The sequence below is a fragment of the Eretmochelys imbricata genome, chromosome 23 (assembly GCF_965152235.1).
Source record: "Eretmochelys imbricata isolate rEreImb1 chromosome 23, rEreImb1.hap1, whole genome shotgun sequence".
NCBI lineage: Eukaryota > Metazoa > Chordata > Testudines > Cheloniidae > Eretmochelys > Eretmochelys imbricata.
Window position 1 is genome coordinate 6,435,883 of NC_135594.1, and position 69,639 is coordinate 6,505,521.

A 69,639-nucleotide genomic window follows, 5' to 3' on the forward strand; every position below is an offset into this window, starting at 1 on the left:
GTCTCGTCAGACGAAGCTGATTTCAGTCTTTGAGGAGATGGTGTCTGGCTGATAAAGGTAACTGTAGATGTGATAACAGACTTAGACTTTTGCCAGCGTTTGGCTTAGAGCCGCCCGGCAGCCTGATTGAACACTTCGCCCTCGCCAACACCAGTGCGGGGATTAAGGGCTGGGTAAGTGACCGTGGGGAATCGTCCCGGAACGGGCAGCTCTAGGACGTGCTGCTGGGCTCGGTTCTGGGCGCGACGCCCTTCGACGTTCTCACCCATGATCTGGCAGTAAAGATGAAATCGCTGTGGCTACCATTTGATGGCCGGATTGTCCGTCAGCGCGAGCTGGGGCGCGAGGAGAGCTGGGCCCGTCCAAACTGAGCAGGCCCCACCTCCAGCCAGGGAAGGACCCCAGAGAGCCGGGCTCTGGACAGGATCGAGGGGTCAGTGTGGACAAGCCACACCCGAGCTCCCAGGGTGACACTGGGTTCCGACAGGCTAACGGGATCCTGGGTTGGATAAACAGGGGAGCCGGGGGCTAGAGCTGGGAGAGGATTTTTCCCTCTGTCCCTGGCAGTGCTGAGGCCGATGCTGGATCCTGCACCCAGCTCTGGGGGGGCACGTGTTGAAAGGATGTTGAAAAATGGTCGAGGGGGCAGAAAAAGAGCCGCAAAACTGATTCAAAGGCTGGAGAAATGGCTGCCAGGCTGGGGCAGGCTGAGCTCAGCCTGCAGGTTGGGGGTGACAATCCCAGTGTCTACCCCCCTTCCAGGGGAGAACATCCAGGTGATACCGGGCTCTTCAATCTCCCGGAGACAGGCAGGAAGCGAGCCCAGGGACGGGAGCTGTAGCTGGACACTTTCCAGCTGGGAATAAGGCCTAAACCTTCGCCAGGGAGGGGGATTAACTGGTGGGACAAGGCTCCCTTTGGGGAAGAGGCTTCAGCCAAACACACTGACTGGGCTCTGACAGACAGAGGGGCCGGGTGAGCGGTGTTGCCCTGCATTATTACACAGGATGGCAGCCTATGATCTAATGGGCCCTTCTGGCCTTACACTCCAGGAATCTAAGGAGGCACCTGCATGGGGGGTGGGGATAGCTCAGTGGTTCGAGCGTTGTTAAACCCAGGGTTGTGAGTTCAGTCCTTGAGGGGGCCATTTAGAAATCTGGGGCAAAAGTTGGGGATTGGTCCTGCTTTGAGCAGGGGGTTGGACTAGATACCTCCTGAGGTCCCTTCCAACCCTGGTATTCTATGATCTCAGCATTGGGCCAGGGGTCCATGTATGAGCAGCCCCTGCGCCCCACCCCAGAGGTGGCTGCATCTCAGCTCCAGGAGAGGGGGCTCTGCGTAGAACATGGCCTGTCCATTGGCCTGTGGTGCTTTGGGATCCCAGGAGCTGACATGCAGTTGATCTTCACGCTGCGGCTCTCTGCACTGCACACGGCAGGCGATGACCCAGGAGCTCGGCCGTTTCCTTGCCAAGCGTCACAGCAGCTGCATCCAGGAATTGAGCTTGCTGATGCAATCGTGCCCTTAACGGGGCAACGCTGCATGCCCGGCCACCTGCAGGCTGCCTGCGGCTCGGCTCTTCCTCCTGTTCGGTGGCCTCTGTCCTGGGGAGCAGCTGGGCAGGATCCGGCCCAGAAGCTGCAGCCTGGGCTGGGCGCTGAGTGAGCCAGAGACTGCAGGTCCCAGGTCCCAGCCCCCACAATGCCCCTCAGCCCCCCTGCTGGCCTCAGGGAACCATCCACTCCCAGCCCCATAGCCCGCCGCAGCCCCCACCCCAGCGCCCCACTGCCCCACCTCCTCCTCACCTCCTCAACTCCCTGTCTGGCAACCATTCACTGCCAGCCCCATATCCCACTGCAGCCCCCCTCCACACCCCACCCCACCTCCCCAGCCAGACTCTTCCTCCATCCCAACCCCTCAGTCGCTCTCCACCCCCATCTCCCTGCCCCTAGGCAACCAGCCACTCTCCAGGCCCATAGTCCACCCCTGCAGGTGCAACCCCTCCCCTCCCCGTTTCCACCCCGAACACCCCAGCCTTCCCGTCCTTCCCAGACCCTCCCCCCAGCCCCAGGGCCAGGATTCATCACCCCTGGAACCAGCCACAGCTTCCAAGAGAGGTGAGGCAGAAAGCGTCTCACTACAGTCATGGGGGAAAGGGCAGTTCGGCGTTGGGGCTGGCTCTCCGGAGGTCTGGGTTCGATTCCCGACTCTGCCTTGCCCCAGAAAAGGGGGCGGCTGGTGAACTCCCAGCAGCGATCCGTAGAGTTTGTGAGTCCCCATGGGCTGCTGCCACTTTACATTCACCCCTTGATCGGGACTAGCTCTTGTGTGTAGACAGGCCCGAGTGAGGATATAAACTAATCACCTAGAGGCAGGCCCCACGCACACTTCTGCTGGAGCTCCGCCATGTTATCAGCCACAGCGGGGACGATCCCACCCGCGTCCATCCGACCAAGCCGTGAAAAGGAGCCCAGCGGCTGCTCAGCAAGAGCTGTTCGCTCCCAGGGGCTGGGCTGAGGGCGTTAGACATCCCAAAGGCCCCCAGGCAGACCCCAGGCAGGGCAGTAACGCAGTGGCGGGATAATAAAATAACCGCTGGGGTGTAGCTGGGAGCGCAGGGGCACTGTTTACACTTGCTGAGCTGGGGGGGGGAGTGTTTTTTCACACCCCTGAGCCAGAAAGTTGCAGCACTGTACATTGCCAGCGTAGACCAGCCCTGAGTCACCACCGCAGAGCCAGGACACCGAAGCACTGGGGAGCCAATCGTTTGCCACGGAAATGCAGCCACCTCTGAGGTGGAACACAATGGCTGTGACAGCCCCAGCCTGGCCACAGCGTGGGAAAGGAAGCAAAGGCCCGGCCCATATCCAACTGAAACTCAGCCTGTCACCGGTTTGGCTGGAGGTGGGTCACCTCAGGGCCACTGGATCCGTACCGACCCCCAGGGGCTAGACCACAGCTGAATGGCAGCACCTCCCCTAGTGTCGTGCTGGGGCCTTGGGTGAGCCCTGACTGCCCCCTGCTGAGCCCCCGCCCCCTCCCTGCTACAGCGCCCCCTGCTGAGCCCCCGCCCCCTCCCTGCTACAGCGCCCCCTGCTGAGCCCCTGCCCTGCTCCCTGCTACAGCGCCCCCTGCTGAGCCCCCGCCCCCTCCCTGCTACAGCGCCCCCTGCTGAGCCCCCGCCCCCTGCTGAGCCCCCGCCCCCTCCCTGCTACAGCGCCCCCTGCTGAGCCCCCACCCCCTCCCTGCTACAGCGCCCCCTGCTGAGCCCCCGCCCCCTCCCTGCTACAGCGCCCCCCTATCCCTGCACAGGGGCATTGGTGTAAGCAGTGACTGCACCCTGCTGAGCCCCCCCACATGCTCCCTGCCTTGCCTCGCTGAAGCGTCCCCACCCCCTGTTAGCCCCTTACTGAGTCACGGACCCTCCAGCTCCCACCTGGGCGTGGCGAGGGGGAGGCAGAGGGCAAACCCTGCACCTCTCCCCACTCAACCCCCTGCCTCCACCTTGGGAGCAGATGCCACTTTAAGAGGTCGGGAGCGCCCCTGGCCTGCTGTCCCCAGCAGGGGACCCCCTGGCTCGGGCCATGGGCAGCCTGCGGGACCCCACTTTCCAGGGCCCGCTCGCCACCAACTTTGCTCTTTCTCTCCCCCACCAGTTGCCCCTTTACGAGGTTCTTTGGGAATCGGGAGGTGGGGGATCCGGGGCTGTGTGCGGGGGGCCCGGAGTGGCCTGCGGGCAGGAGGAGCATGGGGTAGGAGGGAGAGAGAGCTGGGGTTCTATTCCAGGGGCTCCAGAAGGGGGCTTCCTAGTGAAAGGGGGGCTGGGGGTTATACATGGGGGCTGGGTGATGCAGGGGGCGGGGTGGTGCAGGCGGGGCTGGGGGTGTTGCAAGGAGGGGGGCGCTGGGAGTTGTACATGGGGGGGGCTGGGTGATGCAGGGAGAGGGGGCGCTGGGCGTTATACATGGGGGCTGGGTGATGCAGGGGGTGGGAGCGCTGGGGTGATGCATGGGGTGCTGGGGGTGATGCATGGGGGATGGGGTGGTGCAAGGGGAGGGGGGCTGGGGGCGATGCATGGGGCGCTGGGGGGGAAATGAGGGGGTTATATTGGAAATAACCCCTCCCCGGTTCCCCCTTGCTGGCGGCTGGGGCGGGAGCGCAGGTCCGGTTCTGGGGCTGGATCCTCCCTCTGGAACCTCCTTGGTTCCTGTCTCTGCCCATCGCTCCCCCCCCACCCCAGCCCGGAGCCCGCGGCTCAGCCCAGTCCCAGCGTCAGACGCTGCCGGGCTCCGGTCCGGGCTGCAGGCGGAGCTCGCGGCGCGCCCGGGGGCAGAAACTCCGGGCCGGGCCGGGCCACAGCGCTCTGCCCCTGCTCCCCCGCAGCCGCCCCCGGGATGGGGCCGGGAAGCCGGTGGCTGCTGGCGGCCGCCCTGCTGTGTTGGGGAGCCCGCTGCCAGGTAAGGGCTGCGGGGTGGGCTCGGCCCGCCTGCTGCCCTGGGTGGACGGGGCGCCCGCCGGGAGCGGCGCAGCCCTGTGCCCAGCGCTGCGGGCCAGGCACCGCGCCCGGAGGGCTGGATAGCGGAGCTGGGGTGCAGCGCCCTGCCCCGGGCCGGTTTGTGCCCGGCTCGGCTCCCCCCTGCTTCCTGCCAGCGGCTGGCTCGGAGGGGAGCGGGCGGCCCCGGCCTTTCCCAGCCTGGCCAGCTGCGCTCTGCTCACCGGGCACCGGCTGCCCCGCGGCGGGGGGCGCGGCCGGTGCCCAGCCCCCTAGGTCCCGGCTCGGAGCCGGGCCGGGCTGAGCCCGCTGGAGACTGGGCGGACCTGGTTTGAAGTGGCCGCGGTTCCCCGGGTACATGGAGCCAAGGCCCCTCCGCTTGGGGTCGCCCCTGAGGCCATTATCCCGCCGCGCTGCTGAGCCAGGCCTTGCTCGGGGGTCGCGCCCAGCCCGGCTCCGTGCGACACGGTCCCGCAGGCAGAGGAGCCCTCCCCGCAGCCTGCTCCAGACCCTCCGGATCCAGCCCCCTCCCCACAGCCTGCACCAGACCCCCAGGATCCAGCCCCCTCCCCGCAGCCTGCTCCAGCCCCCTCCCGAAAGCCTGCTGCAGCCCCCCCACACACACACACCCGATCCAGCCCCCTCCCCACAGCCTGCTCCAGACCCCCCGCATCCAGCCCCCTCCCCACAGCCTGCACCAGACCCCCAGGATCCAGCCCCCTCCCCGCAGCCTGCTCCAGCCCCCTCCCAAAAGCCTGCTGCAGCCCCCCCGCCCCGTTCCCACAGCCTGCTCCAGCCGCCCCCATCCAGTCCCTCCCCGCAGCCTGCTCCAGACGCCCCGGATCCACCCCCTCACCACAGCCTGCTCCAGACCCCCCGCATCCAGCCCCCTCAGCACAGCCAGCTCTAGAGCCCAGGATCCAGCACCCCCGCCCCCCCCCCCAAGCAGCCTGCTCCAGCCGCCCTGCTTGTGGCGCGTCCCTCCCTCGGGGCTTCCAGCTCCAGCTACACCGGCCCGGACGGCGCCCCCGTGTCCCCCCTTCCCTGCGCTCCCGGCGCTGGCCCTGAGCCCCACTCCCGGAGGTGCGGGACGTGTGTGGTACCCCCGCCCCCCCCAGAAGCCCGATGCCCCGCGGGTTCAGTCGAGCGGCTCCCCCCTCCCCCATAAGTCCGGGCTCTGGGGCAGATGCTCAGATGCCCCCCTCCCCCCCGACCGCAGCCCGTCTGCCTTTAGACCCACGTCCCCTTCCCCCCGGCGAGCCACCGGGATGCTTCGGAGACTCAAAAGACCTCGCCCCCTCCAGCCACTGGTCTGGGTTATAGCGCCGCCAGTCGTGACCCCCCCCCCCCCAGGCGGGACGAGATTAGTACATTGAGATCATTAAAGCTCCCCTGGCCCTTGGAGCGAGGGAAGGTGTGTGGGGGCGGGGGGAATGGGTGGTGGGATGCGGCCTGTGTGAGGGGGAGAGATGAGTGGGGGGCGAGGGGTGGTATTGGGGAGGGGGAGTGGGTGGTGTGGCTGGGATGATGGGATGGGGAGTGGGGGATGATATGGGGGCAGGGGGAAGAGGTTGTATGTGTGGGAGGGCGGGTGGGGTGTTTGGGAGGGGGAGGGTGGTGTGGTGTTGGGGGGGAATGGATTGTGTGTGTGGGAGGGTGGAGTGTTTGTGATAGGGAGGGTTGTGTGGTGTGAGGGGAGGGGGAGTGGATGGTGTGTGGGGGAGGGTGGGGTGTTTGTGAGGGGAGGGGGAGTGGGTGAGGTGCTTGTGATGGAGAGGGTGGGGTGTAGCCCCAGTCATCTGCCCCATTCCCACTCTGCTAATCTCCAAGCCCCAGATTCTTCCTCACTTCTTGTCCTAATCTGTTGCTGCCACCTCCTTCGCCCCCCCCCCCCCACCCCCAGACAGCTGCTCTTTGGCACAGCGGGATAGGCCTGGAAGCCCTGTTTTTAGGAATCAGGCCCTCTGGGAAGAGGCAACTGGGGCCGCCTGGTCTGGGGTTAGAACCCAGAGCCCCAAGTCAGGAGCTTCAGGGTATGCCCGCTGCTCTGGGTGACCCCCAAGGCCCCAGGCTGGGCACCCACCTGCTCTCATGGAGCTGGGGCGCCCTCTGGTGGCTGACTGGGAACAACAGGCCCGCAAGTTTTCACCATGACCCCTCTGGGTGCTGCTCCCTTGGCCTGTCCCCTCTCCCAGGGCTTCTCTGCAGCTGCAGCTTGCTCTGCTAGTGACAGAGCCTGGGGCTGCAGCCGGGAGGGGTGGGGCAGAAGCCATACATGCCCCTTCCCCCCCACATCCCATGGCAGGAGCCAGGACACAGGGACCTAAGGGACCAGCAGCCTTAACTCTGACCCCTGGGGCAACATCTAGTGATGGAGAGGGGCAGACCTCTGCTTGCCCCCCTCCAGAGCCGGAAGGTGGGATAACTAGGGGGTGAAGAGCCCCTGGACTTCCAGGAGCTAAGCAGATCAAAGCAAGCATCTCTATCATCGCGAGCAGATTTAAACTTCAAGACTCCTTATAAGAAATGGGAAAGGGAGGTGGATATTTTTTTGCTGTTTTTAAAATTATTATGAAGAACAAGTCTGAGCTTTGTTGTAATGTGCATTGTTTGCCTGGACTGCTCAGGACCTGAATGCTTGTGTTGGAGGAACCCTTTGAGTTGGCTTCTTAAATCCCTTCTGCTGTTTCACATCTGATACTCCCTGATGACATGTAGGAGTCTTGGCTTATAACAGGCTTACTCAAAGTGATACAAGCTACGAACGTGAGATCTTGGAGAGTGTTGCCATTTCATAATGTAATAAAAACACTGTCATGATAAATAAGAATTAGTAATAAATAGTGTGTAATAAGCATGTCATAAAAACACATTTTATATTTCCAAGGTCACGGGCTTTTATCATTTATAAATGATAAAGGAGATATGCATTTTTAGGAGGGGGGTTCGTGAGACTTGACCTTTTAGTGAAAGGGGTTCACAGGTTGTTAAAGTTTGGGAGCCACTCAGCTAGAGCTGGGGGCTGTGGTAAGCGGTGAGCTAGGTGCAGGGACTGGGGGGCCCGAGCTGGGGGTGGCTGTGGTGAGGGGGAGCTAGGGACTGGGGGGAGGGAGGGGCAGGGACTGGGAGTCACTATGGTGAGGGTGAGCTAGGGACTGGGGGGCAGGGACTGGAGGGCTGGAGCTGGGGGTTGCTGGGGGAAGCTAGGGGCTGGGGCTAGGGGGACAGAGGGACTGGAGCTGACTGTGGTGAGGGGGAGCTAGGGGCTGGGGGGAGGGAGGGGCAGGCACTGGGGTCACTGTGGTGAGGCGGAGCTAGGGGCAGGGACTGGGGGCTGGAGCTGGGGGTGGCTGTAATGCGGGGGGGCTGGGGCAGTGACTGGGAGGCCAGAGCTAGGGGTGGCTGGGGGAGGGGCAGGAATAGGGCTGCTTTGGGGTGCTGGTTTCTAACGGGTCTCTGTGTTGCAGGTGGCGCCCTCACTGGGCCAGACGGCAGCAGGTGAGTGTCCCAGCCCCTCGGCTGCAGCTCTTGGCTCCCTGCCTGGTCCCAGCTCTGCTGCCCCCGCACTCAGAGTGCCCTGGGGGGGCAGCAAGGCTGGGGCAGCAGAGGGGACGGTGGAGAAAGAGCTGTGCAAGGCTTTTGGGAGGGGCAGGGGACTCAGGGTCGAGGGGGGGGCTGGAGGAGGACAGGTCAGTCCTGTGGGGTTTTGAGGAGGGGCTGGGGGAGGACAGGGCAGCGGTGGGGGGTTTTGAGGAGGGCAGGGGAAGGACAGGGCAGTGGGGGGGGTTGAGGAGGGGCTGAGGGCGAGTGGGAGGTGGGAGTGGGGTCCTGTGGCTCAGTGGGGGAAGGCCGAGTTGCAGCCCAGTGCTGGTAACCCCCCGCCCCCCGCTCCCCGCAGTGGTCCCCTTCGAGGAGGTGTGGAGCCGCAGTTACTGCCGTGCCCTGGAGACCCTGGTGGACGTGCTGGGCGAGTTCCCGCAAGAGGCTGAGCACGTGTTCAAGCCGTCCTGTGTCCCGCTGCGGCGCTGCGTGGGCTGCTGCGGCGACGAGGACCTGGAGTGCGTCGCTGTGGAGACCCGCCCCGTGGCCATGCAGGTGGGCCTGGGGGTGGGGGGCACTCGGACCCCCGGGCTCCGGCCCTGTCCTGTGTAGGGCTGCGGCTAGCAAATGGTCCCCTGTGCTCCTGCCATGGCTCTCCCAGCCACAGGGGAAGTGCTGACGCCCAGTGCTGACAGGACAGAAGACCTTGGCTCTGCCAGGCCCATCTAGCCCGGTATCTGGCCTCCTGCAGTGACTAGTCCCAGCTGCCTTGGGGGAAGGTGCACAGAGCCCCCTGGTGGTTAACTCTGGAATAATCTGGCCAGGGATGGAGGGCGGGGATGGGGGCGGCTCGCCCTCTGGCGTGTAACCGGCTGTTCACTGGACCAGAGGCACGTCTGGCCAGCTCAGGCTCCTGCTCGGCTCTTGGCCTGGCTGAGACCTTGTGGCAGTGAGTTCTACAGGCTGCTGGTGCCCTAGCATGGGACAGTAACTCCTCGCTTAACGCTGTAGTTATCCTCCTGAAAAATGCTACTTTAAGCGAAATGATGTTAAGCAAATCCAATTTCCCCATAAGGATTAATGTAAATGGGGGGGGTTAGGTACCAGGGAAATTATTTTGCTAGAAAAAAAGACACTTTCTCTCTCTCTATATATATATACACACATATACACAGTATAAGTTTTAAACAAACAATTTAATCCTGTACACAGCAAGGATGACTGTGAAGCTTGGGTGCAGTGCTGAAGTCAGAGGGTGGGATAGTTCCCAGGAATGCCTTCCTGCTAAATAAAAACAATGAGGCATCCTTGAGGCACCTTCGAGACTAACACACATTTATTTGGGCATTTAGCTTACCACTAATTGTAGCTTACCACTAACTGTTAGCTTACCACTAACTCGGCTGAGCCCTCCAGGGTTAATACATTGTTGTTAATGGAGCCTCACACGCTACAAGGGGGCACAAATGGAGGGGCGGGAGACGGCATGGCAGAGAGAGACAGATACCCTGCGTGAGAGAGAGAGGTGGCATTGCCCCTTTAAGGAGGCTGGCCGCACTCTAAGTACATTGCCCTTTTAAGTAGATCGGCAAGTTGAGACAGCAGCTGCTGCCGGCAAGCTCCCTCCCTCCTGAGCCCTGTTGTGACTGTGTCCCCCGTTCCCCCCTCCGCTGCTCTATGGAGATGGGTACAGGAGGGGGGGAGGGGGACACCCTGACATTAGTACCCCTCTTCCCCCCACCTCTGCACAGCAAGCCGGAGGCTCCCGGAGCGGCTCCCAGGCCGAGGGCAGGAGCAGCACACGGCAGTGCGGGGAGGGACAGCTGAACTGCCCAGCAATTGCGCACAGGGAACTTAGGGGAGCAGGGAGCTGATGGGGGGGTTGCTGGCCCACCCTGGTTCCAAGCCCCCCACCAGCTCGCTCCAAGGGGCTGCTCTTTCTGCAAGCAGTGGCCAAAGCAGGCGGCTGCCAAATGACCATTGCACAACTGTAAACGAGCCTGTTCCCTAACTGATCAGCAACGAAACAACGTTAACCTGGAGGACTTTAAGTGCGGAGTTACTGTATGTATTCTCTGTATGATGGTAGGGACTAGGGGCCGTGGGCAGACTCCTTGGGGCACTTCCCCCACCAGCTCCCTGTCCCTGGTAGCCCCCCAGCCTGGCCAGTACTTGGCCTTGCTGCTGCCCAGGAGAACTGAGTTTGGGCAGCTGAGCGCTGGCCCGGGGCAGGCTGGGCGACAGGGTACCAGTGAGCTGCATCCTCCCGCCAGGTCGTCCGCCTCAGCCCGATCCAGGGGAAGAGTCAGCAGGAGGAGATGAGGTTCACAGAGCACAGCCGCTGCGCGTGCAGGTGAGGGGGGCACGGCCGGCGCGTGCACGTGGGGGGGGGGTATGGCCGGCGCGTGCAGGTTGGGGGGGCATGGCCGGCATGTGCAGGTGAGGGAGGGTGCGGCCGGCACATGCAGGTGGGGGGGGAGCGCATGGCCGGCGCGTGCAGGTGGGGGGGGCGTGGCCTGCATGTGCAGGTGGGGGGGGCGTGGCCGGCGCGTGCAGGTGAGGGGGGGCGCATGGCCGGCGCGTGCAGGTGGGGGGGGCATGGCCGGCGCGTGCAGGTGAGGGAGGGTGCGGCCGGCACATGCAGGTGGGGGGGGGCGCATGGCCGGCGTGTGCAGGTGGGGGGGGCGTGGCCGGCACATGCAGGTGAGGGAGGGTGCGGCCGGCACATGCAGGTGGGGGGGGGCGCATGGCCGGCGCGTGCAGGTGGGGGGGCGTGGCCGGCATGTGCAGGTGAGGGAGGGTGTGGCCGGCGCATGCAGGTGAGGGGGGGCGCATGGCTGGCGCGTGCAGGTGGGGGGGGCATGGCCGGCACATGCAGGTGGGGGGGGCGCATGGCCGGCGCGTGCAGGTGAGGGAGGGTGTGGCCGGCGCGTGCAGGTGAGGGAGGGTGTGGCCGGCGCGTGCAGGTGGGGGGGGCGCGGCCGGCGCATGCAGGTGAGGGGGGCGCGGCCGGCGCGTGCAGGTGGGGGGGGGCGGCCGGTGTGTGCAGGTGAGGGAGGGTGCGGCCGGCGCGTGCAGGTGGAGGGGGGGTGCGGCCGGCGCGTGCAGGTGGGGGGGGCATGGCTGGCATGTGCATGTGAGGGAGGGTGCGGCCGGCGGGTGCAGGTGGGGGGGGGCGCGCGGCCGGCGGGTGCAGGTGGGGGGGGCGTGGCCGGCGCGTGCAGGTGAGGGGGGTGGCATGGCCGGCGCGTGCAGGTGGGGGGGGCATGGCCGGCGCGTGCAGGTGAGGGAGGGTGCGGCCGGCGCGTGCAGGTGAGGGAGGGTGCGGCCGGCATGTGCAGGTGAGGGAGGGTGCGGCCGGCACATGCAGGTGGGGGGGGCGCATGGCCGGCGTGTGCAGGTGGGGGGGGCGTGGCCGGCACATGCAGGTGAGGGAGGGTGCGGCCGGCACATGCAGGTGGGGGGGGCGCATGGCCGGCGCGTGCAGGTGGGGGGGCGTGGCCGGCGCGTGCAGGTGAGGGAGGGTGTGGCCGGCGCGTGCAGGTGAGGGGGGGTGCATGGCCGGCACATGCAGGTGAGGGAGGGTGTGGCCGGCGCGTGCAGGTGGGGGGGGGCGCGCGGCCGGCGCGTGCAGGTGGGGGGGCGCACGGCCGGCATGTGCAGGTGAGGGGGGCCTGTGGCCGGGTACAAGCACAGGTGAAACACAGATTGATGGCGGGGGGGGGGTGCAGCTTGTGGGGGGGTAGAGGCACGTGGCTGATGCCTGCTTTGAGCAGGGGGTTGGACTAGGTGACCTCCTGAGGCCCCTTCCAATCCAGATCTTCTATGATTCTCTGTCGGGGGGGGGGGGGGGATAGTGTGGCCAGTGGGGGCCAGTGCCTGTGTGAGGGAGAGGGGCCGATGCATGTGCTGGGGGTGGGTTGTGGCTAGTGGGGGGGAGGGTGGCCTGTGGGTGTAGAGGGCAGCTGCCCTGTTCATTCAGCCCCCCCCTCAGGGACTCGCTGTTGGTTCCCAGACTGGCCCTGAGCCCCACCAGAGCTCAGTCGGGGTCCCAGCCCCAGGACCCTGGGGGTGGGGGTTCCATACCCTGCGCACCATCCCCCACAGGGAGACATGTCCCTGGCGGGACTCAACCCCCGCACCCCCCTTATCAGCGTGTCTCTGCTTTCAGGCCTCGGAGGAAGCGATTGAAAAGTGAGAGGTAGGTGCTGGCCTGGGGTGGAAGAGCCCGGGGGGGGGGGTGTCCGTGGGGTGCTGGGGGTTCCTTGGGAGGGTTGGGAGGGGAAATGGGGGGGCTCCCTGTGGTGCACGGGGTTCCTTGGGGGGCTGAGTAGGGAAGCAGGGGGGGTTCAGCAGGTTCCTTGGGGGGCTGGGGAGGGAAGCAGGGGGGACTGGGCTCTCTGGTGATGGGGAGATTCCCTAGAAAATTTGATGAATTGGGGGAGAGACCCCCAGCCGCAGTGGGGGGAGGGGAGAGATGGACAGACACGGTGGGGGGGCGTGAGCACAAGTCAGGAAATAGTGGGGAGGGGGATCCCCCTCCCCCCATCCTCTGCTTTAGCATGGCTGGGGTCTCTGGTGCAGGGCTGGGGCCATGTCTGGGACCTCAGGGCTCTGGCTGGTGCCCAGTGGGTGCAGTGATCTGTAGGTTTGGGGTGCAGAGTGCCATCCCCCCTCTGGACCCTAAGTTCCCTGGGCTGGTGCCCCAAATCTGGGGGAGGGGGGGCATGGCAGAGCTGCAGGATGTGGGGTGAGGGAAGGGAGCCCTCAGAGCGGGGCAGGGGGCCTGGCATGCAAAGTAACTCCCCCCCACCTCTTCCAGAGACAGCAAGAGAGGGCCCAGGAGGAGACCTCGGGAGCCGGGCCCTATGCCCCTCCCCACCCCTCTGTATGTACACACCAGGGCATGGGGGACAGAGGGGCTGGTGTGGGGGGCGATGGTGTGGGCAGGTGGGATGCAGAGGCTGCTGGCAGTTGGGGGGAGGGGAAGAGACTGCTGTGGTCTCAGGGGGGTTGGGCTCCAGCCCCCATGGCCCTGGCCCACTCTCCCTCCCTCCCACGGAGTCTGGCCAGCGTGGGCGGACACCAGCCACGGCGCCCAGCCTCTCTCCCCGGGCCCTGCACTCTGGGGCTCTCAGCTTCTCCAGGTGAGTCCCAGCCGGCTCGGGAATCGGGGTGAGCGGATCAGGAGAGAGGGGGGCTGTTTCTCCAATGGGGGGTGGGCACAGGGCAGGGGCGGGTGGTGAGGGTGATGGACCCCAGGGAGGCCTTGTCCTAGTCATGCTCCACCCTCCCCTCTTCCCACTGGTCCGGGTCTGCTGCATGAGGCCATTGTGTGTGTTTCCCCCACAGGTGGCAGCCCCCACTGCAGAGGGAGCCAAGGAGCTGAGGCCGAGGCCCGGGGTGAAGGAACCGGTCCTGCGCCCAGGTGGGGGTACAGGGTGCAGCCCTCAATGCAGACTGGAGCTGGGACCACCTCCAGCACCCAGTGAACGAGCCCACATGCAGCGCCCAGGCTGGGAGGCTGGTGACCCCCACATGAGAGGGGCAAGGGGTGATGCCTCTAGGGCAGTGGCGGGAGGGGACTCGCTCTCAAGAGGCTGCTGTTTCAGGGAGTTCTGCCCAGCGTGGCCAGGGGCTCCCAGGTTGACGTTGGGGGGTAGGCAGGATGGGGAATTGAGGACCTGAACTTCTGGCAAAGGGAGCTTCAGGCCAGGTGCCCCAGGGCCAGGAGCGGATGGTGGGTAGATGGGGGTTTGGTCCCACCCCCCTTTCCAGCAATGGGAGCCCAGGAGCCAGCCCCCTTCCCCCACCCCAGCTTCAGGAGCCTCCCCCAGATAGGAGCCAGGTCCCCCCACATGGGCACAGGAGCCGCCCGTAGCGAGACGCTCTGGGCAGCGCATTCCTGGGCCACGTCTGCTCAGCTCCTGAGCCGATGAAATCCGGGGGACTGCGATGCCCGGCCTGGCCTCCCCCGTTCTTAGGCTGCAGAGAGCTCGTGTATAACCCGTGCACAGATACTGAACCCACAATAAACCCCATCTCCTCCCTGCCCTGTCGTGAGTGTCTCCTCGCCTGGTTGATGCCCCAGCCCCACCAGTGCATGATGGGCTGGGGGGGGTAGCCCAGAGACCCCCAGAACGAGCACACCTGTGACACGATGCCAGGGGCCCTGTGGGTGGGTGGTGTGACCCACAGCCCCTGGCAGCAGGCTGGGCGAGGGAAGGAAGAGGTAGTTGCTCTGTCGTGGGGGGGAAGGTGGAGGCTGTTGGGGACTCCGGGTTGGGCTGCTAGGCTGTGTTGGCACAGACGTGGGTTCCCTGGTTTCATACCCCAAGGGCATTTATTAAACGCCCCTCTTGGCACGGGACCGCCCTGCCCCCATCTGTACAGTCATCCGTGTCACCCTCCCATAGCATGATGGGCTCAGTGCTGGTGGGGGGCCCTGCAGGGGGCACAGCATGGCCTCAGCTTTGGGGTTCAATCCCTTCCTGGTCTCCCCCAACCCAGCTCCTGTGCCCTGAGAACCAACAGGCTCAGCCTGCCAGCCTCTGAGCCTGGCCCACGCAGACAGACGGGGCAGCGCAGACAGCTGATCTGGTCCCAGCACCGGCCCATTGCACCCACTCCGGGGGGAAGGGGGGAGGATGCAGGGGGTGGGGGAAGGATCCTGTCCCCCCTCTGCCTGCTTTGTTCCAGGTGGAGCTGCTGGGGTTGCGCCGTGCTGTGCCAGAGCAAGCTGCAGAACGTTCCCCCCCCGAGCAGTGGCGGGGGCGGATCGTGGCCCTGCCCCACCACACTGGCCTCCGGGGGCAGGGGGATGATTGGGGCATTTTGACCCAGCTGAAAGGGTGCCCGGGGCTGTGCAGGCCGGCGTGCGCGGCTCGTTCGGGCAGCGCCTGGAACGGTGCAGCCGAGGCCTGGACGGACGGAGGGACAGACGCGCACACCACGCTGCGGCTGCCTGCACAGCACCGCAGCCAGGCTGCCGCGGTAGCGTCGAAGTGCCGACACTGACGGAAGGGGTTTGTGCGTCGCTGTAGCCAGGTCGCTAGAAGACTCCTTTCCTGTGCTTAGCCACGGCTACACGGGAGGTTCATCGCCCTAAGGATGGTGCTCAGGGCGTGACATTTTTCACAGGCCAGAGTGATTTAGGTCAGTCTCATTTTTCAGTGTAGACCAGGCCACAGGGAGGGGGACAGATGGAGCGGGACGCCCAAGTGGATACACAAAGAGAGAGAGACACACACAGATAAATACATGCAGAGGGACACGGAGGAGGAACGGACGTGGACAGGGAGGGACACACTCACGTGATCCACACAAAGGGACCCAGGTGGATGGACATGCACATGCGCACCCCCGAAATGTACCGACCATTACTGGCTCAGCACACGCTACTTGTGTTGTCGAAGGACAGGACAGGACTTGGCCGGCGGAGGCAGGTGTGGTCCACGCAGTACAGGCCGTGGCGTGGGCTCTGGCTTGACCCCAGCACAGGGCTGGTGCTACGGTGTGATGCCATCTTGCTGCCCCCTCAGGGCTGGGCAGTTTGTCCTCAGAGCCATTTGCAGCCACTCAGCCTGAGAGTCTAGGGAAAGCTCTCCCCCATGTCACGCGCTGGAGCAGAATGTCCCCTGTGTTACCAGCTTTGGGGTATGCTCATTTATTAGGGTAACTCTTCGGAGCGGGGGGCGGGGTTCTGTACTTCTATCAATGTCCTGCTTGTATCACTTGTTCTCATACAGAGCTCTACTTCTCCCTGCTGCAAGTTCCCTCCCAGTGGAGCTATCCGGCAGGACGCAGGTTCCCCGGGGCTGGGTTCCTCCAGCCCCAGAATCAGACGAACACGCACACACTAATAGAGCGCATCTGAGAGCACCGGGTTAATCAGCACTCCCCAGCTGACACTTTATATGTCCCTGGACTCAGCAGAGTGGGTCAAACAGCACCTCCAAGCTGTCACCCTCATCTGTCTCTGGTTCAGCACGTCTCTACCCCCACTTTCACGTTACAATTGTTCTGGTAGTGTCCCACTTGATGAGCAAACCCCTCAGGATTTTTGGGTGCTGCAGAGATCTTTTAGCTTAGGTACGAGGAGCGCTGCTGCAGAGCAAATGAGGAAACCAAAAAACACCCACGAGGTAGGGGGAGAGAGACCACACTGAGTTCTCACCACTCCATGAAGCATGAATCGATCCGGGGTCCCAGGTGGTGGTGGGTAGGTGAGGGTCCGTAGTGCTGAGGACAGGCAGAGCCCACAGCATGATCAGTCAGGAGAACATAAAGTCCCAATGGAACGGATGCAGATTTTGGATCCAGGCATCAGAACACTTCCTTGAGCATGAGCAGGATTTTTTTGTAGAGAAACAATGGTTCAAGGGAGAAGACTAGATTTGCTTATGTGTAAACAAGGGACACTACCAAAGTTGTTTTGTTCAGGCTTGACAGGGGAGCTGATCATTCCTGGCTATGGGCGGTGTTCCTTGGTGGGAGCTCACAATGCACTTAGAGAGCTTCACTATTTTGGATCCCAATAAAGGATTTATTAATAGAATTGGTCTGATAACTACTGAGCTCGGTGTGTGCAGGCATGGGTTCATTAACATCTGGAGCAGAGATCCCCCATCATTCAGTGCTTCCCTGGTCCCAGAGTTCTGTGCAGTTCTTGCCTTGAAATCTCTGTTCTCCATTCTGTATGCTAATAGAGATGCCTCCTTGTCCCATCGTCCATGCAAATAAGGCTCGGGGAGTTTCCTGAATCCTGTCATCCTTGTCCAGAGAGGTTTAGTGCATCTCACACTGCCTTTTCATGGCTTTTTGTAAGTCTTTCTTCTGATGCAGATTTGGTTTAAGCAGAGGCAGAACAAGAAGCAGTTGTCTCAAGTTGCAGTGGGGGAGGTCTAGGTTGGATATTAGGAAACACTATTTCACTAGGAGGGTGGTGAAGCACTGGAATGGGTTACCTAGGGAGGTGGGGGAATCTCCATCCTTAGAGGTTTTTAAGGTCAGGCTTGACAAAGCCCTGGCTGGGATGATTTAGTTGGGGTTGGTCCTGCTTTGAGCAGGGGATTGGACTTGATGACTTCCTGAGGTCTCTTCCAACCTGAATATTCTATAAGGCAGGAGGGGTGTCCTTCATGAGTCAGACAGTCTGGGTACTGGGCCCTGGTTCCCCAAGAACAGAGCTGCTAGGTAACACCTGTTCTTCCCCAAGTTACCCCTGGAGTAAGGGGGGTGGGAACATGCAGGAGGCCAGATAGGGGGTGTAGACTGGGAGGTGGTGGAATCTCCTTCCATAGAAGTTTTTAAGGTCAGGCTTGACAAAGCCCTGGCTGGGATGATTTAATTGGGGATTGGTCCTGCTTTGAGCAGGGGGTTGGACTAGATGACCTCCTGAGGGCCCTTCTAACCCTGATATTCTATGATAAGGCCGGTCATACTAGGTCAGAGCAATGGTCCTGCTAGGCAAGTATCCCGCCTCAGTAATGGACAAATACTATTATTAGGTTTCCTTTTGTTCTGAATATTCTTAAAATGAGTTTTTATTGTCCTTAACTCGGCTGGCCTTAGATAATCTCCTGTGTCCTTTCGCTTCCCTTAGCAATTTTCTACATTTTCCCCCAGATGTTACATATTGTATTTTTTTATAGCTGCTTTCACATCTCTAAGCCAGGTTGTTGGTTTTTTTCCACATGAATAGCCTTTATTTCTTTCTTGGGGAATTTGGGCTTTTTAGGCATCTAGTACAATGTTCTTATACAACTCCAAAACAGCATTCACAATTTTCTGATTAAATGCTTTCTCCTAGCTCATTTGACTTGTCACTTTTTTCAGCTTTGTGAAACTGGCCCTTTTAAAGTACAAGTGTAGATATAATTATACTGGTTTGGACATTGTTCTGTTTGCACATGACAAATGTAATCAAGTCATGATCACTGACACCTAAGCAATGATCAATAAGCCCAAGATGCTCCTTAATAATAAAATAAAATAAAATAAAATAATAAAACCCAGCTCTTGTCTAGTGTTTTTTTTTCACTAGACGCCAAAGTGTTTGACAAAGGTCAGTAACATTATCCCCATTTTACTGATAGGGAAATGGAGGCAGAGAGCAGGGCAGTGACTTGCCCAAGGTCACCCAGCAGGCCAGTGATACAGCCAGGAATCCTTCCCCTCTGGTTTCTACCCTAATGCACCCCCATTACGTGATTCCCAAGCAATTAATCACCCCAGGAATGTGCTCCCTTCCCCTGAGACCACAACTCACGGCTGACCCCACAAGCCTCGAATGGTGTGTGATGCAGAATGTGTCTGGTGGGACGGGGCCCCCTGGGCCCAGGGGACGCAGCCCTGCTGGTTTCTATCCGGCGGGGTGTCTCTGATGAAACACGAGCTGTGACACCCCCCACAGTCAGTGCATGGAGCGGGTTTGTCTCTGTGCAGCTCCAAAGGGTGCCCACTGCTTCGCTCGCTCCCCAGTCGGGATTCCCAGGTGAGGACTCTCGAGTCGGAGACACAATCCTGTCATTATCTGGGATAAAGAGGCCATCTGGGTATGAGCCGTCCCCTGAGGGTGGGAGACAGGGAACCTTGTGAATAGGAACCGCACACAGGTGTGTCACCGATAACCACTACTCCCAGGGCAGGAACCCCAGAGCTGAATGCACAACATCCATCTGCCGAGGGGAGGAGATGCGCGAGGACAGCTAGGAAAGGGAATAGTGAAGGGAAGGCGACAGAGCAGGGGGGCTGCAGGGGTCTCTCTCTTTGGATCCCTAGGATCCTTTCTGGCTCAGTCACTTGCCAGGGGCTGGATGCAGGATTCTCCAAGGGAGGTTCTCTGGCCTGGGTGATTGAGGACACCAGACTGGATGGGGCTAATGGTCCCTTCTGGCCTCAGGACTCTATGTTTACATTTTGTAGTACGGCTCCAGAACTCTCTGGTACTCGGGGGGCAAATCCCCCCAGGCAGAAAGAGGCTGCTCAGAGCCATGGCAAACACTGCACATCTCCGCCCAAGACCTGCCTCCGCAGAGCTCACCGGAGGAGGCAGAGCTTGGGGCGCTCACGCCGCTTTGCCAGGGTCCCAACATTTCATTTCACTCGTCCATGGATTTGGAGGTGCTTTATCCCATCCCTCACCTGTGTAGATGCCTCTCAGGATCTCTGGTTCCTCAAGGCCCTGGGCAGCTGGGACAAAGGGCTCCTCCCCCCGCTCCAGGCAGGAGATGATGTCAGGCTTGTGAACGGGAATCCCTGCTCATGGGAAAGTCCAAAGGTAAGGTCCCAGCAAGCCAAACGTCTCAGCATTTATTGTTCCATTATTTAAACCCCAGCCAGCCTTCCCATGCCCACAAGGAGGCGGGATCCGCACAGCTGGGGAAACATCACAGAAGCCTTCTGCGGAGGCGAAGTGTCTGCGAGGGGAGTTGATGTGCCCCTGTTAAGCCAGCGCCTCTGCTAAATGCCAGTGGACCAGCGCCTCTGCTAAATGCCAGTGGACCCTCTATCTCCAACTCAGAGGGCTAAATCCAATCCCTCCCCCTCTCGGGGCAAGTTATGACTGCAGGGGCACAAGCTAAAGGGAAGGACATGTGACCGTCACACGTGTCTCCCCTGTCGAGTGACAACCCCCTGGCAGAGTCCGGGGCTGCCACGTTCTCCCTGCCCCATGTTACCTGCGGTGAGGGGCTCCCCCTGCACTGCAGCCAAGCCCAGGCAGGGAGTGGGCCGCCCTGCCTCCCAGCCAGGCTGTCTCAGGAAGATGTGGCTCTGTCCTGCTCCCTGCCCGGCTGCCAGGGAGCGCGGCCAATTCAGCCAAAGGTACAGGGGGAAAAGATCAGGGAGTGAAGGTAGAGCCCCTCTCCCTCCTCGCTCATGGCAGGCCAATCTCGGGGGGCACTTGACCTCCCCATGTCCCCTCCCCACGCATCATCTCTGGGAGGCCCTTGGAATCGAGAGCCAACCTGGCTGCATGGCAATCAAACACAACGGGGTTAACCCAAAGCGATTAGCACTGCAGTGTGTATACTGCCTCCCTGTAGCAGGGAGACTCATTCAGTCGGTGTAAAGAGACACAGGCCAGGAGTTCAGGGTCGCCCCATCGCTAGACTGGAGGCTGAAACCAGAGGCAAGTGAGACCGGAGAAAAGAGGATCTCAGAGTTAAACAGGCCCCAGGTGCTAAGGACCGTTTTCTGCAGGAATTAACCAGAATTCCCCTATCCAACCATTCATCCATCCATCCAACCCAGAGTGAGCGCTTCCCCTCCAACTCACAGCTTTACACTGCAACCCGAAACATTCTCCTTGGGTTTCCACGGCAGCCACTGCCCACCGGGATGTTGAAAAATCCTGGTCCCAGGCTACAAGGCACTTTTCTTTGTGACTGGCCCCTGTTTGAGGGCCAGGGTATCCCCACTCTACCCCGAGAGGCTTTATGATTCTGGCACAGAGCAAGTGTTTATCCCCTAGCTCCCCACCCCACCCGAAAACACAGCTAGAGATTTTCTGAATACGGGCAGTAGGCAAGACACCCAGAAGCCTCCTCTTCCAAGCACAGTGCTGTGCTCTGGGGACACGTACTGGAGATCCTAATGACTATAATCCACCCTCAAGATGCGTGGCTTCAGTCAGGCACCTGAAGGGGTCAGGAAGGATTTTCCCCCCACTGATGTTCAACTGTAATCTAGGGAATTTTTCCATCTTTCTCTGAAGCATCAGCGTTCTGGCCATAGCTAGAGACAGGATCTTGGTTGGGGTGGGCTGGTGGTTTGACATGGTGCAGAGAATCCTCTCTCTAGATGCCCGGCTGGTCCCTCACTCACATGTCTGGGGTCATACTGATGCTGGATTTGGGGTTGGGAAGGAATCTTCCCCTTGGTCAGATTGGCAGGGACCACAGGGGGTTTTCACCTTTCACTGCAGCACAGGACGAGGGTCGCCTGCTCGGATCACCACTAACCAATTCCCTGCCATTGCAGGGGCCTCAGGTGCTAGTGATGCCTGGATCTCTCCTATTCTCTGCCTGTGATTCACAATGGTGGAGTGTCTCAAGGGCTTTAATTTAACTGAAGTCACAGGGTTCAAAATAGGGGTATTGGGGTGACATGTCAGGGCCTGTGACATGCAGAAAGTCAGACTGGATGATCTAATGAACCCATCTGTGCTTAAACGCTATGAACCTAGGAAAGCTGGTCTGTCCCATCTCCTGCTGGTGTGGCTCTGGGAGTGGAGGATGACAGCTTCTCACACAGATTCTGGGAACTACAGAAGCTGAGCCCTAGGAATGCTAAGGGATGACGAGAAACACTGAGGCAAGGCCTGGACTCTAATACATGTGGAGAAGCAAATCCCTTACCCAGAGAGGCCACGTTCCCATAGTTCTCCATCATCGTGTCTCGGTAGAGCTCCCGCTGCCTCTCACCCAGAAGGGCCCACTCTGCCGCTGTGAAATGCACAGCTACATCCGCAAACGTCAGTGGCACCTGGAACAACAAACGCCTCCTCCTCAGTGCCTGCCTCTCCCGGGCCTGTCCCACTGCTCATCCACGCACGGAGCAGCAGGGGCTTGCACTGCGTGTTCTGTGCAGCTTTGCTTTCTGTTGAGAGGAAAAAGGCAAGAGGCAGTGATGCCTGTGTGGCTCTGGCCTTGGATTCAAGGCACCTGGGGCTCCTTCTAGCCTGGTGCCTGGTATCCAGTCTCTGATGACAGCCTGGAAGAAGGTGCCCCAAACCCTGCAGAAGGCAGATATGGGAGCCCTGCCCCCAGAGAAATTTCTCCTCTCCCCCAATAGTTAGCGGGTAGTTCATGCCCTGAGACAGGATGATTCTGGCCCTGTCCAAACCCGGGTTTCGTTTTAAATACTTATTACAGTAAGTGGACAAGACAGGCAGAGAAACCGTTCTATTACAAGAGAGAAAGCTGCCTTTCTAAGGGCTTAGACTATTCCGGCTCTTATTCCAGAATAAGCATGCCTTATTCCAAATTAGTTTAATTCACTTTTGGATTAAGCTAATTTGGAATAAAGCACATTTATCCCAGAATAAGCATATCCACACGTCAAGTTAATCTGAGATAGTTAATCCATTTACATTCACACCCTACTGTATTATGGATTAACATTTATGTGTAGACAAGCCCTAAGGCCCAGGAACAGGTTGTACCACTTGGGGGAGGACAGCGTGTGACAGTCCGTACCACTACGTTCACCCCTTTTACAGGGCTATGATAAATTTTGTACAAAGTATGCCTTGTGAGATATCACTTGAAAACTCATAATTTGCTGATAATTATTGTCCTAGTAAAATGTGTGTGCATATAAAGTTATAAGATGTTACTAAGACATGTTTGAAGTCTGCGGAGCAGTCACAAACCAGTTCCCCAGAGAGAAAAGGCTAGCCAACGCTTCAGCCAGGTGTCAAAAAAATCATATAGACCATCACCTGGTAAAGTCACCATTCTTTGGCACGAAAGAGGGTGTGGGGGGAAAATCTACCTCTTGATAAAGAAACAGCTAGGGGTTCCATCCACACAGACTTTCTGTTCTGAACCTCAGCTGGAGATGATTCTCAAAGAAGAAAAAGAACTATAAGAAGGGACAGTGGATGTCCCAAATTATTCCTCCCTTTCTCTCTACCCATGGCATCCACAACATCTGAAGAACAAAGGAAACAGCTTTGGACTGGAGGAGGGACCCTGTCGGGAAAAAATTCAGTGAGTAAGACCACTGTAACGTGGTGAGAGAGACTGCTTTAAATTCACTTGTTTAATTAGGCATTAGTTGTGTTTTACTTTTATTTTCTTAAAAGAAAAGGAGTACTTGTGGCACCTTAGAGACTAACAAATGTATTTGAGCATAAGCTTTTATTTTCTTGTAACCAATTCTGACCTTCATGCCTCATGACTTATATTCACTTAAAATCTTTTTGCAGTTAATAAACTTGTTCATTGTTTTATCTAAAACAGTGTGTTTGAACTGAGGTGCTGGGGAAACTCCATTTGGGATAACAGGATTTGTGCCTATCATTTTCTATTAATAAAATGAGGGCTTTGTATGAGCTTGTATTGTGCAGGAGTGGGCTGGGGAGTCCAAGGCATACATTTCTGGGGACGGTCCAGGTCTGGGAGTTTGCTGGTGTTGCTCTGCAGTGTAAATCAAAAGTGGCTAGCTGCAGCACTCAGACACTATAAGTGGGAGTAACTTACATGCTGCAGGCTTTGTGTGAGCGGACCAGGAGTGCTAGCTGTCAAAGAGTGTAAAAGGCTCCCCAGGTTGGAGCACTGAAATGACACAGCTGTTCATCAGTCCAGATTGTACCCTGGGTAATGTCACAGCGTGTCCCTGTATCCCGCCCCTGCCCTGGCAGCTTGGGGACTCACCTTCCTGCAGTGTCGAATGAGGTCTGTGCCGTGGCTGAACCTTTTCCCACACCCAGGGCAGCGGAAGGGGCTCTCTCCTACGTGGACCCTCCGGTGCGCGATCAGGTGTGAGTTCTGCCGGAATCGCCTCCCGCACTCAGTGCATTGATGGGGTTTCTCTCCAGTGTGCACTCTGCGATGGGCATGGAGGGAGGAGCTGTGCCGGAACCTCTTCCCACACTCGGCGCACGCGTGGGACTTCTCTCCAGTGTGGATCCACTGGTGGGTGGCAAACGCGGAGTGGCCAGCAAAGGTTTTCCCACATTCAGCGCACTGGTAGGGTCTCTCTCCAGTGTGGACCCGCTGGTGGGTGATCAGGTGCGAGCTCTGCCGGAATCGCCTCCCGCACTCAGCACACTGATGGGGTTTCTCTCCCATGTGCACTCTCCGGTGCGTGTTAAGGGAAGAGCTGTGTCGGAATCTCCTTCCACACTCAGCACATTGATGGGGCTTCTCTCCTGTGTGGACTCTCCGGTGCGTGATCAGGTGGGAGCTGTGCCGGAAGCTCTTCCCACACTCAAGACAATGGTGGGGCCGCTCTCCTGTGTGCACTCTCTGGTGTGTATTGAGGGAGGACCGGTGCTTGAACCTCTTCCCACATTCAGCACATTGATGGGGCGTCTCTCCTGTATGGACTCTCCAGTGGGTAATAAGGTGTGAACTGTGTCCAAATCTTTTCCCACACTGAGGACACTGATGGGGCTTCTCTCTTGGTTGGCTCTTTGGCTGGCCCCAGTCAGATTTACTCTGTCTCTTCCCTACAGTGTCCCCCTGCTGCTGCCACTGTGTCCTGCTCGGACTCCCAGAGGAATCCTCTTTGCCAGGACCCTGGGAATCACACTCTCTGAACCTTTCTGTTAATGCCATGAGAGAATCCACTGTCTTAGGAGCGTTCTGAGCTATCCCGGCCTCCTCATTGTCAGCCCCCATCCCATTCTTATCTGCAAGAAAAACAGAATCCAGACACAAGTCATTCTTTGGGCTTTGGAGACACACACATTTGGGAAAGGTTTGTAACCAATAAATCACTAATCATAAGAGTTTAAACCAAAGCAGTGAATCTCTCAATCCTTCCTTGGATGAAAGAGAGTACAGGGAGGGGATACTACAAAGACAGAAAACAACACTAGGAAGGGGCCTGGATAGAGGCTCCTACTCTCTGCGTCCTCATTTGAACGCTTTAAAAAAAATATTCTCTAATGGCCCCCTCCATGCAAAGGACCATTCCTTACCTTACCGTAACTGCGGATCTTTGAGATGCTGTTGTCAATGTGGGTTCTACTGCAGGTGTGCAGGAGAAGAGACTTGAACAGCCGTGTCCATCAGGGCCATCCATGCACCATGCACTTCCTTGCGCTCCAATCTGAGAGCTCCATAAAGCATGGAAAGGCAGCAATCATCCCTTAGTTCTCTAATTCAGAATCCTGTAGGTGGAGGGCTCCAAACAAGCAGGGATGGAGAGTAGATCATGTGATCCACACTGATAACATCCCAGAGAACCAGTTACCATAGGGTAAGTGACCGTTCTCACTGCTTCAAATACACATCAGTGTGGATCCTGCTGTAAGTGGCTGGCAAGCAATGTTCCATCTGGAAGGCAGCTGATCTAGCTGAACTGAAATTGTAGCATTGTTCTCCAGTCCTTGGCATCTGACCTGCAGCTAGGTCAAGAGCACAGTGCTTTGAAGATTTCAGATACAAGCAGATGATGTGGATTGTGCTGCAGCAGAGTGAGCCTCAATGGCCTGAGGGAGAGGCCCATCAGCCATCTGGCAATACATCAAGATGCACTGCATGATCTATGCGGCTATCCTCTGGAGCAAAAGAGCCTGCCCTCTCAAAGCACCAGAGATGGCTATGAAGAGACAAGGAGATGGACGGTTTTGTTCTGTCAGCATAGTGCTATAAGTCCCCTGAAGTATCCAGAGAGTGGGCTTGGGAGAGGACACACATAAGCCAACAGACTAGTTCAGATGAAATTTTGAGACTACATTGGGGATAAACTTCAGATGAGGTCTCGGCTTCACCTGCTCCTTGTGACAGGCTGCATGAGGAGGGTAAGCCATGAGAGCATGAGGTTCACTGATGCTTCTAGCCAATGTAAAGGTGTGACAGAACGTACCCCTGTATTCATACCCTACATACTATTGTAATAAACTTGGTACAAAGTATGCCTGGTAGGGTATCATTTGAAAACTTGTAATTTGCTGGTCAGTATCACCTTGATAAAAAGTGTGTGGCAATATTTGTATGTGAAGTTACTAGATTCCACTGTGTGGTGTTAACAACACATGTTCCAAACCCACAGCCCTGCCCAAACTGAGGTTGTGAAACAGGTCTGTCTCAAACACAGGAACATGTGCTCTGCTTAATTTGCATTTAAGCAGTAAATAGAGTCATCAAGCAGGAAGGGAAACAAAGAAAGCTCAAATAGGAGAAAAAATGCAGCAGGGAACATCCTTCCACATAGATTCTTTCGCTCCTGGTCAATATTCCCTCTAATTTTTTCCATCCATGTGCAGAATTAATTTGGTTATGTGCACCAATGGTAATGTGCGGATGTGTGCCACCAGTAGAAACAGAAAACCTAGATATAATATATATTTTCAAAAAAGTTACTAATAGGGAAAATTACTGCAGCCAAGACAAGGTAGGCATTTTAGAATTCACTACTCAAAAGAATTAAATTTAAGCATTAGAGAGAAATAAAATTATGACCAATCGAAAAACTAAAACATCAGCACCTTGAAAGAATAAAATTACACAGAATATATGTGCATTGAAGGAAGTACCAAGAAGTAACAACAACACAAGTATGTGTTGGGAGGTGAGTGTGAAAGAGACAGAGTGTGTGTGTGTGAGTGTGTGTATGCGTGAGAGTGAGTGTGACAGTGTCTGTGTGTGTGTGACAGACTGTGTGAGTGTGTCAGACAGAAAGTGTGAGTGTGAGACAGAGACAGTGTCTGTGTGAGAGAGAGAGAGGCATAGACACAGAGACTGTGTGTGTGTGACAGAGACAGTGTGTGTGTGTGCTGGCTGCTGGGGAAGTATATGAGAGACCGTGCGCTGTCTTTAAGCACAGAGGCACTCACCAGAAGCCTCGTTCAGACCACAGCAGCTCCGTCCTGCTCCTGAGCCCTGTCCCTCCTCCCCCGCTGTGCAGAGATGGGGTACACAGGCAGAGGGAAGTGAGGGGAGGGGAAAACCCTGACGTCAGCGCCTCCCTCCCCCCCGCTCTGCACAGCCAGCAGCAGGGTCCTGGAATCAGCTGGTGGATCAGATGGCTCCAAGGCAGAGGGCAGGAGCAGCGCAGCTGCAGAGCAGCGGGGGGCGGGGCACCTGAACACACGTGCCGGATGTGCGCGGCTCTGCTAATCAGCGTGCGGCACTTGATTGATTCTTGGGCGGCTGCGCAGCTTTGAGGGAACACTGCTCCTGGTGCCCAGCTAGAAATGACTCCCAAAAGAGGGACTGCAACTATAAAAGGGAGGGACAAATACCCCAAGGCACCCCCCTTTCTCTCTCCCTTCCCATCACATTCAATGCACCTGAAACAACAAAGGAAGCCTTTGTTGGAATCTGGGGGAGGGGTTCTAACCTGCAGAATTTGGTCAGTAAGCTTGCTGACAGCCTATGGTGAGAAACTGCTTGAATTTGATAGTTCATTAAATTAGATATTAGTAAACGTTTTATCTTTATTTTTCTTATAACCATTTCTGACTTTTATGCCTCATTATTTATATTCTTTGTAGTTAATAAACTTGCTTTATCATTGTATCTAATCCAGTGTGTTTAAATTGAAGTGTCTGGGAGCCTGCATTTGGGGTGGCAAGTTATGCGCATATTATTTCTATTAAAGAAATAGCAGACTTAATATAATTTGTATTGTCCAGGAGAAGGCAGGGCAGTACAGGACATATATTTCTGGGGGGAAATTTAAGACTGGGGGTGTGTTGGGGTCACCCTACAGTATAACCAAAGCTGGTGAGAACCAGGGGTGTGGCTTGCAAGCTGGAAGGCTGTTTGAGAGCGGCCCAGGTAGGGGCTACTTCAGCAAAGCATTGTAAGACACACAACGTTACAGGGCCGGAGTGACACATCTGTTTATTAGTCAGGACTGTTCGCTCGTACGGCACAGAAGACAAGAGCTGGCTCAACATTTGTCAGTTTTTTGCCAGAAAAAGTTATTTCAACAATTTTATTTATGCTAAAGCATGTCAATTTCAACTCAACGTCCCAAGGGAAAGAATTTCAATACAATTTTTTTTTCGTTTCTGAAAATTTGTTTGGGGAAATTTCATTTTTTTTAATGTTTACATTATTTCCCCTACAGAAGTAGTGCATAATCAACATGTCTCCTCTTTGTGTTGTAATTCAATAGTTTTACTCTTTGACACAAACCCATCGTCATGCTGCCTGGCATGGGACACAGCTAAGAGTGCCTATCTCAGATCAGACTGCTGGAATCCAGGGCACAGACCCCAGACTGGTGGATACTCTATCATAAGATGTCACCAAGGCAGTAACAAATGTGTGCTTCCAAATACTGTACCAGTTATTATGGAGCCACAGACAGTCCCCTTCAGGCCCTCTAGCCCTCATGCACTACCAGATAACCCAGACTTCTGTGATAAATGATGATTAAAACCAGAAATCACATGTATTAGATTCTTCCAGTTCCAAAAAACCAGACACTCACCCCCGGTCACAATATATTTCAGATCTTACCCAAAAACCACGCTGATAGCCAATCCTTTAGTAAATTAAAAACTAAACATTTATTCATATAATAAAAGAAGAGAGTTATTAAAAGATTCAAATGCATCATATACATTACAGTTGATTTCAGAGTTTGTAGATCAGGACAAGAGCAGTGATGTTAAATCTGCTAGCTTGCAGTAAGTCTCTCTAGATCACCCAAAAGACTGGGGGTTCTCAGCCCATTGTTCAAAGCTGCCCTTTGTTAGAAACCATAGTCCAGAGACGTGGAGCAGGAAAAAGTCTCCATTTACACCTTCAGCACATGCGCATGGAAAGTTACTCTCTCCAACATGGAGTCATGGATCACACGTCCTATGTGCCCTGCTGAGACACTGGGCCTCCATTGTCTATGTCCTCTCTGAGACATCTTCAGGAGGAACCCATTGGAAGAGTTGATTCTCCTTGATGGCCCATGAACCATGGCTGGCTGGTCTTGATGTAAATCTGCCTTGCGGGTGTTACCCAAGAACACAACATGTTTGAGACACAAACACACAGCAAAGATTCATAACTTCATATACAATGATAATACACTCATATAAACAGGGTAATAATATTTAGCAGACTATAACATTCCCATTGATACCTTACAAGGCATACTTTGTAGAAGATCTATTGCAATTGTGTTGGATTTGTGTCTAAGTATAAAACTATTTCATTATAACACAAACAGGAAGCCTTTTGATTTAAAAAAGATACAACATTTCAGGCAGTAATAAGTAGGAGTTGCCCGTAACAATTGAAAAAAATAAAATTAAAATAAACAAGACTATTTCAATTATATTATGTGATAATGTGACAGCAACATAACTAATCTATGTTGATCTCATATTGAGCAGTAAAAACCACTGAGTCCCTGGAACAAAAGTATGAGAGAACTAGCAGGGAATGAGTATTTGATAATGGGCTCTTCAATCTAGCAGAGAAAGAAAGGGGACAACTTTCTCATTCAGAAAGTTGAGGAAACAACTAGGGAGTCTTCCATTTTGGATCTGGTTTTGACCAACATTGATGAATTAGTTGTGAACCCGAAGGTGGTTGGGTACTTGGGAGGAAGTGACCATGATCTGATAGAATTCAAGATCCTAAGGAAAGGAAGACATGAAAACAGCAAAACAAGGATACTGGACTTCAGAAAGGCAGATTTCAACTAACTGAGAGAAATAGGAAAGATCAATTAGGAAGAAAAGGAGTCAAACGGGGGTTGGCAGTTCCTAAAAGATGTAATACTGAAGGCTCAACAGCAAGCTATTCCAATGCAAAGGAAAGATAAGAAGAGCCACAGGAGACAAATGTGGCTGCACAAGGAGCTTTTCAGCGATCTAAAATCCAAAACGGATGCTTACAGGAAAGGGAGGGGCATGTCACCAAGGAAGCATATATGGGAATAGGATGAGCATATAAGGACAAAATCAGGAAAGCCAAGGCAAAGAATGAGTTACAGCTGGCAAGGAATATTAGAGACAAGAAGAAGGGATTCTACAAATATGTCAGACAAAAAGAAAGATCAGGGATGGTGTGGGCCCACTCCTCAATGGAGAAGGTGAGCTGGTAATGGAAGATGATAGGAAGGCAGAGCTGCTCAGTGCCTACTTTTCTTCAGTCGTCACACAAAAAATAATGTGAACGGATGACTAGTGAAGTTATCACAGACAATAAAGGGAAAGGGATGAAGATTGGGATAAGAACACGGCAGAGATCTTCTGACCCATCTGAATGAACTCAAGGCAGCAGGGCCTGAGGCTATTCACCTGAGGGTGCTGAAGGAAAGAGCTGAAGAAATCTCGGAGCCACTGGCAATAATATTTGTAAACTCATGGATGACAGCAGAGGTCCTGAAAACAGGAGAAGGGCTAAAGTGGTGCCCATCTTTAAAAAGGGGGGAAAGGAGGAGCCAGGGAACTACAGACCAGTCAGCCTGACCACAATACCTGGGATCTACTAGAGCAATGTTAAAACATTCCATTGGCAAATACCTGGAGGATGAAGGGGTGATGACTAGCAGCCAGCATGGATTTACTAAGAACAAATCATGCCAAACCAGCTTAATTTCCTTCTTTGACAGTGTAACTGGTTTGGAGGACAGGGGGAATGCAGTGGATATATTATTAATGGACTTTAGCAACGCTTTTGACACAATCCCACATGACATTCTGATAAGTAAACTGGAGAAATGCAGGCTCAGTGGAACTACCATTAAGTGGATACATAATTGGTTAAACAATCACAAACAAAGAGTAACTATAAAGGAGTGATATCAGACTGGAAGGAGGTCTCAAGCGGGGTTCCACAGGAATCTGTTCTGGGTCTGATGTTGTTTAACATGTTTATTAATGACCTGGATGTAGAGCTAAAGAGCACACTCATCAAATCTGCAGATGACACAAAGCTAAGGGGAGCTGCAAACACTTTGGAGGATAGAGCTAAAATTCAAAGGGATCTTGATAAATTGGCAAACTGGGCTATAGACAACACAGTGAAATTCAACAAAGACAATTGTAAGGTGCTACGCTTAGGGAAGAAAAACCAAATGCACAAATACAGAATAGGGGATAACTGGCTTGGCAGCAGCACTGCTGAGAAGAATCTAGGAGTTGTGGTGGAGCTGTGCTGTTGCAAAAAAAGCAAATGCAATTTTGGATTGCATTAACAGAGGCATAGCATGCAAGTCACGGGAGGTGATATAATCTTTCTACTAGGTGCTGGTTAGGCCTCGGCTGAAGTACTGTATCCAGTTTTGGTCACCAATGCATAGAAAGGATGCAGAGAAACTGGAAAGGCTCCAGAAGCGAGCGACAAAGATGATCAAAGGGATGGAATTCAAGGCATATGAGCAAAGGCTGAAGGAACTGGGTATGTTTAGTCTGGAAAAGAGGAGATTAAGAGGGGACATGATAGCAGCCTTCAAGTATCTGAAAGGCTGCAATAAAAAAGATGCAGAAAAATTATTCTCTCTTGCTAGAGGGCAGGACGAGTCAATGGGTTCAAACTACAGCACAGCAGTTTAAGACTTAGACTGGGTCTACACTATGGAGTTAGGCTGACGTAAGGCAGTTTACATTGACCTAATTATATCCGTGCCCACACTACAGCCTGCTCCTGCTGATGTAAGTGCCCTACTCCACTGACTTCATAACTTCACTTCCACGAGAGCCGTAGGGCTTCTATCAGCGTAGTTAGGGCGATGCAGTGTCGGTGTAGACACTGCGTTACTTACATGGGTTGTTGGCTGTCATTCTTGTCAATTTCACGGCTCCAGCTCTAACTGTAGGAACAGTAGGACAACAGAACTGACTGCCTAGGAAAGTCGTGGAAGCTCCTTCACTGGAGGTTTTCAAAAAGAGGCTGGATAGGATGGTTTAGACATCAGAAATCCTGCATCTTGGCAGGGAGTTAGACTTGATGACCCTTGCGGTCTCTTCTAATCCTGATTCTATAACTAGGGCCCTACCAAATTCATGTCCATTTTGGTCAATTTCACAGTATTAGGATTTAAAAATTCATAAATTTCATTATTTCAGATATTTAAATCTGAAATTTCATGGTGGTGTAATTACAGGGGGCCCTGACCCAAAAAGGAGTCAAGGGGCATCGCAAGGTTATTGCAGGGGGGCTGCGGTACTGCTACCCTCACTTCTGCGCTGCTGCTGGCGGCGGTGCTGCCTTCAGAGCGGGGCAGCTGGAGAGCAGCGGCTGCTGGCCGGGAGTAAGGATGGCCTGGTGTGGTATTGCCACCCTTCTGCGCCGCTGCATTCAGAGCTGGGCCCTTCGTCAGCAGCCGCCACTCCCCGCCCACCCAGCTCTGCAGACAGCAGCACAGAAGTAAGGGTCACATGATATGGTATTGCCCACCCGTACGTCTGCACTGCTGCTGGCAGAAGTAAGGGTAGCGATACCATGACCTCCCTCCCCCCCCCACCAATAACCTTGCAACCCCCCCCAACCCCATTTTTGGGTCAGGACCCCCAGTCTGAGAAACACTGGTCTTCCCCATGAAATCTGTATAGTATAGGGTAAAAGCATACAAAAGCTTTGGAGCTGTGCTCCGGCTCCACTCCAGCTCCAGGCAAAAACCTGCAGCTCCACTGCTCCGGAGCTGCTCTGCGCTCCAGCTCCGGGCTCTGCTCCACAGCCCTGCACGAAAGACCAGATTTCACGGTCCATGACACGTTTTTCATGGCTGTGAATTTGGTAGGGCCCTATCTATAACACAATTCAAGGGCTGGAAGTTGAAGCCAGACAAATTCAGACTGGAAATAAGGTATTTTTTTTTTTTTTTTTTTTTTTTTTTAAACAGTGAGGATACTTAACCACTGGAACAATTCACCAAAAGATCATGGTGGATTCTCCATCACTGGCAATTTTATAATCAAGATTGGATGTTGTTCTAAAAGAGCTCCTCTAGGAATTATTTGGGGAAAGCTGACAGGACACGTGGGGGAACACCTTTTGCTCATGCAGTGTTCAGTAAAATAGGCAGATCTCAGCCAGGCCTGCAATGGCCTCAAGTGAAGTCTGCCAAGCAGCATCACATATATGCAGGCTGCCATATGTTCTCTTTCAAGTAAGACCCTAAAGAACCATATGTTGGATTTTAATTAAGTAATGCTATACATGTTTCTTCTTTGTAAGACCGAGTAAATTGGCCCTTTAACTTTAAGTAATTGCTTTTGATGTTTTATACTAGTCCAAACCAAACACTAGAAATAGCAAGGACCTCACCATAAGCGTGCCCTAAGTGCATCCTTACTCCTTGGAGAACTACTTAAAGTGTGATAAACATATTAGAGATACTAAAGAACTGATTGCTGATAAATAAATGTAATAAGAAATCTTAGTGATTTGTGTTGTTCTCTACTATAACTGCATGGCCTCAATGCTGTTTATATAAAATATTTGCAGGAGAGTCTGTTTTATTCAGTACATGCCTAGAACCTCTGATATCTGAACTTAATCTATAAAACTACTGATTGCATATCTATGTGGTTGTTGATGAATTAATGAACTTGTTGATTGGTTAAGAATAACTAAGTGTCCTGACTTGAGAAGTACTGTACAAGGTAAATACAGACCTGAGAAAAATCCAATGTTAAAATTAGTAAACCCCAGACTCAATGAAAAGGGGTTATCATTATTAGATTCCATTAAAATATTGGCTATAATATTTATCAAATTGGCAAATCTAATTTGTTAGGTTTCAGCTTTAACATCTACCTGCCACTTCGGCAAAGCCATACAATTGGCCCCTTTCACATGTAATGACTGGGCTCCCTAGGTACTTCCTGTGATCCAGGTGGATGGTAGCATAAGAACATAAGAAAGGCCAGACCGGGTCAGACCAAAGGTCCATGCAGCCCAGTATCCTATCTATGGACAGTGGCCAATGCCAGGTGCCCCAGAGGGAGTGAACCTAACAGGTAATGATCAAGTGATCTCTCTCCTGCCATCCATCTGCACCCTCTGACAAACAGAGGCTAGAGACACCATTCCTTACCCATCCTGGCTAATAGCCATTAATGGACTTAGCCTCCATGAATTTATCCAGTTCTCTTTTAAACCCTGCTATAGTCCTAGCCTTCACAACCTCCTCAGGCAAGGAGTTCCACAGGTTGACTGTGCACTGACTGAAGAAGAACTTCCTTTTATTCGTTTTAAACCTGCTACCCATTAATTTCATTTGGTGGCCCCTAGTTCTTATATTATGGGAACAAGTAAATAACTTTTCCTTATTCACTTTCTCCCCACCACTCATGATTTTATAGACCTCTATCATATTCCCCCTTAGTCTCCTCTTTGCCAAGCCGAAAAGTCCTAGCCTCTTTAATCTCTCCTCATATGGGACCCCTAATCATTTTAGTTGTCTTTTTCTGAACCTTTTCTAATGCCAGTATATCTTTTTTGAGATGAGGAGACCACACCTGCATGCAGTATTCAAGATATGGGCGCACCATGGATTTATATAAGGGCAATAAGATATTCTCTGTCTTATTCTCTATCCCTTTTTTAATGATTCCTAACATCCCCTTTGCTTTTTTGACTGCTGCTGCACACTGCGTGGACGTCTTCAAAGAACTATCCACCATGACTCCAAGATCTTTCTCCTGATTAGTTGTAGCTAAATTAGCCCCCATCATATTGTATATATAGTTGGGGTTATTTTTTCCATTGTGCATTACTTTACATTTATCCACATTAAATTTCATTTGCCATTTTGTTGCCCACTCACTTAGTTTTGGGAGATCTTTTTGAAGTTCTTCACAGTCTGCTTTGGTCTTAACTATCTTGAGCAGTTTAGTATCATCTGCAAACTTTGCCACCTCACTGTTTACCCCTTTCTCCAGATCATTTATGAATAAGTTGAATAGGATTGGTCCTAGGCCTGAACCTTGGGGAACAGCACTAGTTACCCCTCCCCATTCTGAAAATTTACCATTTATTCCTACCCTTTGTTCCCTGTCTTTTAACCAGTTCTCAATCCATGAAAGGATCTTCCCTCTTATCCCATGACAACTTAATTTACATAAGAGCCTTTGGTGAGGGACCTTGTCAAAGGCGTTCTGGAAATCTAAGTACACTATGTCCACTGGATCCCCCTTGTCCACATTTGTTGACCCCCCCAAAGAACTTTAATAAATTAGTAAGACACGATCTCCCTTTACAGAAACCATGTTGACTTTTGCACAACAATTTATGTTCTTCTATGTGTCTGACAATTTTATTCTTTACTATTGTCTCAACTGATTTGCCCAGTACTGACGTTAGACTGACCGGTCACTAATTGACACGATCACCTCTCGAGCCCTTCTTAAATATTGGCGTTACATTAGCTATCTTCCAGTCACTGGGTACAGTAGCTGATTTAAAGGACAGGTTACAAACCATAGTAAATAGTTCCGCAATTTCACATTTGAGTTCTTTCAGAACTCTTGGGTGAATGCCATCTGGTCCCGGTGACTTGTTACTGTTAAGTTTCTCAGTTAATTCCAAAACCTCCTCTACTGACATGTCAATCTGTGACAATTCCTCAGGTTTGTCACCTACAAAAGACGGCTCAGGTTTGGGAATCTCCCTAACATCCTCAGCCATGAAGACTGAAACAAAGAATTCATTTAGTTTCTCTGCTATGACTTTATCGTCTAAGTGCTCCTTTTGTATCTCCATCGTCCAGGGGCCCCACTGGTTGTTTAGCAGGCTTCCTGCTTCTGATGTACTTAAAAAACATTTTGTTATTACCTTTTGAGTTTTTGGCTAGCTGTTCTTCAAACTCCTTTTTGGCTTTTCTTATTACATTTTTTACATTTAATTTGGCAGTGTTTATGCTCCTTTCTATTTACCTCACTAGGATTTGACTTCCATTTTTTAAAAGATGCCTTTTTATCTCTCACTGCTTCTTTTACATGGTTGTTAAGCCATGGTGGCTCTTTTTTAGTTCTTTTACTGTGTTTTTTTAATTTTAGGCATACATTTAAGTTGAGCCTCTATTATGGTGTCTTTGTAAGTATTATTATAATTTGTTTTATAGTAGCACCTAGATGCCCTAGTCATGGACCAAGACCACACTGTAATAGAGCCACAAACCAATCTTCAGCCTGAAGGGATGGGCCAAGGAAGGCAAGTGTTACCATCCCCAATCTTCTCTGGTCTAGGATAGGACACAGACCTCCCCTTTCTTCTTCAGGATAAGAAAATACAAGGAATAGCAGCTTCTTCTCCTGTACTCCCGAGGTACTTCATCTATGGCTTCTAGACAAAGCAGGAGGCAACGTTGGGTTCCCCCCCCACCCCCAGTATTCTTATGAGAAAGGGGCAGAGGTTGGAATTGGACAGAGTGGCCACAGGCAACTATGTCTGGCATCCATCTGTCTGTTGCTATGACAGCCCATATTCAATGGAATGGGGAAAAGTGACATCCAAAGGAAGGGTCAACTCTCCACTGGTGTGAATGTGGCATTCAACTCTCGTTTCAAACCTGTTGCCGGGTACCAAGTGTGGAGTGGCAGTTTGAAATATGAAGTTGGAGTGAGGCAGAGCTATGCTCCTTCCTCCCAAAAAGGTCCGGCTGTTTTGGATCCTCATCTTGGGGGCTACTTTTTGTTTGTTTTGATTTTTCACAAACAGCAGATACTACCAATGAGCCTAGTGCTGGATGTAATAATCCTGGCCTTGGCACTAGCACCTGCTGCAGTTTTGACCAACAGGGCAATGTTAGGGCCTGCATATGTCACGAAGCAGCATAGAGTGCTGTCCTGGGGGGAAGAGACAGTCGACAAGAGGGCTGCTCAAGCTGGAGAAGGGGCTTGGAATCTGCCGTACAATTGGCAATGGGAAGGCAGTTCAAGAAGAAGGAGGTAAAAAGAAACTGCACTGAGGCAAACAGGGGATTTGCTGAGGAAGCTGGGGAGAGGAAGTTGGACCATGAAAGGCAGTGTACAAGTAGCCTGGCCACAAGGGGCACAGAGCGTACGGCCAGTGAGGTAACCATTGAGACGCTGACAGAGGAATACAGTTTGGGTGCCTGGGAAGCTGTATGGCCCTCCAGCTGAGGAGCTGTTGTTCGCGGGTGCATCTGTTGGAAAGAGCTGCTGTCATTGTAGCATTGAAGTAATGGAGCATCAAAAGCCAGAGAGAGGAAAAGATGGGACAGCTGGGGTGAAGCTGGACTTTGCAGCCAGGGAGAGGAGTCGTCAATTCCCTCTTGGGGTGACACAGCGTGTTGTAAAAAAAACGTATTGTAATGGTAATTTAAAGTTTATTATTTTCCTGAGCAAGTATTTATGCTACTTTACATTATTTATATTATATTCTATTATTTATATTCTATTACTGTTCCTGCCACATTTCTGGGATTTTTCAGTTGGACAGTTAAAATTTAAGGTAACCCTCCAGTATGTTGGTTTGCCTCTGCTCACCTCACAGTAGGCAAAGACTAGCTGAGGCCTGGGTCACTGCACTGGGTGCATAAAGTACTGTTCAAAACCCTCTTGTGGCACCACACAGTGCCCTTCTGCTTGTTTGGCTGTGGGCGGGGTACGGTGGTAGGCGTTTGCCGCAGTGACTTTGTGACTATTAGGATACTCTTGTTAATCGGAAGGGTGACTCTGCTTGGTGTAGCTGAGCACAGGTTGTCAAACCTCTAAAGAGGTTTCTATATCCAGGGTCTCTGCAATTCTGGAAAGCAGCTCCTGGAAAGCCCTGAAGCTGTCCAGAGCTGATGTTGGCAGAGATGACAGCTTCATCTGGACACGAAGAGAGGGTGCCCCCATTCAGATGCACTCACCTGAACTCCCTGCTTCTGTTCTCCCAAGAAAGAGGATAGCAACCTGACTATGGGTGCACAGGCGGACCTTAATCTCCTCTTTCTAGGTTGGGAAGAACCACTCCCAGAGGCATGGCATGGGAGTCCCCAGCATGTCCATGGTGGTATGTTATATCGATATGGTTAGCTTGCTTGTGGTTGGCCAGTCTAGTGCCACTCATAGAGGGGTTGGAGGGACAAGCCTCTAGACCATTCTATAGAGCCTTCCCTGGTTTTCAGAGGGAAGGGTTCTCTATGAGATCAGCAAGCATGAGTGCCCTGGAGATAGGGATGATGAAGAAATGTCCTCAATGATTGGTGCCATCTTGTACAGCGATTTCAGTGCCGTGATGGGAGCATGCATTGGTGCCAACTGAGGCAGTGGTACCTGGGACATCGTCAGTCCTGGTTCCTCTAATAAGGAGTCCGCAGGTTCCATTCACAGCTGTGTTGCTGATGTCAGTACCAGTCCTATGGATGGTGTTAAGATCGGTACTGGGACATGTTTCTCCAGAGCCAAGCTTATGACTGAGAGAGGTTCACTAGCCTTTGCAATTGTAGAGAGCTTAGTAGTCATGACCCTGGAGGGCTGATCCTTGTCTCCACCTCTCCTTATGGAAGGACACTGAGTGGTTCCTGCATCCATGTCTGCCTCTGTGCTCTGACTTCCTTCGTCTCTTGGTGCTGGATTTGAAACCAGGGTTACAAACGCAGAGGTCACTAGTGCCGAGTCTCTCTCTGGTATCAATTTCTTGTCCACAGTGGTTATAGGAGTGGTGCGCCAGCAAGTATGGGCACTATCAGAGGATGACTTCGTGGGAGCCTGGTCCAATCTAGAGGAAGATCCTCTCTCTTCTGGAACGGAGATGATCCACATGGATTTCTCCAGCAGGTAAAACTTGAGGTAGGTATCATGGGATTTTCGTGTTCACACTGAGCACCGGCCAGGTATATGTATTTCCCTGAGGCAAAAAAGACCAGCTGTGGCTGACAGCTAACAGGATGAATCCATCACAGGATGGACAGGCCTTGTAGCCCAAAGCCTGCAAGTCTGCCATTACATGTGGACAGGGCACAAAACAAAAAAGGATTTTTTGTTTTGTTTTTAAAATTATGAGAAATTCAAAATTGTTAACATAAGACAAAATACAGGATAGGCCTTGATCCAAAGAGAGCTCAGAGAAAAACTGTTACAGGGTAGCAGGCGAACTCAACAGCTTTCTCGCTGCCACAGATGGGAAGAGGAAACTGAGGAACGATTGTAGCCACTTTACCCTTTATGATCTCACAAGTGCACAGTGCATGTGCAACCCCTACAGATGCTGCTGTCCAAGAGATTCCGAGCTTGCATTGGGGGGGCTCCACACTCAGACCGGTGCTGAGCTGGTGTTCCAAGTGGAGCAGACTCAGCCCAGGGAGCAGCACCATCCCTGGAGTCCTTGGCAGGGAGCCCTGTGCCGCCCCTCGGTCACTGCACAGCCACCCCAGAGACCGCCAGTGTCCCCCTGGGCCCTGCCCGCCTACCCCTGGGCCGGGCCCTTTCCAGCCCCTAGCCCTTCTGCCTCTGCCCCTGCCTGGCCCTATCCCCACCTGCTCCTACCCTGGAGCCCCTGCCAACCCCTATCCCCACGTGCCCCTACCTGCCCCTAACCCCACCCCCTGCCTGCCACTATCCCCACCCCCTGCCTGCCACTATCCCCACCTGTCCCTATTCCAGGGCCCTACCTGCCCCTATCCCCACCTGCTCCTACCCTATAGTCCCTACCAGCCCCTATACCCTAACCCCACATGCCCTTACCTTTCCCTAATCCCACCCCCCTGCCCTGACTCTCTGCCAGTCCCTATCTGCACCTGCTCCTACCCTTGAGCCCCTACTAAACCCTATCCCACATGCCACCATCTGCCCCTAACCCCATCTCCTGCCTGCCCCTACCCACCCCTATTGCTCCTACCCCTGAGCCCCTGCCAGCCCTAATTCCTACATGTCCCTACCCCTAACCCCATCTCCTGCCTGTTCCTATCCCCACCTGCTCCTACCCCAGAGCCCCTGCCAGCCCCTATACCCTATCCCCACATGCCCCTACCAGCCCCTACCCCAACCCCTGCCTGCCACTATCCCCACCTACTCCTACCCCATAGCCCCTACTAGCCCCTGTACCCTATCCCCACATGCCCCTGCCCCTACTCCCACCCCCCTGCCAATCCCTATCCCCACATGCCACCACCTGCCCCTATCCATACCTGCTCCTACCCCAGAGCCCCTGCCAGCCTTTATCCCCACATGTCCCTACCCCAACCCCATCTCCTGCCTGCCCCTATCCCCACCTGCTCCTACTCCTGGGCCCCTGCCAGCGCCTATACCCTATCCCCACATGCCCCTGCCTGCCCCAACCCCACCTGTCCCTGCCCCCGCTCCCTGCCAGCCCCTATCCCCACCTGCCCCCGCCCCTGCCAGCCCCCTGCCAGCCCCTATCGCCACCTGCCCCTACTCCCTGCCAGGCCCTAACCCCTGCCCCTGCCAGCCCCTATCCCCACCTGCCCCTGGGCCGCTACCTGTCTCTACCCTCCTTGCCCCTCTCCCTGGGCCTGCCCCTGCCCACGTCACTCCATCGCTGGGCGCGACGTCACGCTGCCGCGCGCCGCAGCCCCCGGCCGCTCTCTCACCTGCGCGAGGGCCCGCGCGGGCGGCCGGCTCCATGCTGGGGGGTGGGGGGGCGCCTCGGCCCCAACGGCCACGCGTTGCTCGGCTCCCAGCTCCCGATTGGAGCGACCCGCTGCCCGTCAGGCTCAGCCGGGGCGGGGCTTAGCCCGGCCTCTGCGCCGGCTCGTAAAGGGGCCGACGCCCTCCCGGCAGCGGAGTGGGTCTGTCAGGCTCCGGGGGTTTCGGTGGGACCATGAACCCCCTGCCCCTCCCCCGAGCATCCGAGACCTCCGCCAAGTCCCTCCTCCTCCATTGCCCCTCCCCCACAGCACCCTAGAGACCCCAACACCCCTCCCTCACATTGCCACTCCCCCACAGCACCCAGAGACCCCAACACCCCTCCCCCACATTGCCCCTCCCCCACAGCACCCAGAGACCCCAACACCCCTCCCCCACATTGCCCCTCCCCCACAGCACCCCGGAGACCCCAACACCCCTCCCCCACATTGCCCCTCCCCCACAGCACCCTGGAGACCCCAACACCCCTCCCCCACATTGCCCTTCTCCCACAGCACCCCAGAGACCCCCAGCACCCCTCCTCCCCAGCATCCCAAAATGACCCTTCCCCCAACAGCCCCAAGACCACACACACCCTCCCCTCTACACCTCTGCCAGTTCCACTACCCTGCACCCACCCCCAACTCTCCTATACACCCCAACTTCCCCCCCATGCACCCAACTCTCCTACCCCCGTCCCAGACCCTGTGCTCCATGAAGCTGCAGGCCAGCCCCCAGTAGGCAGCGCGGGCCAGGACTCTTCCCAGGGCCTCTGTTGGCGTGGCCCTACAACCACGGGCCGTCCCCCTTGTCCCAATGTGGGGTGTGCTGTTGCTTGGTGGATCCCCTATTCCCATGCGCAGGGCATGCAGCAGAGGCCGGGAAAGAGGTTTTGGCCTCTGTGACCAGTTCAGTGCTTGTGGTTCATGCACACAGGGGAAGCAGGTCCTGCAGGGCTCCAACTCCTGTTCCCAAAGTGCCGTGATTTAAGTAAAGAGACACCGCCTTTCGATTTGTTCAATAATGTTCTTTATTCAGCTGCACCCTTGCAGCAGCAGCAGCAGCTCCGGCCAGACCCTTATTTCTGACCATTATGAGGCAGGACGTTTGTATCTCAGGGCAGCAGAAACCCCAACAGCACATGGGAGCGGACATTGCCTTGGCCCAAGAGCTACAAGGTCCAACAGGGAGCAGCCGGCAGATTCGATCGGGAATCATTTCAAGAGATAGAATTACACTGATATGGGGGAGCAAAGCTATGTCCCAGGGGACACTGGGCCACGTTCACCTCTGGTGATTCACAGCCGTTATACCAGAGAGGATTTGATGCAGTAACCCTTGTCCTTTCAAATGGGGGGAGGGAGAATGGAAAAAGACAGGGAGGTTGGAAGAGAGAGACCAAACCTGGATCCTTTAATTAATGGGTTTAGAGGAGATAAAGCCACTGTCCAAACATATGGGGATGGGTTTATCCTTGGCTGATGCAATGGGCCGTACCTCCCTTTCAAATGCAGCCTCTGGCTCCCAGGGGAACGGGCCCATGGTAGGAAGGGCAGATATTTTCTACAGGAAGGGATTATCTCCAGGAAGGCGTTTCAGTGCTGGCTGCGAGTGTTGCTGGAGCGCAGCAAGCTCTCTGCCACGTTGGGAGTCACAACAGCTACAGGCAGCCTTTGGAGAGGGGCGGGGATGTGCTTTTGGGTTCTGCATGCTGCCTCTCACTCAAACCGGTCAGTGGCCCCAGCTGTGTCGGAGCCCTCAACTACAACAGGGATGCTGTTGTGTGCAAGGCATGCATTGCACGCTCCAGGACTGGTCATGCCCACAGGACGATTCTGTCCGGCCCCTCAATGCACAAACAAAATGGCGTCCTCTTGTGACCCTAGCAGGATCCTAATGCAAGAGGGCATTGGGCTCACTGCCATTGGCTAGTGAGTTTCAACTAGCCTGACCAGTTCAGTGTACCCCAACTTAATGTCATAACCTGATCTAAAAGGTATCACGTAAGAAAATCAATAGAAAACTTGGAAGGATAAGGCCTTTTCCTGTAGCCATATTGTAAGGCCTTTGTCTGCAGCCAGTTTACAAGAGCAGCAGCCATTAGCTGAGAAGCAGGAAGTCACACCCTCACATTCCATCTAAATTGCATTAAAACAATGTAATATCAGGCTGTTAAGAAGGAGACCCCGTCCTAATGGCCCCCACTATCACCAGGTAAAGAAACAGATCTTAAGATGGTTAAAGAAAACTTAGTTTGACAGCATCCTGTCTGGCAAGCAATCACTTATAGTTGTGATTGTGAAATTCTCATTTCTTTATTGTTTTGTGTTTATGGTCCACACTTCCCTATTGTTTGACTGTATGGTCTCTGTCTGGTTCTTTGATTGTTTCTGTCTGTTACACAATTAATTGTGCTAGGTGTAAATGAATTAAGGTGGTGGGGTAGGATTGGTTAGAGAATTTTGTTACACTATGTTAGGATCGGTTAGTATAACGATGGGTTAAGGTAGAGCTAAGCAGGACCCAAGTTTCACTATAGAAACTGGGGTCCAAAAGGAAGTTCTTGGGGAACCAACTCCAGGACACAGCCCCAAGAACAGAGCTGCCAGACCTCAACACTGCCAATGACACCGTGCAGAAACTGGAGTCCCCCAGATGGACCTGATCCTGACTGGCCATGAAGAAAAGTTCATCTGCCTTATTGGGAGTGGTGAGCACTGTATGTGTAGCATGTGCATTCTGTTTTGGTGATTGTTAATAAATAGAGGTTAAGACGGATATTACTGTGAAAGGCTCTTTCACTGGTAAAAGACCCTGTAAATCTGCAAAAGATTAAGCCCGGAGCCTGGAGGGAATGGGTGTTTGGCCGGAGGGAATGGGTGCCTAATTTGACAGGGTTACGTCTGAGCCCTAGCAACAGGGTAAGGGTGGGTGCCCTAGAGTGTAAGGTTATGCCTGAGCCCACAGAAGGAGGAGGGTGGGTGCCTAAATTTAGAGGGTTACACCTTGAGCCCTAGGAACTGGGTAAAGGTAGGTACCCCTAGAGTGTGTGAGTGACAGAGAATTTTGTGCGGGTAACAAGCGAATATCACACTGATCATTACTATTCTTGTGTGGTGTGTGCACCACAATTCAAAATTACAAACATAGTGGAAATTATGTTCTTAAAGTGAGTCTACTAGGCAGGGCTGAAGTTACCCCACCCTAGACAAAGAATTTTTGGTTCTGCTTCTGCCCCTTTGAAGGTACCTTTTAAGATACAGTAAGAGGCAATAGGAATGCATTTACATAAAAGGCAAACAAAACCATCAAGCTAACAAGGGGAGGAGATCACCAGTCAATTTCATGGCAGCAGTGGGAGACTACAGGAACAAATCATTTTGCATTTTAGCAAACACCAGCGAGAAAGAAACCAGTCTGGAACTTCCTTCACCCGGAGACTATGTCTCCTTCCCCACAGCTTCAATTAACTTTACTCTTGTGTAGGGGTAACCTTCCGAAGAATCCACTCCAAAGCTTCTCTGGACTCTAAAAGAGAGGGACAAACCCCCACAAGTTATCTTTCACCTCAGACGACAAAGGAACTGAGCACTTTGTGGGGGTGATCAGCCATCTTGCTGGAGATGTGGTAAGAATCTTACCTTGAACCAGGACTGTGGTTTTGTTATGTCTTAGTCTCTAGAAAGTGTTTTTTACTTTTATGGTGCTCCTGACCATTTCTAACTCTGTCCTTCATACCTGAACTCGCTTCACATCCTGTCTTATTTTTAATCTAAAGCAGCCCAGTGCTGGGTTTGAACCGAATGATGGCGAACTCCAGTTCCAGTGCTAAGCTGTGCACTTTGTCTCTTTAGAGGAGCAAACAAAATGAATTATTCCTCTGATTAGTCCAGGAGAGGGCTGGGCATTGTAGAGCACAGGGTTTGGGGAACATTGGGGACTAGGCGGTGCTGGGGTCACCTTGCCAGGTATAACCAAAAAGCTGGTGGATACCAGAGTGTGGCTGGGGTGCAGCAAGCAGGCTGCTGGTATCAGAGTTGCCGGGCCCAGTTTACTTATCACCCAGACACTCGGTGCATGCTTGTCTGCTGACTGGGAGCATCCAGACAGGGCGCTGCACCATTAGAGCAATTTAAGGCACCCAGGGTTGCAGGGCAGGCAGTGACACAATCCTCGCTGCGCTGGATTGCGCCCCTTTGGGACATCTCTGCATGGGGAATGTGAGGTCATGGTGTGCGGAGGACGCTATTTTGCATGCAAAATGTACAGTTGCATGCCTGTGAATATGTCCCGGCAGGCCATTGGAGGGTTGCCTGGCACTGCATCCAGCTGGAGGCTCCAGACTCCCCGTCGTAAATGGAATCAGAGAATTTGTTACGAGTTTCGCCCCTGGTTCCTGACAGCAAACAGCCGCAGCAGCAGCTCCAGGATCAGCAGCTCTGGGCTTGTTCTGCTGGTCTCACCCTGCAGAGGTTGTCCTGGTCCGATCTGTTCCTCCATGTAGCTCCTGATAATGGTTAGCACAGAGAACGGAAAAGTTACAGCAAAGTCCATCTGGTGGGTCCAGAGTCCAGATGTACTCAGACCCCTCTTTGTTCCCCCAGTCCAGAAGTGTGTCTCCAGCAGCCCATAGCCCATACATCGCCACCCCCTGGCTCTTGCTCAGCCTTTACTTCCTCTTCCTGGGCAAACAGGGTCACCTGGTCGCCTCCTGACTTGCCTTTTGTTCTCTAGCTGCTCAAACTGGTTGGCTTCTCGCAGAGTTTCAAAGTAACAAATCCCCCATCCATTGTCTGGGCCCAGGCCCTACTGGACCTCTGGTTTCTTCTGCAAAGAAAACACCTCCCTCCTACACCCCTAGTTAATCATGCAACACATAGGGGAAACTGAGGCACACACAATATTCATACAAAATATTCTGAAAATATCCCACTTTCTCGCAGCTCTCCCCCCTTTGAAACTGAACTGAGCAGGGTCACTTTAGCCAGTGACCTGGAGAAGTTCAAACCCACCAATGTTACCCATAGATGCCACAGCACCTTTCCCATTCCCTTGGCAATTATTATATCAGGCCCTTTCAAGATTTCCTCAGCACCTTTGCAGTTACAATTCCAGTTTACCATACACAGTTCAGAGCAGCTTCACATCCTCCCTTAGGTCTGGTCCACCAGTGATGACACTCGCAGGGGGCACATGGGGAGCTTTTTTGAGGCCCCGTGCCCTATTGCCACCCCAAAACCTTTGGTTTTCAAACTGGGATAGGGTCCTGCCACAGCCTCCTCTCTCTTGTCTGCCAGCGAGTGGGTAGGGCAGTGAGCCCACATCCCTCCCTGTGTTAATGGTCCTGCCGCAGCCTGGGGTATCCTCACCCCAGGTTAGAATAGGGGGTGATTCCCTTCCGCGTATGATCTTAACTGGGCCATATCTCTGGGGCTCTGGTGTGTCAGGTGTCTTGAGCTTCAGCTTAGCAGCTCTTCCTTTAGGTACCAGCCAGGGGAAAATTGTCCCCTTCTCGCCAGCCTGACACTACCCGGTATCCTCAGCCTCAGCTCCCTGGATTCAAATCCTTGGCTGTTACAGACGCAGGGGCTTAGGGGCACAGGGGCTGGATCCAGGCTCAAAGCTGATATCCTGGAGAACGCCAGCTCCAGCCACCCCGACCCCTCCTGTGTCAGCCATAGGCAGAGCGAATGGCTCCATATTCGGGACCTTCGCCCAAGATACACAGCTGCCCTGTGTGTGGCATTCTCAGTCTGGTCCATCCCAGGCACCCAGTCAACCCATCCCAAACAGTGGATTCCACTGGGCGTGACCCAGGGCCGCCAAGCATCCAGCAGCCCCAAGTGCATGTGCTTGGCAGTACTGTCAGATCCCCCAGGCCAGCCAAGAGCTCAAGCATCCAGCAGGGCCATGGGAATGCCAACAATTACTTCCGATGAAGTGAGCTGTAACTCACGAAACCTTATGCTCAAATAAATTGGTTAGTCTCTAAGGTGCCACAAGTCCTCCTTTTCTTTTTAAGAACATAAGAGTGGCCAGACTGGGTCAGACTAATGGTCCAGCTAGCCCAGTGTCCGGTCTTCTGACAGTAGCCAGTGCCAGATACTTCAGAGGGAATGAACAAAACAGGGCAATTAGTGAGTGATCCATCCCCTGTTGTCCAGTCCCAGTGTCTGGCAGTCAGAGCTCTGGGGACACCCAGAGCATGGGGTTGCATCCATGAGCATCTTGGCGAATAGCCATCGATGGACCTGTCCTTAGGAACTTATCTCGTGCCTTTTTGAACCCAGTTATACTTTTGACCATCCTCTGGCATCAAGTTTCACAGGTTGACTGTGCTTTGGGTGGAGACGTACTTCCTTCTCTTTGTTTTAAACCCGCTGCCTAATAATTTCCCGGTTCTCGTGGTATGTGAAGGAGGACATGACACTTCCCTAGTCACATTCTTCACCCCAGGCATGATTTTATAGACCTCCGTCATATCCCCTCTTAGTCGTCTCTTTTCCAAACTGAACAGCCCCAGTCTTTCTAATCTCTCCTCACGCGTGTAACCCTTCTGCAGGGTGGAACCAGCAGCAGCCAGGGCCAGGTTCAGTATCTAGGGGTTCCTTTCCATTGATTCAAAACAGAACTGGCTCGAGCCCGCACCTAGTAACCTGGGAAATGCCCCCTTCCCCCTCGGAGCTCTCTGCTGCTGGCAGGGAGAGGGCTGGGGGGAGTCCTCCTCTCTGGCCCCCCACCCCAGCCCCAGAGCAGCCTGCCTACTGCACCCCAAACTCCTCATCCACGGCCCAGCCCCATGCTCCGCGCACCCCCCGCACCCCCCAACCCTCTGTCCCAGCCCAGAGCTCGCACCCAGCACCCAAACCCCCTCCCAGAGCCCGCACCCAAACTCCCTCCCGCACCCAGCATCCCAAATCCCCTCCTGTACCCCAACCCCCTGTCCCAGCCTAGAGCCCGCACCCAGCACCCAAATTCCCTCCTAGAGCCCACACCCAAACTCCTTCCCAGAGCCTTAGGCAGATATGGCGGAGGAAGGACTTGGATCCGTTCTGGGCACCCCCAGAAATTATACAAACCTGCCACCCCGGCATTATGATATTTACTGTCTTAGCTGCCCCTTTCCGCCTGGTTCCTTCCCAGCATTCTGTTAGCTAGGGGGCCGCTGCTGAGCGGGTAGCCGTCCCGGCTCCCACCTCACTGGTTCCCTGGCCATGATAGTCAGAGCAGGCAGCAGCAAGGGGAGAGACCAGTTCTACCCTGCCCCCCACCACCCAGCTTGGGGCCAGATTGTATTGACCAGAAGCTGCGGTTTATGTCTCTATGCAAATACACCTATCAAATAATTGACACAGACCGTCCCACAGAGAGGCCATTGTGGCAGGGCCAGGGGAAATCTCTGGGGCACCCTAGGCCAACTCCTACCTGTGAGACGGTCTCCTTTGGATATAGGCTTTGCCCTTCCCAACCAGGACGGACAGACAGACTCCCCTAATAGGGGAGGAAGGGGCCCACTCTGCACTTACAAAGGAGAGTGAAGAGGTGGAGCTCGAAGGAAAGGGGTGGCATCACCCAAGGGGGGGGCGGGTCTGGGTGGGGGAGCTCAGAGCACAGAGGCTGCAGTTGCGTGGGCAGAGGGTCCGTGTGTGCCCCTGAGGGGGCAGGGACGTTCCTGGCACAGTTCGGGTTGGGCTGGTGAGGCAGCCACTGTGGCAGCGGCCCTCCGGCAGGGATGGGACACGTAGCCTGGGGCCGGATCTGCCCTGCGCGGTGCCCTGCCTCCCATGCTCAGACGCTCCAGCATCTCTGCTTCCAGTTACAAGGGGCTCCTCGCTCTCGGGGGCTGCGGAGAGACCTTTGCACACGGGGCTCGAGTGCGAGTGACGTGATGGGTCCGCAGGGCCTGACGCTGGGCCTCCCCCCACTGCTACCTCTGGGCCTCCCCCCACTGCTACCTCTGGGCTCCAAGCCTCCCCCTAGCCAGGTCCCATCATGAGCCTGTTGTAGCTCTGCCCCCTCAGGTGACGCCTTCCCTTTCCTCCCAACTCCACCTCCTAACGCTGCTATATAAGGCCCCTCTCCGGCTGTGGGGGGATCAGGCCTTCCCTGCTGGGTTGACTCCAGAGGACAGGAGCTGGCTGGCTGGACACAGCTTTTGTTGGAGCAATCACATGTAAATCCTGATTATAGCCCCAGCAGAGGCCTCCACCGATGCCACAGGCCTGACTCAGCTCCCAGGCTGAGCCCTTGGCCGGGGGGCGGGCAGTTGTGACATTGGCGTTAATGGAACGTGTGCAAATAACCACTGTTACAAACCCGACTGGGTGATACTGGCCCTTGTCCAGGAGAGGCCTGTCCCCGCAGAGCCATGGCAGCAGCAGCTCTGGTGTTAAGGTAGCACATCCAGGCCTCCTCATGAACCGTCACTGCCTCAAAACGCAGAACTCAAAGCTGGGGGGCTGGGGCTGAGACCAGTCGGACAGGGCCTGGCCGACCCAGAGGTCTCCCATGGCCCCTCAGTCCTTTGCAGCCAAAGAACAGCAGTAACCCCTGGCTGCTACCCCCCTACCCAATGCTGGTGCCTGGCTTCACAACTCTCTTGGAGCAATCTGCCTCTGGGGCAAGGGGCTAGTCCCAGCCCTGCCCGTGACCACTGGGGGTGTCACACTGCCACCCCCTGTGGTCCTGTGAGTCTCGCAACAGCTGATTTTCATAGTATTTTTCGTAGATTCGAACACTGGAAGGGAGTATATGGCCATCTAATCTGACCTACTGCAGGGCAGTCTGTAGGATTTCACCTTTATTCCTGCACCAAGTCTTTAACTTCGGATTGAAATGGAGCCCAACCCTGACTTTAACATTACAAGTGATGGAGAATTACACCCCTTGGGAAGTTGTTCTGTAATTACCCTCGCTTTAAAAAAGGCCTTTATTCCTAATCTGAATTTGTTTTGCTTTTGCTTCCAGCCATTGGATCTCATTATATCTTTGTCTTGCAGATTAAAGAGTCTTCGACTGTCAGAATTTTTCTCCCCACGTACTTAAGTCACCTCTTAACCTTCTCATTAAAACATGCTATTAAGGATGGAGTTGAAACCATATTTGTTCTATAATTATCATGCAGCACTGTTCAAGGTTCTGGTGATGCTGTGGACCTAAAAAAAGCCAACCAAGAAGGCAGGGTTTTATTTATAATATTTAATTCCCACACAGATGGTGCAACAGGTGTCTCCTGCCAATAAACTTCTAAAATCAGAACTGCACTTTGAAGTTTTGTACCAAGATATTGAGGAAGCAAACAGCTTTGTAATTATGTGGTACCTGCAGCACACGCAGGCTTGGGATTCTTGGCTCTTGTTTAGTAAAACCAAGTGAGTTTTTAGCCCAGGTGGCTGCAACCCCTAGACTGAGCCACTCGGGGGGAGGGGAGCAGGGAGTGGTGAGTGAGTTGGTGAGACCGGGGAGAGAGGTGGGGAATACTGAGGGAACCTGGTAGAAATATCAATAATAATGCGGAAAAGGCAGACCCCATGTTCAATCAATGTTTCTGTTCCGTATTGGGGGGAACAGATGATACAGTCTCATCATTCCACTCTTATCTCTGGAGGGTGTTAAACAGCAGCTACTCGAACTAGGCATTTTTAAATCAAAAGGCCAGATAACTTACATTCAAGAGGTTTAAAAGAACTGGCTGAGGAGCTCCCTGGACCAGTAATGTGGATTTACAGTGAGTCTTGGAGCACTGGGAAGTTCCAGGAGATTGGAAGAAAGTGGATCTTGTGCCAATATTTAGAAAGGGCAGATGGGGTGACCTGGGTAATTATAGGCCTGTCAGCCTGTCATAAACATATAGCTAAGGGTAGCATAAAATCCCTCCTTTACCTGTAAGGGGTTAAGAAGTTCAAATAACCTGTCTGGCACCTGACCAAAAGGACCAATAAGGGAAGAAGATCCTTTCAAATCTGTGGGGGGAGGCTTTGTTTGTGTGGTCTTTTGTTGCTCTCTCAGGGACAAAAAGAGACCAGGGCAGGAAAAACACATCTCCTAAAATCCTACCTGAAATAAGCGTCTAAGATTACAAATTGTAAGTAATAACAAGGAAAGGTGTTAGATTATCTTTTGTTTCAGCGTGTGAATTTTTCCTATTATTCCTGTTTTTTGTAACTTTAAAGTTTTGCCTAGAGGGGAGTCCTCTGTGTTTTAAATCTGATTACCCTGTAAAATTATCTTCCATCCTGATTTTACAGAGGTGCTTCTTTTACTTTTTTCTTTATAATAAAGTTCTGTTTTTAAGAATCTGATTAGTTTTTAGTGTCCTAAAAACCCAAGGGTCTGGTCGGTGCTCACCTTGTTTACGTATTTGGTTGGTATATTATTCTCAAGGCTCCCCAGGAAAGGGGGTGAAGGAGCTTGGGAGGATATTTTGGGGAAACAGGAATTCCAAGTGGTCCTTTTCCTGAATTTTTGTCTAACTCACTTGGTGGTGACAGCGATACCATCCAAGGACAAGGAAGAATTTGTGCCTTGGGGAAGTTTTTAACCTAAGCTGATAGAATTAAGCTTAGGGGGTCTTTCATGCGGGTCCCCACATCTGTACCCCAGAGTTCAGAATGGGGAGGGAACCCTGACACAGCCTGGCATTGATCCCAAGCAAGATAATGGAGCAGCTGATGCAGGACTTGGTTAATCAAGAACTAAAGGAGGGTGATATAATCAATGCCAATCAGCAGGGGTTTATGGTAAATAGAGCCTGTCAAACTAATTTGATATCATTTAGGCCTGCTATGGGTGGGGGGTCAGCTCCCCTCACGCCCCTGCACTGGGCAGAGTAGGGGAGACATCTCCCCTCTTTCTCCCCCTCTGCCACAGCCTCCTTGCTCTCCTCCTCCTCGGGGGCAGGGCATCTGCTGGGCTGGAGCTGCCTGCCGCCCCCGCCCCCGACCACTCCAACCCAGTGGCTGGCATGTGGCCATGGACCCATGTCTGGGGGATAACATGAATTAAAAGCCCCCCTGGGGGAGCAGCAGGTGCATAGAGTTGTGGGGACCTGAGCCCTGGGGCCACCCCGCCCTGCAGCAATCCCCTCCTCAGGGCCCGCAATCCCTTTCACTGAGGGCTCTGAGGAAAGGGGGTGACCATGCTCCCCGCTTCTCTCTGCCATGTCTGTCCAGGCTGTATGGTGCAGGGACATCTCTTGTGATGGTCGGGCAGTGCCTGGTGAGCTCAGTGGGGGGTCAGGGGGAAGCCCTGTCGCTTTAAGAGCTACCCAGGCAGCGTGAGGCTGGGGGCTCCATTGGGGGCAGTTGGAACCTGCCTGCGACGGGCAGTTACGTCCCCTCCTGCACTAGAGGGAGGTGGTGCAGGGGCCCAGCAGAAACAGGCGACTGCAGGGGCTGGGTGAGGGCTGGGGTTAGGGGGTGCGTCAGGCCTAGCACCCGTCACCCCCATTCCTGACGCAGGGGCCCAGACAGGGTGCAGGGTCACCAGCTTTGGGAATGTCCCTGCCGCAGGATGGGGGAGGAGCGTCGGAAAGCGAATTCAGCCCGGGCTCCCAACGCCCTCGTGCCAGCGAGCAGGGATGGCGCAAGCGTGGGTGCAAAGGGAACAGGCGATGGGTGCCCGGCAAATTCACCCAACCTCCAGAATCAATCACTCGAGTGGCCCCGAGGGGTGATGTGGGCACAGACGCCAGTGCCCCGGGGCCAAACCCAGAACGCCTGACTCTGCTCGGCCACCTGAGTGAGGGCGCGGGGTCTGGACGGCTACTGGGCGACAGTGCTGTGTAGCCGGGGATTGACCTGAGCAAGGCCCAGGCCGGTTGCTCTGCGAGTTGACGTCCGGTCCTGAATCAAAGGAGCTGCCCGTTACGCTGCAGGATCCCTGGGGAGAGGCGGGGGCTGAGCCCCTGGGCGGGCGCGGGGAGCATGTTGATGGGACTGAGGAAGGAGGGGAGAGATTGAGGGCACCTGCAGCCATGTTCCCCTGCCCTCGGGGGGGAGTCAAAGGAGCTGTCTGTCCTGGGGCCAGGCAGGGTGACTGGACTCTCCTGTAGGATTGGCCCCAATTCGGAGGGTCCCCCTGAGGCTGATCTCGTTCCTGGAAACTCTGAAGCCTGGTTCCGTGGCTGGGATCCTGGATTCCCGATGGCTGGGCCCGAGGCTGACCCCAGAGCGACACCTGTGTCCCTGGGGAGCTGCATGCGGCAGGGTAGGTCGGCTGCTGTCCAGGGCGATGGGAATGGGGATGGGTCCCTGCTCTGGAGCATTGCAGGAGCACCCCGTGGGCTCCTTCGTAGGAGGGGAGAGGCTGGAGCTGCAACCAGCGCCCCGGGAGCTGCTGGGAGGGAAAAAGCATTTCCAGGGGTTGTTTCTCCCCTGAAACTGGTGCCGGAGCTGGGCTGGTGGCCCGGGAGTCTGGAGGGCTCTGTGGAGAGGACCAGCATGAGTCACGTGACCCTCTCCTGACCTGGCCTCCCAAACTCATCATACACATAGCCCTTTGGACGGGAACAACCACCCCTGGCTCCTCTGGGGTGGTGACAGCACCATCCATCCCTCTCCCTGAGACAACGCCCCCACCCCATTGATGGCACTGTCTCCCTGCTTCCTGCCCCCCAGGTCTAACAGGAGCCTGGGCTCTGTCTCCCCATCCCTGCAGGTTTCCAGGAGCTGTACCAGGCCCAGCAGCTCTGCGACGTTGCCTTGGTGGCTGCAGGATGGCGCTTCCCCTCTCACAGATAGGTTTCTGCTCCGCGCTCCCCCTTGCTAGAAGGACCAGACACCCCATGTCAGCTGTGGGGCTGCAGGGACTCTTTGCCTGGGAAGGTGACACTGCCTGGCCTGGTGCAGAGAGCCCAGAGCAGCACGGGAGGGCCCAAGGGTTCTGCAGGGATTGTTTCACCTGGAGCTGAAATGCAGCCACCTCTGGGGTGGAGGGCAGCAGCTGATGGGTGCCAAGCACTCAGCGCTGCCACAGCAGATTGTCTCTGTCTTTGGCAAAATGTTCCTTCTGACCCCTGGGATCTGTGATGTCTGTGCAAGGCAGACAAGGGGCTTTAGCTTTTAAAGCAAAATTTTGCTTCTGAAAAGTACTTGCCGTGCTGGCCCTGTGGGGCCCCAGGAATTCTGGCTCTCTGCTGGTGAGATCTGCCCCATTTACAAGGGAAAACATGGAGCGTTTCCCCCCATCTGCCCGTGCCACAAACTGCACTGGGGTCAGAGAGCGAAGCTGGTTCCTGCTGGCTGGAGCCTGTGGAGCCCACAACCAGTCAGGGCTTTGGACGTCTCCCCAGAGAACCTGGTTCCTTGCAGTACAGCGCTGGGCAGTGACGGCGAGGGGAGAGCCGCCCCGCTCTCCACAGCCCCCGGGCTTTCCTTTGACCGTCTCCCATCCAACAGTGACTTTAGCTGAGACTGGTCCCGACCGCTGTATGGGATGCCGCTCCCAGAATGACTCCATAGGGCCCTCCCGGTGCTGCCTGGGCCAGGAGTGCATCGGGATCATGGCACTGATCAAGGCGCTGCGAATGGGGAGATAAGGGGACGTTGGTGTATTTTTGTGAGATGATTTGAACCCGTCACACTATGCACTAGCTGGCCCTTTATCCCTGTCCCGCAGCCACATCCCGGCTGCCCCGGTGGGATTACAGGCTCTCCAGGGGACACCATGCCTGCCGGCATGTGCGATGACCAGCACATGGAGGCTCTGGATGGTGCCATGCCAGGAGCTGGTGGAGTAGCCCTTGCCTCTCTCCCTGCAGGCTGGTGTTGGGCTCAGGCAGCCCTTACTTACGGGACCGGATGGCTTCCACGGAGTCCCGGGGTGGGGAGGTTCAGCTGCAGGATGTGTCGCCCTCCGTCCTCCAGAGCATCCTGCGCTATCTGTACACGGAGGAGCTGGTGCTGACGGCCGAGCGAGCCCAGGAGCTGTTCGTCACAGCCAGCAGGCTCCAGATCCCCCCACTCCTGGAGACGGTTGGCAGGTGACACAGGACCTACGGTGACAGAGGGTGGGGTCGGGGGAATCTATGGCGAGGGGCTGGATGTATTCCTTGGCTACTATGAAACACACCAGAGCCAGGCCGCAATCAGTTCCATGAACTTGCCACATCAGCACAAAGGGTCTCTGCAGCCACACAGCTGGGGGCCTTGGGGAGCTGGAAACGGGACCAACGGGACCGTGGGCCAAGACTCCCCAAAGATTCTGGGGCCCCACTTGACACACCTCGAAGGGGCCTGGCTCGGAACACACCCTCTGAGAATCAGGCCCTTCGCGGGTTCCAGACAGGGACCCAGTCACCTGGGAAACCCCAGCCACCAACTTCTAGCTCCCCCGGCGGAGCCCTCTCATCAGCAGCGCTTTGCTGGCCTCTGGGGAAAGGGGTGGGGGGCTCATCCCAGCTCTGAGTGGGACATCCCACAATCTTCCCCCATGGAGACTCATCCTGCTCTTACAGCTAGGAGTGGGCTCAGGCAGCCAAGGCGGGGGAGGTATCCTGCAGTGCCGGGGCAGATGCAGCAGGTTTAAAACAAACACAAGGAAGTAATTCTGCAACCAACGCTCAGTCATCCTGTGGAACTCACTGCCAGGGGATGTTGTGAGGGCCAAAAGCGTAACTGGGCTCAAAAAAGCATGAGATAAGTTCAAGACAGATAGGGCCATTGATGGCTATTAGCCAAGATGGCCAGGGGCACAACCCCATGCTCTGGGTGTCCCTAAACCTCTGACTGACAGAATCTGGGACTGGACGACAGGGGATGGATCACTCGATAATTGCCGTGGTCTGTTCATTTCCTCTGGGGCACCTGGCACTGGCCACTGTCAGAGACAGGACACTGGGCTAGATGGACCATTGGTCTGACCCAGTCTGGCCGCTCCTGTGGTCTGTGGATAAAAAGGGAATGTCAAAATGAACAAGTGCCCCTGTGTCTAGCACAGACTCGCAGCACAGGGTCTTGTCCAAACAGCCCCAGAGTGCCCTGGTTCTACAGGCAGAGATGGGAGCACCCCCTGGAGCTTTGGTCCCCCAACCCTTTCCATTATAAGCCCCTAGTTTTCAGCTGTTTATAACTTTACCGGGCTTTAACCCTTTGGGCTGAGATGTCCCAGGCCAGCCATCTGCCTTGGGATGAGATATGTTTAAAGCTCTCAAACCATTCCACAGGGAAGCTCTAATGCCTGCCTGGAGCGGGGACTTGCAGTTTTACAGGGAGCTCGCCTGGGCTCAGGGCTGAGCCTTGGGAAAATCTGCCCACATTTGGGCACCTTCTAAGACTGCAAATTTCAGTTTGCACCTGCGCCGGGGAGCGATTAGTGACTCTCCTGACGCTCAGGCGTGAGGTGGAATTGAGGTTTCACAGGCCACCCGAATTCTGGCATTTCCTAACTTGGGAGTGCTTGACTTTGCACCCGGAGCATTCTGTTTCTGGCGTAGGGAGAGTTGGACCCCGGGGCGGGCTTCTGAGAGCCCGGGCCGACGGAAGGGCCCTCGCTGCATTGCAGCTCTGCTGAGCGGCCTGGCCAGGTTAAGGAAAATACTAACTCAAGCGAGAGCTGGGCTCTGCCCGGGGTTCCCCATGGCAGGTGGCCCCTTGCCCAGACACCGACTTTCTTCTAGCAGGGTGGTGCTCCACCCCCGCTCCATCCCGAAGCCCCGTCCCCACTCCTCCCCTTCCCCAAGGGCCCTCTCTCGCCCTGCTTCTTCCTGCCCCTGCTCTGCCCCCTCCTCCTGCCCTCTGCCAAACATCTGCTCAGCAGGTGGCCGGTGAGTGCTGAGCACCCGCTAGGTTTTCCCCTGGGTGGTCCAGCCCCTGGCCGCCCATGGAGCCAGCGCCTATGTCCCCTTGGCTCTCCCGGCCAGGTTCCTCGCGGAGACCATTTCCCTGGAGACCTGCCTCCGGCTGTACGCACTGGCTCACGCCCACCAGCACCCGGCTCTGCTTCGCGCAGCCGGGCGCTACGTCAGCCTGCACTTCCGGTCCCTCTGCGAGCACGACGCCTTCCTTCGCCTGGACCCCGGCACCTTGATCGGCATCATCGCCTCAGACGGCCTCGCGGTGGCTTCCGAACTGGCCGTCTGCAGGGCTGTAGGGCGCTGGGTGAGGGCTGACCCCGCCAAGCACCTGCCACTGCTCCCGGAGCTGCTGGGGCACGTCCGCCTGGCCCTGCTGACCCCCAAGGAGCTGGCCGAGGTGCAGGCGGACGTCGCGGAGCTCTCTGGGGCTGCTGGGCTGGGGCTGAAGGAGCTGACTGGGGAAGGGAGGCTGCGGGAGAGTGGGGGCCTCCGGCGGGGCATGTACAAGGAGGTGATCGTGTGCGTGGGGCGGCGGGTGCGGAGGGACCGTGCCGCGGGCGAGGACTCGGATTCTCCCCTGGACTGTTTTGACCCCCGTACGGAGAGGTGGGGGGCGCCGTTGGGCTCGGTTCCGGTGCAGTTCCCCGGTTTCGCCGCCCTGGGCCACAAGCTCTATGTGGCCGGGGGCTGCGGCCCGGACGGCTGCTTTTCAACCAGCCTGCACGAATACGACACCTGCTCTGGGCAGAGGGCACAGCTCCCCTCCATGTCCTGGCCCCTGGACCCCCACGGCTTCCTGGTCTGCAGCCGGCGGCTCTACGCCGTGGGGGGCTGCGCCGAGGCAGCAGGCAAGCTGGATTCGGCAGAGACCTTTGACCCGGAGCAGAAGCAATGGGCTCCCGCCTCCCGCCTGCCCTTTCCTCTCAGCTACTTCGCCTCAGCCGCGCTCCACAACAAACTCTACCTGATAGGTGGGAAGAAGCACGTGGCAGGGGCCCTGGCCACCCACCGGGGGCTGCTCATCTACCACGTCCGCTCGGACAGCTGGGCTCAGGTGCCGCTGGGTGTGGGGCTGTGCCACGCGGGCGCTGCCGCCATGGCTGGCGGGATCTGTGTCGTGGGGGGCTGCAGAGACGAAGCCCCCAGAGAGGAGCGAGAGGGGGCTTCCTGCCTGGGAAACTTCCAGGCCTCCCGGGCGTGCTTCTTCCTGGGTGAGGATGGCAAAGTGAGGCAGGAGGTGGCCATCCCGGCGCTTCCCCGAGCCATCGAGTCTGCTGGGGCCGTCCGCTGGCGGGGAAGGGTCTACGTGGTGGGCGGTGAGGACTCAGCCCGTTGGCTGAACACCGTGTACTACTGGGAGCCCAGCGCCGCTGCCTGGACCCCATGCCGGGAAGGCCCTGCCGCCGGGGAGGGCGCGGGCTGGTTTGGCTGCGTGGCACTGCAGGTGCCCCGCAGACGCCTCCGGGCTCTTTTCCAGGGGCAGCCCACAGCCCCGGCAGCAGGTGGGGCAACGGGCCGAAAGCAGCTCACCTGCAGAACCTCTGCAATGGCTCCACCTCCCGTCAGTGGGAAAGGAGGCCTCATGTGCCCCAGCACAGCACCGGGTTCAGACCAGGGGAGCCCCCTGGCCTGACAGCCACTGACACCCATCAAAGGGAGATCACAGGGCACCTGGACCAAGCACATCCCAGCGGAGCGACACCGGGGAGAGTCTGGTCTGGGGGCTCTCCAGGGGACCGGACCAGCTCCCCAGAGCTCGGACGGGGATGCTGGTTTGAGGAGGCTCTCGACTGCAGTTTGGTCCCCACTCATCCCCATCGCTCAGCCCACGAGGCAGCACCTGCTCCCGTCGCCCACGGGGACGTCCTGCCCCGAGACGTTATCCAGCCCTTTCCTCGGGATGGTCAGGCCGTGTTTCCTGCCGGCTGCTTTTCTGCTCTGCGATGCAGGTGAAGACTAAGAAGGTTTAAACCAAACTTAGTTTTATTTATTAAATCTGAATCCTTCCCCCGCAGTCAGACTCTCTTAGGGCAAGAACAGGGCTCCACCGTCCCTTGCTAGCCTGGGCTGTTCTTTGCACATCCTCTGCGCTAGTCCTGTACATTTTCCCTCTACAGCTCCAGAGAGGGATTCTCTCGCTCGGCCCCTGGGCATGTCCCTGCCGTGGCAGATGCTCTGGCTTCCTTCTTCACACGCAGTCCCTCCTCTTTTCTGGATAACTTCCAAAAGTCCGGGGGGGTTGAACTCTCTGCAGAATCTCAGCATCTGTTAGAAAGGGAGCTGAGCGACACATCGACTAGGCAATGAGCCAAGTAAAAAATCCAGGGAAAATGCCTCAAGTCAACCGGAAACAGAAATGTTTGTTTGGTTTTTTCCAGGTTGTGGTTTTTATACCTTTTTTAAAAGGGGCATTGAAAAAAAATAAATCCAGCTAAATGGCTGAACGAAACATCGTTTCAAAACATTGTTTCAAAATTAGCTCCATGTTCTGACTCTTTATTTTAATTTCTCTTTCAGCTGAAACTAGTCACCAAATTCAACCCGAATTTACAAACACTTTCGTTGACCCCACACTGCATTTTTCGGTGAAAATGATCTCTCAGAAATGTTGCCCAGCTCTAGTTATAAATTCATTCTATTAAATAAAGATGTTTGCTTTCAAAGGCAGTTGGGGGTGATTAAGCGCTGCATTAATTTCCCAAGGATTGATGACCAGTGATTCGCATGGACCTGTAAATAGAACTCTTTCCCCCTCCTCTCACCCCACCTACGCCCCATTCACTGCTCCTCACGGGGGCACTGTAGATGTCAGATTGGAAAAATCCCCTTTGTAGCAGGAACCCCCCACTGTTTGCAATAACCGTCCAGCCATGTCTGCTGCCTCGTCCCATATTAGATTAGACACTGAGGTTTAAAGACAAGTTCTGTTTTTTCCCTCCTGATGCCATTCCAGGGCAGACTTAAGAGGGTTTGGAAAGCCTTAACTGTGTATGTCCATCTTTGTATTTCTTTTCCATTTAAAATTGTAACGGAGTTCCCTGGGTTTGGGGCGCTTGGTTTCTGGGATAATTCCAACATCCAAGGATGAGATAGACGAGGCTTTCTTCAGACAACTAACTGAAGTTTCCAGATCACAGGCCCTGGTTCTAATGGGAGACTTCAATCACTCTGACATCTACTGGGAGAGCAATACAGCACTGTACAGACAATCCAGGAAGTTTTTGGAGAGTGTTGGGGATAACTTCCTGGTACAAGTGCTGGAGGAACCAACTAGGGGCCATGCTCCTCTTGGCCTACTGCTTACAATCAGGGAAGAATTGGTAGGGGAAGTAAAGTCACCTAGGCAGCAGTGACCATGAGATGGTTGAGTTCAGGTCCTCACAAAAGTAAGAAAGAAGAGTAACAAAATATGGACCCTGGACTTCAGAAAAGCAGACTTAGACTCCCTTAGGGAACTGATTGGCTGGATCCTCTGGGAAGCTAATATGATGGGGAAAGGAGTCCAGGAGAGCCGGCTGTATTTTAAAGAAGCCTTCTTGAGGGTGCAGGAACAAACCATTCCGCAGTGCAGAAAGAATAGCAAATATGGCAGGCGACCAGCTTGGCTTAACAGTGAAATCTTCAGTGAGCTTAAACACAAAATGGGAGCTTACAAGAAGTGAAAATTTGGACAGATGACTAGGGAGGAGTATAAAAATATTGCTAGAACATGCAAGGGTGTAATCAGGAAGGCCAAAGCACAGTTGGAGTTGCAGCTAGCAAGGGATGTGAAGGGTAACAAGAAGGGTTTCTACAGGTATGTTCGCAACAAGAAGGTGGTCAGGGAAAGTGTGGGACCCTAACTGAATGGGGGAGGCAACCTAGTGACACATGATGTGGAAAAAGCTGAAGTACTCAATGCTGTTTTTTGCCTCGGTCGTCACAGTCAAGGTCAGCTCCCAGGCTGCTGCACTGGGCAACACAGTATGGGAGGAGGTGAGCAGCCCTCAGTTATGAAAGAACAGGTTAAGGACTAGAAAAGTTGGACGTGCACAAGTCCATGGGGCCAGATCTAATGCATCCAAGGGTGCTGAGGGAGTTGGTGCAGAGCCATTGGCCATTATCTTTGAAAATTCGTGGCAATCAGGGGAGGTCCCGGACGATTGGAAAAAGACAAATATAGTGCCCATCTTTAAAAAAAGGAAGAAAGAGAACCCGGGGAACTACAGACTACAGCCTCACTTCAGTCCCTGGCAAAATCATGGAGCAGGTCCTTAAGGAATCCATTTTGACACACTTGGAGGAGAGGAAGGTGATCAGGAACAGTCAAAATGGATTCACCAAGGGCAAGTCATGCCTGACCAACTTGATTGCCTTCTATGATGAGATAACTGGCTCTGTGAATGAAGGGAAAGCAGTGGATGTGATATATCTTGACTTTAGTAAAGCTTTTGATGCGGTCTCCCACAGTTTTCTTGCCAGCAAGTTAAAAAAAGTATGGATTGGATGAATGAACTATAAGATGGATAGAAAGCTAGATTATCAGGCTCAACAGGTAGTGATCAACGGCTCAATGTCTAGTTGGCAGCTGGTATCAAGCAGAGTGCCCCAGGGGTCGGTCCTGAGGCCGGTTTTGTTCAACATCTTTATCAATGATCTGGATGATGGGATTAATTGCACCCTCAGCAAGTTCACAAATAACACTAAGCTGGGGGGAGAGGTAGATATGCTGGAGGGTAGGGATACAGTCCAGAGTGACCTAGACAAATTGGAGGACTGGGCCAAAAGAAATCTGATGAGGTTCAACAAGGACAAGTGCAGAGTCCTGCACTTAGGAAGGAAGAATCCCATGCACCGTACAGGCTGGGGACTGACTGGCTAAGCAGCAGTTCTGCAGAAAAGGACCTGGGGATTACAGTGGACGAGAAGCTGGATATGAGGCAGCAGTGTGCCTTTGTTGCCAAGAAGGCCAATGGCATATTGGGCTGTATTAGTAGGAGCATTGCCAGCAGATCGAGGGAAGTGAGTATTTCCCTCTATTCAGCACTGGTGAGGCCACACCTGGAGTATTGTGTCCAGTTTTGGGCCCCCCACTACAGAAGGGATGTGGACAAATTGGAGAGTCCAGTGGAGGGCAATAAAAATGATTAGGGGGTTGGGGCACATGACTTACGAGGAGAGGCTGAGGGAACTGGGCTTATTTAGTCTGCAGAAGAGAAGAATGAGGTGGGGATTTGATAGCAGCCTTCAACTACCTGAAGGGGGGTTCCAAAGAGGATGGAGCTTGGCTGTTCTCAGTGGTGGCAGGTGACAGAACAAGGAGCAATGGTCTCAAGTTGCACTGTGGGAGGTTTAGGTTGGCTATTAGGAAACATTATTTCACTAGGAGGCTGGTGAAGCACTGGAATGGGTTACCTAGGGAGGTGGTGGAGGTTTTTAAGGCCTAGCTTGACAAATTTAATTGGGGTTGGTCCTGCTTTGAGCAGGGGGTTGGACTAGATGACCTCCTGAGGTCCCTCCCAACCCTGATATTCCATGATTCTATTATTATGACACCCTGAGCGACATAAGTTTTGCTGACATATGTGGCAGTGTAGACATGGCCTTAGAAAAACATCCAACCTTGTCTGAAAAATTGTCAGTGATGGAGAATATACCCCCAACTCTTGGTAAATTGTTCCAGTGGTTAATTACGCTCATTGTTAAAAATGTACACCTTATTTCCAGTCTGAAGGCCACTTTTAGAAGTCTTTTCTCCAAGGGTCTTTCAAACATATCAGGTTATCCGAACAAACTAAGACTTGCAGTAAGTTCTTGTCTCCCACAACTTCCTCCATAATATGTTGAAACGTGGCATCCCTTGGGACATGCATTCAAACTCAGAGAAACCTAATGGACAGTCTGTCTTCCCCTTATCCTCTGCACCTTGAAGGATCTAGTAGTATTCACTTCAAAGATCCAACATTGAGAACCACTGGCTCCCTAATAAACAGTCCAAGGCCTCTTGTACTCATGCCATGGTGTACAGGTTAACTGCAATGTGCCTATTTCGGGTTTGGTAGTTGATATGCGTCTGGATTTTCCCACTCTCCTTTGGACTGTAACCTTCTGCCAGGTGAAGCCAGCATCAACTGGGGCCAGGTTCAAGATGTAGGGGTTCCTTTCCATCGATCCAACACAGAACCGGCTCGAGCCACCACCCAGTAACCTGGGAAAATTACACACCTCTGAGAGGCAATACTTCCCCACTCGCAAGCACAGAGTAATAAAAGGAGGGAAGTAACTCGGAGTTAATTTGGGAAAACGCTGCAATCAGGGTTCATAAACATAAACCATGAGTAAAAGACTCACCCCCAAGTAGGTTGCGCAGTGCCGTTTTCCCCTCAGGTCCTTAAGTCCGGCAACCCAAAAGTCCCTTTCACATGCCCGACCCTTCTCTGCACCCCCCCTCCGTTTGCTGTCCTTGGTCACTGCAGACCCAGAGTTCAGAGGTGCATCTGCAGAGTTGACCTCTCACCCTGGGTGGGGGATAAAGAGGCATCTTACTCACTCCATTGGTCGCTCACCAGCCCCCTTCTCTCGTTGCGCTCCTTCGTCATGGCCCACCACTGCCAGCTGCTCATCACGCCTCTCTGCCGCCGCCCTGCTGGTCACTCATTCACCAGCTGACGGTCAAACACCTTCTGCCTCTCTGCTGTGACCTCGGCAACCTCGGCACGTCAGTCTCTGTGATTTTCAGCTCTTTAGCAGGCTGGGCAGAAATACTGCCCCATTTCAAATGCTTTTAGTTCTCAGTGATTTTAGTTCTTAGCAGACATAGTAAAAACAGTCCTTCCACAACTCGTTGCAGCTCTGACTGAGCAACTGAAATAACAAAAGAGGCTCCTAATGAAGCCTCTTCAGCTCCATTCTTTGAACAGTAGGAAAAAAAACAGGTTAAGGCAGTCTAGAGAGGACCCTGGGGGGGGGGGGGTGCAGCCTTCTGACCAGAACTCCTGTCCCCACCTCTCTTCCTGTCACAGAGCTTTGGCAGTTGAACTGCTAGCTCAGGGAGGTCCTCTCCGCTAAGGGTGACCCTCCGACACACCCCCATTTGGAACAGGTTAAGCTCAGTCCTGCTTCCTGGTATTCCCACAATAATCACAACACTGATAACAGCATTTCACTACCCCTGCATTCAGTACTAACGTGATTTGTGACCTGTCACGGACTCACAGGTCGTGCCCCCTCTTGGCCCTGTACGGTCCCTGGGGGGAACTCCCTTCAGTGTGACAGCCCTTCTCGGGGGTCCACTCTCTCTCGGGGGTTAAGCCCCTCCAGCTCCTGGAACCTCACCTCTCTGAGCCCTCAGCACACCTGTCTCTCGCCTTGGGCCCCCTCAGGGAGTCCACTCGCTCTGGACCCCCACGCCCAGAGGGAATAATGCCACCCTGATCTCTAGTCCGGAGCGACTCTCAGCCAGTGTAAAACAGGAGGGTTTATCGAGCGTCTGAACCCAGCATAGGAAACTCTCAGGGCCTCAGGCCTGGCCTCCCTCAGCACAGCACATCCAAGTCTCCCCTGCGTCCAGGTGGGCTCTGCCAGCTCTCTCCCTCCAGCCCTGAGACTCTGCGCTTTCCAGCTGGACATCGGATATCACCTGCCCGCAAACCCCACCTCTGTCCTTTATCTTCTGTCCAGATAAACAGGGTCGCCTGGGCCTCCTCTCTTCTCAGCCATCCTCTGTTCCCCACTGGCTGGAACTGGCTGGTCAGGACACCGGGGTCCTCTCTCCGCAGCCCATTGTCCTCCCACTGGCCAGAACCGGCTGTGGCTCCCAAGCTGGGCCTCCCAGTCACCAATCGCTGGGGTATCCATTCTCCAGGCCATTGGCCGGGGTCCCAAGTTCCATCGCTGGTCCTCTGAAACAACAAACTCCCTCTCCCATCACCTCGTTAAATCAGTAACACCCAGGGAAATTGCGTCCCACCCCCTCTGCCTGCAAACCACAGAAAAACCCCAGAAAATCCCCCACTTCGTCACATCTCTCCCCGCTTCGAGTCTGAACTGAGCGGGGTCTCTTGACCAGTGACCTGGGGAAGTTCAAGGCCCCCGCTCCATGATAAAACATCGGCTATAACATTGTCACTCCCCCTCACAGGGAGCACCTCCATGTCACAACCCTGGAGGAGCAGGCCGCACCTCAGGAGCTTGGCATTAGCCCCTTCTGTTTGGTGCAGCCACGTCAGGGGCGAATGCTCAGTGTACACAGGGAAGTGCCGCCCAAATAGATACGGCTGCAGCTTTTTAAGGGCCCACACCATGGCCAGGCGTTCCTTCTCCATGGCCGCATAGTGCTGCTCCCGGGGCAGCAGCTTCTTGCTCAGGTACACAATGGGGTGTCTCTCCCCCTTTGTATCAGTTTGCATCAGCACCGCACCCAGCCCCATGTCTGAGGCGTCGGTGAACACCAGGAAGGGTTTGTTAAAATCCGGGTCTACCAGCACCAGGCTTTGGATAAGTGTCTCCTTCAGCGCACAGAGAGCCCTCTGGCACTGCTTGGTCCAGACCACCTTGTCCGGCTTTCTCTTCCTACAAAGCTCCATGAGGGGAGCTAAAGTGGGGCACAAACCTCCGGTAGTACCCTGCCATCCCAGTGAAAGCCTGGACCTGCTTCTTAGTCTGGGGAGTGGGCCAGTCCTTGATTGCCTCCACTTTGGCTGGCTCTGGCTTCAGGTGGCTGCTCCTCACCTTGTGGCCCAGGTAGGACACCTCTGCCATCCCCACCTTGCACTTTCCAGCTTTTATAGTCAGTCCTGTATCCAGCAGGTGACCCTGCCCCCTCTTCACCTGGGACACTGGTCCTTCCAGGTCTCACTAAAGACACAGATATCATCAATATACGCTAGAGCAAAGTCCTCCATCCTCCTTAGTAACTGGTCCACCAGGCACTGGAGGGTGGGAGGTGCCCCCTTAAGGCCAAGAGGCAGGACCAGGAACTCAAAGAACCCTATTGGGGTGGTAAAGGCAGACTTCGCCCTGGCCTCTGGGTCCAAAGGCACCTGCCAGTAGCCTTTGGTGAGATCCATGGTAGTGAGGAACCAGGCGCCCCCCAACTTGTCTAGGATCTCATCAGTCCTAGGCATGGGATAGGCATCGGACATGATGATGGCATTGAGCTTCCGATAGTCCACACAGAACCAGATCGACCCATCCGTCTGGGGGACCAGCACCACAGGAGAGACCCAGGGGCTGGAGGACGGCTGGATCACCCCTAAAGCCAGCTTGTCTCCAACCTCTCTCCAGCTCCTGGGCTGTTTTCCCAGTGACCCTGAATGGGGAACACCTGATGGGAGGGTTGGCTCCCATCTCCACCCGGTGCACAGCCAGGTTAGTGAGCCCAAGCTGGTTGGAGAACAGATGCTGGTATGAATGCAGCACCTCTCTGATCTCAGCCTGCTGGGCAGGGGTTAGCTGGTCTGAGAGGGGAATTGATTCCAGCGAGGGGTCAGCCGCAGCCTCAGGGAGGAGTCCCACCAGGGATCCTCTCCCTTCTCCTCCCACTGCCCACACACAGCCAGCACCAATTTCTCCCTGTCCCAGCATGGATTCATCATATTGACATGGTGTACCTGATGGCTATGCACCCGGTTGAACAGTTCCACTACATAGTTCACCTTGTTTACCTGTCTGATGACCCTGAAAGGGCTGTCCCAGGCAGCTTCCAGCTTGTTCTTCCTCACAGGGATGAAAAGCATCACCTGGTCCCCGGTAGCATAGGAGCCGGCACGTGCTGAGTGGTTGTACCAGACCTTCTGCTTCCTCTGTGCCCTGACCAGGTTTCCCCTGGTCAAGCCCATGAGCTCTGCGAGCTTTTCCCGGAAGGTCAGGACATACTCCACCACTGATTCTCCATCGGGAGAGGTCTTCCCCTCCCATTCGTCCCTCATCAAGTACAGGGGTCCCCTCACTCTCCTCCCACACAGCAACTCGAACGGGGAAAACCCTGTGGATTCCTGGGGCACTTCCCTGTATGCGAACAGCAGGTGGGTAAATACTTGTCCCAGTCCTGGGGTGCTGGTCCATAAATGTTTTCAGCATCATCTTTAGGGTCCCATTGAACCTCTCCACCAGCCCGTTGGACTGAGGGTGATACACCGAGGCCCAGGTGTGCCAGACCCCACACGTCTTCCACAAGCACTGGAGCAGGACCAACATGAAGGTGGACCCCTGGTCTGTAAGGACCTCCTTGGGGACCCCACTCTGCTGAAAATGGTCAGCGCCACGTCTGCCAGGGTGTCTGCCTCGATAGAGGACAAGGCCACCGCCTCGGGGTGGCGCGTAGCGAAATTACCATCAGAATGTATTTCTTCCCCGACTGGGTCGCCCTGCTGAGGGGCCCCACTATGTCCATAGCCACCTTCTGGAAAGGCTCCTCTATGATGGACATAGGCCTCAGAGCTGCTTTACACTTATCCCGGGCCTTCCCCCCCATCTGGCAGGAGTCACAGGACCTGCAATGCTGCTGGACGGCATCAAAGACCCCGGGCCAGGAAAAGATCTGCAGCAGCCTCTGCCTGGTGCCAGGTGCCCGAATGCCTGGAAAGGGGAATATCATGGGCCAAATACAACAGTCTGTGGTGGTACCTCAGGGGGACCAACTGCCTCCTGGCCTTCCAAGGTTCAGTTTGCCCCAAAGCAGCCCATTCTCGGTACAGGAACTCCTTCTCCCACAGGAATCTCTCCTGGTGGTCCTCCCCCCGGGATCCTGCACCGCTGTGGCCAGCAAGGGCTCTCAGCTTCTCCAAGGAAGGATCCTCCTGCAGCTCTGTCAGGAATTCAGCTGCTGGGTTTGAGGATACAGCCCTGGTTGGCGGTGCCTCAGTTTCCCCACCTTGGGACGGAGGCTCCGGTCCAGCCAGGTCAAGCCCTACCCTCGGTGCTTCGGTTCCCCCCTTCAGGAGGTCCCGCGTCCCCCACTGGCTCTGGCTCCGGGTAAGGACCAGGGCGCTCTGAGTGCCATCCGGGCAGTCCTCCAAGTCATTACCCATTAGCACCTCAGTAGGCAGGTGATCATGCCCCCCGACCTCTTTGGCTCCCTCCTTAGCTCCCCATTTCAGGTATATCCTCGCTACAGGCACCTTGACAGGAAGCCCGAACACTCCTCTCAGGGTCACGTATTGGGCAATGGGCATTGGGCAATGGCTGCTTTGGGTCCACCACCTTGGGCCGTGCCAATGTCACTTCTGCGCCCATGTCCAAGAACCCCTGGACGCTGCTTCCCCCCACCCTCAATGGGGATGTTGTGCTGATTGTCTCCCAGGGCCTGTCCCATGCTCACCCGGCGATTGAGTATAGGCGTTCTGGACTTGGAGCCCTGCCTTCCCCTTCTGGCCTGGCCTGGCAGTTCCCTTCCCCTGGCACAGCCCTAACGACTGTGCCCCCCTGGACAGGCGGTGCCCACTCTTGGTGGGCTTCCACCCAGTTGACACCCTGCGGGTTCTGCTTGACTGCCATTTCCTTCATCTTCAGGCATTGCACCACCTTGTGTCCTTTTTGGCCACAGTAATTACATTTCAGGTCCCTCAAGTCCCACAAGGGGGGTCAGCCCGCCCCGGCATTCACGGGCATCCCTGAGTTGGGCTTCCTGAAGTCCTACCTATGAGAGGTCTCTGGGTGACTCCCCTTCTGAGTCCCCAGTGTGGGTCTCCCTCCTGCCCCTGATCTGCTGTCCACAAACTCATCCTCCAGTGCCCCCGCACTGCACAGATCTTTAGGCTTCCGGTCCATTAACCACCTCTTAAGGTCTGGAGGGCAGATGTCAAACAGCTGCTCCAACCCCACCAGGTTATGCATGTCCCCTGTGGTAGCAGCCCTTGTGCCCTTTCCCCACTTGCGGAGAGATTCCCCCAGCAGGTTGGCGACCTCCTTGTAGGTGATGCCTGAGGTCTTGCGTACACCCCGGAATAGTTTCCTGTTCGTCTCGGGGGTCAGTTCAAACTTCAGCAGCAAAGCCTGTTTGAACAGGTCATAGTCCCCTGTCCCAATACCACCTGTTTGGCTGACCGCCTCTGTGACGTTATTGACATGAACTGTGACCACATAGATCATTGTTGCAACCAAGGTGATATAGTGGCACCAAATCTTGTACAAAGGAGGTTAAGTAAGGTGTCTATGACAAGGTCATGGTTTGCTGGTTACGATTATGCTATCTGTATGCATGTATCATTTCTGTATTTAAAATTATAAGTATTGGCTCTATACTGTCTGTATTTCAAACTTATGCTATGCTTCTGGGTGACACCCCGGACAAATTGGCGTCAGCACTGCCTAGCCTGCTTGATGGCCCATTAAGGACCATCAGCTACACAATCGACCCATTGAGAGAAGGCAGATACACCTTGGGACTCAGCCAGGCATGCAGGGACATGCAGGGATTTGTGGGTAAGATCTACCTGGTGTGTTGACCTGGGCCCGGGGCTTGGTCCTTTGGGATCAGGAGAACCCTTTTTCTTTTACTGGGGTATTGGATTTCATAACCATTCATCCCCATAAGAAGTGGCTGTTGGTGGGGATACTGGGGAACTGGAGTGTCTAAGGGAATTGCTTGTGTGACTTCTGCTTAGCCAGTGGGGTAAAACCGAAGTCTTCTCTGTTTGGCTAGTTTGGTGTGCCTTAGTAATAAAGGACACCCAGCTTTGGGCTGTGACTGCCCTGCTCTAAGCAATTTGTCCTGAATTGATACTCTCAGTTGTGTCCCACCAAAGGCAGCATTGTTACAGCCCCTATGGCCTTGGGACCCAGCGGGGGGTTAGACAGCAGGAGCCTGTCTGTGGGGTCAGTCTGGTTCAGATCACAAGCCTTCTCAACGGTTGTGAGGTTGGCATCAATATCCCCCACCCCTCACCCTTAAACTGGGGCAGCAGTTTGGTGTCTAGATTCCCCGCAGAACTGGCGTCTTGGGGATCTTCCTCTCTTCTCCCCTGGCAGGCCCTCTTGGCCCGCTGCTCCTCCAACTCCAACTCCTGCTTTAGCTGTTCTGCACAGTCCACCAACCTCTGTCCCGCCAGCTCCTTCACTTTCAGCTCCAGCTCCAATCTCCGCAGCTCCTCCAAGGAGAAACCTGACTGGGGCCCCCCTGTGCTGACTGCGGAGTCGGGTCTGATATACTCCCGGCTGCTATACAGACTGCCCCCATGGCGAATCCCCGGCTCTCGGGGCATCCCGGGAGCCTGGAGCCTGTTCCTCAAACTGGTCATTTTCTACAAGCTGAGCCATCAGCTGCTCCTGGGTGATCCTCCCCACGCTCAGCCCTCTCTCCCTGCACGCACGTGCCAGGTCTCTCTTACGGAGCTGGTTCTAGGCCATTTCTGCGCTGGTTCCTTCAATTCCCTCGTTTTATCGCTGGCAGCCACTCCCTGCAAGGCGCCTGTGCTCGCAGCCAACTATCTATAGGGTTCGTCCGCCAACCGTCCTCTGCTACCACGTTGTCACGGACTCACAGGTCGTGCCCACTCTTGGCCCCGTGTGGTCCCTGGGGGGAACCCCCTTCAGTGAGACAGCCCTTCTCGGGGGTCCACTCTGTCTGGGGGGTTAAGCCCCTCCACCTCCTGGAACCGCACCCCTCTGAGCCTTAGCACACCTGTCTCTTGCCGTGAGCCCCCTCAGGGAGTCCACTCG

At 54.7% G+C, this 69,639-nt stretch overlaps 2 protein-coding genes across 4 annotated transcripts; one reads left to right on the forward strand and one right to left on the reverse strand.

Moving 5' to 3' along the window:
* Positions 1–4,394: 4,394 nt before the first annotated feature.
* On the forward strand, positions 4,395–13,421 carry LOC144279218 (snake venom vascular endothelial growth factor toxin ICPP-like). The gene is made up of 7 exons (XM_077840707.1): positions 4,395–4,457; positions 7,960–7,990; positions 8,391–8,587; positions 10,306–10,385; positions 12,204–12,233; positions 12,855–12,920; positions 13,385–13,421. Exons 1-7 carry the CDS (start codon positions 4,395–4,397, stop codon positions 13,419–13,421), a joined length of 504 nt encoding a protein of 167 aa, XP_077696833.1.
* A 4,135-nt stretch (positions 13,422–17,556) lies between these two features.
* On the reverse strand, positions 17,557–40,207 carry LOC144278970 (uncharacterized). 3 transcript variants are annotated; one of them, XM_077840370.1, is made up of 5 exons: positions 40,175–40,207; positions 23,416–24,395; positions 21,394–21,520; positions 19,178–19,291; positions 17,557–18,566 (listed from the first exon to the last, which is right to left on the reverse strand). In XM_077840370.1, the coding sequence occupies exons 2-5, from the start codon at positions 24,382–24,384 to the stop codon at positions 18,256–18,258; spliced, it is 1,521 nt and encodes a 506-aa protein (XP_077696496.1). In that variant the 5' UTR covers positions 24,385–24,395; positions 40,175–40,207; the 3' UTR covers positions 17,557–18,255. The 3 variants fall into 3 exon arrangements, with proteins under 3 accessions (XP_077696496.1, XP_077696495.1, XP_077696497.1); XM_077840369.1 differs by having other exon boundaries at positions 17,557–18,602; XM_077840371.1 differs by lacking the exons at positions 17,557–18,566; positions 19,178–19,291 and having other exon boundaries at positions 21,500–21,634.
* Between the last annotated feature and the right edge of the window lie 29,432 nt (positions 40,208–69,639).

Bases quoted from the DNA above. Each gene is read 5' to 3' on its own strand.
- LOC144278970 (XM_077840369.1), bottom strand. From the start codon at position 24,384: ATGGGGGCTGACAATGAGGAGGCCGGGATAGCTCAGAACGCTCCTAAG. The intron at 19,292-21,393 runs GTAAGGGATTTG...TCCCATGAGCAG, and splicing joins TGGGAACGTGGCCTCTCTGG to GGATTCCCGTTCACAAGCCT. The intron at 18,603-19,177 runs GTGAGGGATGGG...TCCCACCCTCAG, and splicing joins CCTGAGAGGCATCTACACAG to GGGACGGCTCATACCCAGAT.
- LOC144279218 (XM_077840707.1), top strand. From the start codon at position 4,395: ATGGGGCCGGGAAGCCGGTGGCTGCTGGCGGCCGCCCTGCTGTGTTGG. The intron at 7,991-8,390 runs GTGAGTGTCCCA...CGCTCCCCGCAG, and splicing joins ACTGGGCCAGACGGCAGCAG to TGGTCCCCTTCGAGGAGGTG. The intron at 12,234-12,854 runs GTAGGTGCTGGC...CACCTCTTCCAG, and splicing joins AAGCGATTGAAAAGTGAGAG to AGACAGCAAGAGAGGGCCCA.